At 38.2% G+C, this 72,089-nt stretch overlaps 2 protein-coding genes and 1 long non-coding RNA gene across 6 annotated transcripts in view; 2 read left to right on the top strand and 1 right to left on the bottom strand.

The window, feature by feature from the left end:
- Positions 1-15,815: 15,815 nt before the first annotated feature.
- LOC310719220 lies at positions 15,816-19,111 on the top strand. 3 transcript variants are annotated; one of them, XR_014531382.1, is made up of 4 exons: positions 15,816-15,957; positions 16,717-16,814; positions 16,953-17,165; positions 17,872-18,184. It is a non-coding gene; the product is annotated as an uncharacterized lncRNA (long non-coding RNA). The 3 variants fall into 3 exon arrangements; XR_014531383.1 differs by adding an exon at positions 18,729-19,111 and having other exon boundaries at positions 15,817-15,957; positions 16,717-17,165; positions 17,872-18,290; XR_014531384.1 differs by lacking the exon at positions 16,717-16,814 and having other exon boundaries at positions 15,937-15,957.
- A 10,770-nt stretch (positions 19,112-29,881) lies between these two features.
- LOC310719044 (protein bicaudal D homolog 1) lies at positions 29,882-55,808 on the top strand. 2 transcript variants are annotated; one of them, XM_083528320.1, is made up of 9 exons: positions 29,882-30,716; positions 41,482-41,694; positions 42,200-42,352; positions 42,460-42,933; positions 44,101-45,243; positions 48,337-48,488; positions 48,706-48,913; positions 54,298-54,373; positions 54,660-55,808. In XM_083528320.1, exons 1-8 carry the CDS (start codon positions 30,510-30,512, stop codon positions 54,343-54,345), a joined length of 2,598 nt encoding a protein of 865 aa, XP_083384446.1. In that variant the 5' UTR covers positions 29,882-30,509; the 3' UTR covers positions 54,346-54,373; positions 54,660-55,808. The 2 variants fall into 2 exon arrangements, with proteins under 2 accessions (XP_083384446.1, XP_083384445.1); XM_083528319.1 differs by lacking the exons at positions 54,298-54,373; positions 54,660-55,808 and having other exon boundaries at positions 29,882-30,056; positions 30,114-30,716; positions 48,706-53,395.
- Positions 55,809-58,600: 2,792 nt separating this feature from the next.
- The window catches only part of pik3cg (phosphatidylinositol-4,5-bisphosphate 3-kinase, catalytic subunit gamma), a 15,331-nt gene continuing 1,842 nt past the window's right edge, over positions 58,601-72,089 (bottom strand). Inside the window, exons 2-11 of the mRNA XM_083528314.1 lie at positions 70,581-72,089; positions 70,270-70,335; positions 69,966-70,191; positions 69,773-69,876; positions 69,436-69,582; positions 69,097-69,187; positions 68,883-69,013; positions 68,495-68,606; positions 63,111-63,268; positions 58,601-61,353 (exon numbers count right to left, since the gene is read on the bottom strand). The exon at positions 70,581-72,089 is cut by the window's right edge and continues 500 nt beyond it. Coding sequence (XP_083384440.1) covers positions 61,072-61,353; positions 63,111-63,268; positions 68,495-68,606; positions 68,883-69,013; positions 69,097-69,187; positions 69,436-69,582; positions 69,773-69,876; positions 69,966-70,191; positions 70,270-70,335; positions 70,581-72,089 — 2,826 coding nt within the window. The 3' untranslated portion in view covers positions 58,601-61,071. The remainder of the gene's footprint in view (positions 61,354-63,110; positions 63,269-68,494; positions 68,607-68,882; positions 69,014-69,096; positions 69,188-69,435; positions 69,583-69,772; positions 69,877-69,965; positions 70,192-70,269; positions 70,336-70,580) is intronic.

Raw genomic sequence — 72,089 nt, forward strand, 5'->3', positions numbered from 1 at the left:
CTCCTCTTATATGTTTATTCTCTTTACAGTAATAAATAAATAAATAAATAAATAATTAAATAATGTTTAATTAATAAAGATAAAATACTAAAACAGTGGTAGTTAAGGTTGGTGGAAATCTACACAGTTACTGCCTTTATATAAGCAACATGCAGCACAATATTATTATTTCTCTGTCCGTCCTTGACTTAAACACGGACTCTATTTTGCTGTTTTCTTTCTTGATTTTACAGTAATATTCTGGCAGCAGGATTACCAGTAAGCTACTGTTTTTGAGAGTTTGCTTCAATAAATTTAATTTACAGTATAATATTGTTCAAATACATTTCACAGTCTTGTTTTTTTTTTTCATTTCACACATTTAAACCCTTTAATCCCACAGCAAAATCCTCCGTTTTAAAAGAGCACTTATGTTTGTCCACACAGCAGAGTGTTGAAGTAACACTGAAGCACTGATGAAGTTATTGAGATAATGAAGTGACTAATTAAATAAGGATTGAACATCAGTCATAAACACAAGCAGAATCACTGATGAAAAGAGAAACTAGAGCAGAGAAACACAACTTACAGTCAAAGCCAAAGATGCTATTAACTGAAAAGAAAACACATTAATTCTCTCAGCAGATGATTTAAAAACCCCCCAAAAACAGCATTACCAGCATCACATGTCACGTGTACAAAAGCACTGAGCTTTTAGGTGTTGTAATAGTAAGAACATTTAGCCAGATAATTTATTAATGCTGCAATGCATGTTGAGAATTATGTACTATTCTGGCACCCAGCATGCATTGCGGTATGAAAGTCACCATTCTTGCGTTTCATGTCCTGATTCTTGAAGTCTGTGTCTAAATGGTGCTGGTGCTTTTATGGGTTTGTGCCTAAAATGTTTATAAAATTCTCAATAATTTGGATAACTGGGCTCATTAAATAACAAATCATTCATTAACAATGTGAAATTAATTAGAAATCAGCCATATGTTCATCATTGATACAGTATTTAACCAAAACCACTGAATTATATTTTCTCTTGACTCTTCTTATCACAACAAATGTGCTTTACAAACATAATTACAACAGCAAGCGTCAAGTGTCAAGAGCCCAACTAAAGCAACCACTGATCTCCAAAATGGGAGGTCAAATAACATTTTCAATAAAATATGAACCCCTGGCAAGTCTCAAAGATAATTTTGTAGAGTTTTGACAGAAATAAAGTCTAACTGTAACAAGTGAAGCTGGAAATGCTTTAATGCTTCAATGCTTCAGCTGGTAATGCAAAAACATTTGGAGGTGTTTAATCATCTGTTTTTTATTCAGTTGATATCACCTAAGGCTGTAAATATATGTTAGTTGTTTTGTTTCTTATTCGTTCTTTCAGTGATTCTGCTTGTAAACAGCAGGTGTTCATCAGTGTATGAATTCACTCATTTGATTTCATTCACTCTGTCAAGTGGACTATACTAGTAAACCAATGTGGGGAATAGTTTTTACAACGCTCTAATGCAAAAAGTATTACGTTTTTTTTGTTGTTAAATTAACAGTATTTAACTGTTAAATAAACAGAAATTTCAGATTTTATAATTTACCGTTTTTTTCCTTTAGTATTTTACATTTATTCACCTTTAAAACTATGTCAATTTTTTACAGTGTAAAGGGGTTATAGTTCTGAAAAAACTTCTTAAAGATCTGTGCTAATAAACCAGGTGCAAATGTCTGCAATGAGCAGTCCACAAAACTTGAATATGCCGTTCCCTTTTCCGGTTTGTTTGAATCGTTGCGCGAAACATATTAGCAAATCCGAAAACACAACAACAATTCAGACAAACCGGAAAAGGTAGGTATAGTTTGTGAATAGAAAACTCACCGATCATTGGACGAGACACCTGTCATTCAAGATATATAATAACAAGTTACATTACAATACACAGAACAGGTGCATGAAAATACAAATATATACACATATTTAGGGGAAAGAGGGAAAAAAATAGATAAATAAATTAAATTAAATAAATAAGGCCCTTTTTCCAATTCCCATAGCTGGAGAGACCAGAATAAAAAGGGCCGTTTTTAACTGTCGTTGCTGTTATCTCTATAAAAGACTGTCTATAACAGAAAATAAAAGTACTCTAAATACAATGTAGAATATAATATACAATATAAATTTCTCCTTTATTTCTATAGCAATTTTCACAACAGACATTGTCTCAAAGCAGCTTTACAGAATTTAACAGTTAAGATGAATGATGTGTGTTTATCCCTATTGTTTAAAGACTATAATCACACTCTTGATGTCACCCAAATAAGGATGGGTTACCCTTATAAATCTGGTTGCTCTCAAGGTTTCTTCCTCATAACATCTAAGGGAGAAAAAACTCCCTGGGTGACATCAAGAGTGTGATTATAGTCTTTAAACAATACAGAACACTGGAGAGCGAGAACTAACATGAGCACTGAAATGTGTGATTATGAGTGATTTCCTTTCTAAAGTCTTATACAGTCATTTCAGGTTATAGAACCAGGAGCTACTGAGCAACTCATAAAATAGCTCAACATTTGTGATCATCACAGATAAAACACCAGCATCTCCATGCCAAAGTCTTTAAACACTCAAAGAGGTCCAATGTCCAAACTCCACATGAAGTGGGATCCAAATGGAGCTGGTACGTCTCTAGATGGTTCAGGATGTTTGCGAGTTTGGCATCTACTTCTTTAAAGGTCCATAATATGTATGAGGTGGGACGTGACTGGAGCTGGTGCAAGCTCAGGATGCCTCAGGATGGGGAGAGAAAGAGAAGCAGTGGAGAGGAATTATAAGTTTTTTAGTATCATAAATCTGATCACAGATCGGTGCATTTATTTATATGTTCCTTTTTTTGTTGTTTGTAGTTACTTGTGTAAAATAAAAAACTTTTTAAAGTAAAAAGTAAGGGAAATTTATGGAGTTTTATGTTGAAATAATGAAATTTATGAATACAAATATAATTATTAATTACATATATTAAATATATAATGTTAATGCAGTATAGTACAGTGGCGTCTGTTAGTATAGTGGCGTCTGTTTATCACGTTTTTTCATTTATTGCGGGTGGTTTTGGAATGTAGCCACGGCGATAAACAGGGGATTACTGTATACTGCTTTAAAACACAACACCCGAAAAGCTCTCTGTTTAGAAAACTTGCAGAACAAGTTGAAGTAAAGTTTTAGTATAACTTGATAAAGAACTGTTCCATAGCTAGCTGCAGTGCTAGCCAGGCTTCTAAACCAACTAAAACAGAGAATGTAGAATTTCATAAATCTCTAACAAATTGGATCCACACAAGGAGCAAACGTGCAGACACTTGTGTTTTTGGGGATCATATTAGGATGAGCTCAGGGTGACCACAGGGATGGCAGAGGAGAAAGAACCTCTCCAGCAAAGGGATTAAATATAATGCTCCTTTCAGGATTCTTTCTTTAGTTGATGGGGTTCATCCAGTTTTATTTAATGGAGTGTACAGAAAAGTGAACAGTGGATGAAGATCTACACTTTAAATGTAAGGTCACCAAGGAACCTGACACAGAGCCATTAAAAAAATCTCCATGTTCTAGTGGATTTTCTATCAATTGGAAATGACTTGCATAATCCAAGCAAAGTGGGTGGAAGAAAAGAGCAAATGCAAGCGAAAGTAATTATGAAGAGATTTACAGAAATACATTTTAAAAAGTGTGGAGCTGATGAGGATGCTGTGGAGGTAGCGCTTGTGCATGATGTCAAGCATATATTGCAATTTTTATTTGTGCATATCTTAGTTCAAAAAAGTCTTTTGTGGTGGAGTCTGACTGCTCAATCATCATCTAGCTGATCCTTTGCAACTCACTACAATATGTTGCCTACCGTCCTGTAGTCAAAGCTTTGACACTCAATGTTCTTGCATAGGTTACTAGCTTAGAAGTCAGAAGCACAATTTTGGCAGTTATTTTAATACACTTTCTTACTCTATGCAAAATAAAAAAAAATTTAAACACTTTAACCATGAATTTGTGCATTTCATCTCTTGAGTGTAAAAAATATTGTATCTGTTCTTCCATGATTTGTGAATAAAAGTTTATTCTGACTAGAGAGATTATGGGTTGTAAACCATAAAAACCTTTTGCCACCAAGTGTCTATATCTTCTATAAATAATTATTTTGTATTTTATTGAAGATTGTCATTAATGATGATGAGCAACTTATTTTTGCAGGTTTTTGCTATTGTGCTAAAGTTTGTGTTTTATGGTTGAGCACTAGAGATGCGATGGCTTTTGCTGCTTCTGCTTTGGAACACAACACCAGAAATGCTTTTTTATATTTGCATATCTAGTTTCAGGAGGTCTCTAATGTAAGGGGTCTTTTGGGGTGGACTCTGGCTGCTCAGCCCTCTGTAACTCATCCTTTGCAACTCACTACATGACATGTGTTGCCTACCATCCTGTAGTCAAAGCTTTGCCATAAAATCCAAAGGCTGGCTGCAAAAGATGAGAAATATTGTTGTATGTGTCTTTATTTTTAAGCAATTGTTCTATAATCATGAGTGACCATGAGCTGGTTTTGAAGTTCAACTATAGCAGGATTTCTTTTGCTAGCAGATTTTAGAATGTAAATAAAGTATGACTGTGTAAAGGTACCACAAAAGTATTGTAAGAAAAAACTATGAGTACAACAATGATCATAATAAAGAGGTTTATAACAGCGACAAAGCACTTTGGGTTCATCGGAGTCAGAAAAAACTCAGAGCAAACTCTGCCCAGATATTTTATATTGTTCTTCCCTTTAAAGTGTAGACAGGATTTAGCTTTTAAATGTAAATAAAATGTAGAAAATGAGTAAAGGAACACATGGCTGAGTGATCGAGCTGGAGGTCACTGTTGTTTACACCTCTGCTGGTGGTGATTGAGTCCCATACCACGCCCAAGAAGGTGGATCTCTGCAACGGAGAAAGCACACTCTTCCCTGCATTCAGTCGTAACCCCAGCTCCTCCATGCAGGCAAGAACGACATCTCGATGCTGGACTGCCTGAAGCTCTGATCGAGGTAATACCAACCAGTCGTTGATACAGTTGAGAATGCGGATGCCCTGAAGCCACAGCGGTGCTAGAGCCGCATTTATGCACTTCGTGAAGGTGCTGGGCAAGAGTGCTAGGCCATAATTTAAAGTACCCGGTATTGGTAAGCTTCGCCCCCAAAAGCAAACCTCAGGAACCTCCTGTGAGCAGGAAGGATGGCCTTGTGGAAATCGCCGTTCCTTAGATCTATCATGATAAACTACTCCTCGGACTTGGTCTGTGACCAGTGCCTCATGAGTGAGCGGTAAAGGAGCATAGATCTATTATCGGCCTCAATCCGCCATCCTTCTTTGGAACAACGAAGCACTGGCTGTATTAGCCCTACTCTCTGACTGAGAAAGGAACCAATTTGATGGCCCCTAGCCTCAGGAGAGTGCATACTTCTTGCTCCAGGACCAGAGCCTGGGTGGGACCAGGGTGGGGCACAACCCGTTGAACCGGGGAGAAGAGGATCCGAATTGAATCGAGTAGCCCCCCTCTGTCATCTGTATATTATATTCATAGTACATATATATTCATCTGTATATTATATTCATAGTACCTATAGTCCTATGATACCATTCTATTTAATTTATGTAAATCATGTAAACACTGTATATTCTGCACTTGCTGATATTGCACTCTGGTTAGACCAAAACAATTTCGTTACCTTGTACTTGTACATGTGTAATGACAATAAAATCTAATCTAATCTAATCTAATCTAATCAAATCTAATCTAATCTAATCTAATCTTTCGTATGCAGGACCCACCAAGATATGTCTGGCAGCTCTTCCTAAGCTGCCAGGAAATCCCTCAAGGGAACCAGCCTTAAACAGCCTCAAACAACACAAGCTGTGAGGAGTCCGTGGGCTCGCTAGCATCCAAGAAATTTTCCCCCCTTGGAGGAAGAAATCCGGAGCACTGCGATACACATGCCGGAAGAAGGAACCGCCTTCCCCGGGGAACGGGAGCTTGGTTGTTTTGTAGCTTCCTGGTTTACGCGACGTCACCCGCCGATGATGTCACAACTTATACGTGATTGATTTAGCTCATCCTATGCAACTCACTACATACTGTAAGGCCCTCAAGCATTTTCAATTCAATTTATTTTATTTGTATGGCACTTTAAACAATGGACATTGCCTCAAAGCAGCTGTACAGAGATGAAGTGGTAATAAAGAATGTATAAGTTTTGTCCCTAATGAGCGAGTTGTGTCAAGGAAAAACTTCGGAGGCAGAAAACAAGTATACCAGTTCACTGAAACCCTCTATACTGTAACATTCAATCCATGATCCCTCCAGATCTGTTCCTTTACCTAAAAAAGACCTACTGAAAAAAGGCTTGTGTTTTAGCCTAGACTTGAACACTGAGTCCTGAATGCTAATAAGAACTCTGTTCCATAACTTTGTGGCTTTTGTAATGCTTTACCCTTCATTATTTGAGGTACCAACAAATAGCCTGCACCCTTGTTAAGCTGAAATGTGTTGCCTACCATCCTGTAAATGCTTTTTCATAGATTGTTTGGCCATAGGTCACCTGCTGGAGAACAATTCTATGTCAGGTATTCTATTATTATGAGTCTGAATTAATCAAATTACTGAAAGTTCTGATAAGACTTTTTACAAGACTTCACAAAAAAATATGTGAAATTTAGTAGGTAAGGAACCCCTGCTGTGGTAGTAGCATTGTGCACCCACACAATGTTCCCGTAATTTCTGTCTTAAATGTTAGATTGTAGACCTTCTCAGGAGGTGAATACCAATCATATACTCCAGAGATTTTTCTGTGTGTGTCTGTACATGTTTATGCACACATTATTTAAAGAGATTATTCATGCTTCTTTGATTAAATTGTTGTAAATAAGGATTAACCTCTTGTATTATTGTTTTCTCATTTTTATGCAAATTAATGCAAATAAATTTTTATTTTTCCACATAGTCAAGAATGACTGGGTAAAATATGAATAAACTATCAAATCATTTGACTCAAAATAACACCATTTCTTTCTTTCTTGACAATTTATGAAGTCACTTACCCCAGTTCCAACTCCTACCCATGTTAAAGTAAAACTAGTGCCGTCATTGCCATGAAAGACTGTCTATAACAGACAAAAATGGAAACTCTAAATAAAATATACAATATAACACACAATAAAAATGTCTTCTAATATTTTTATAAGTTTGTATAAATAGTGAACTGCCAATGGATTCTGTTGATTGTTTTATATCCTGAAGTGTGTTATAAATCTAAAAAATACTTTCCATTACTTTCCCATTACTGTTTATTTATATACATTTGTATATACATGTTCTTTTTATAGTTGTTTATAGTCATTTGCACCTGAGCAGAAGTGAATATTGATAAAAAATAAGCATAGCAAGTATCGGCATAAAATTTAATTATGAACATAAAATGATGCATTAAAGGTGCAGTAAAGGAACCCAGCTCATGGTTTTCTACCAGATGCAGTAAGTAATAATCAAGTAATAATGCAGTATAATTATCCTCACAACAAACTTCTATTTTATATATTTTAGTAAAAATGTAAGCATCAATTCTCAGACACACAAATACTGTATACATTAAGAAAAACATGAAATGCTCCAACTGGAAACAGAGCCCACAGGACATACAGTGAGGAAAATAAGTATTTGAACACCCTGCTGTTTTGCAAGTTCTTTGCAAGCTGCATAAAGACACCTGTCCACCCCATACAATCAGTAAGAATCCAACTACTAACATGGCCAAGACCAAAGAGCTGTCCAATGACACTAAAGACAAAATTGTACACCTCCACAAGGTTGGAAAGGGCTATGGGAAAATTGCCGAACAGCTTGGTGAAAAAAGGTCCACTGTTGGAGCAATCATTAGAAAATGAAGAAGCTAAACATGACTGTCAATCTCCCTCGGACTGGGGCTCCATGCAAGATCTCACCTCGTGGGGTCTCAATGATCCTAAGGAAGGTGAGAAATCAGCCCAGAACTACACGGGAGGAGCTGGTCAATGACCTGAAAAGAGCTGGGACCACCGTTTCCAAGGTTACAGTTGGTAATACACTAAGACATCATGGTTTGAAATCATGCATGGCACAGAAGGTTCCCCTGCTTAAACCAGCACATGTCCAGGCACGTCTTAAGTTTGCCAATGACCATTTGGATGATCCAGAGGAGTCATGGGAGAAAGTCATGTGGTCAGATGAGACCAAAATAGAACTTTTGGGTCATAATTCCACTAAACGTGTTTGGAGGAAGAAGAATGGTGAGTACCAGCCCAAGAACACCATCCCTACTGTGAAGAAGCATGGGGGTGGTAGCATCATGCTTTGGGGGTGTTTTTCTGCACATGGGACAGGGCGACTGCACTGTATTAGGGAGAGGATGACCAGGGCCATGTATTGCGAGATTTTGGGGAACAACCTCCTTCCCTCAGTTAGAGCATTGAAGATGCTGGGTCTTCCAACATGACAATGACCCGAAGCACACAGCCTGGAAAACAGCAAGGAGTGGCTCTGTAAGAAGCATATCAAGGTTCTGGCATGGCCTAGCCAGTCTCCAGACCTAAACCCAATAGAGAATCTTTGGAGGAGGCTCAAACTCTGTGTTTCTCAGCGACAGGCCAGAAACCTGACTGATCTAGAGAAGATCTGTGTGGAGGAGTGGGCCCCTCACAGTGGACATGCACCTACGATGACAATTTTTTTTTACGATGAAAATAGTATGAGGAAAACGTATGAAATTGATCAAAGCAGATTAAAGTGCGTGAAAAAAGAAGAGCAAATCTCCCACCAAAGGAATAAATGGTTTCTGGATTCTTTCATTAGTTGTCAGTGATAAGGTTCATCTTAACTTTGATTTGTTAAATTGTACTGAAAAGGACAAAGTTGGTGAAGATCTGCACTCTGTTTTAGTTGTTCTGGTGTTAGATGTCTTGTGGATCAAATAAAAAATTTAAAATAGAAAAGTTTCCTAGCCAGAATCAAGTCTGGTGGAATCTTGCAAAACTTTAGGTTCCCATGGAAACTATGTGGAAGATGTGTGTAATTAATTAGAGCAGAAGCAAGTAAAAATAAGTGAGGAGAAGATGATTAGATGCTGTGACCATAGCACATGTGCAGGGTCTCCAATCCATAGGAAAGAAAATGCAGACAATAATTTTTAGGATAGTATTAGGATGAGCTCAGAGGGACCACAGGGAGGGCAGGGGAGTGAGTCTCTCCACCAAAGGAATAAATGCAATGCTGGTTTCAGCTTTTTTTCTTTAGTTGTCAGTGAGAAAATTTATTGGAGTTTCCTAAAAAAGGGAAATTTATAAAGATTTGCAGTTTAACTGTTCGATGATGTGAAAACCCTGTGGAAACTCAGTGAACCTTGTGGAAACAACTCAGAGCTACATACCCTATGTAGTGCTTTTCACTTATTGGATGCTAGCAGAGTGGTGGGACCAAGTGTGGCCAGACCAAGGATCTCAGTCCTGACTGGATCTATTCAATTCACTTTTATTTGTATAGCTCGTTTTTACAATGGACATTGTCTCAAAGTAGCTTTACACAGATATGGTTATATGAAAGAATGTGTAAGTTTATTGCCTATAAGGTACTTTTTTTATAATTGTTTATCCCCGGTAACTAAGCCATTGGCGACCTTGGCAAGGAAAACTCCCAGAGATGGTATGAGGAAGAAACCTTGACTCAAAATCAGACTCAAAAGGGAACCCATCCTCATCTGGGTGGCACCTAATGTCCATTCGCTGAAGTTCCATTGTTGAGGTACAGTATATAGTAATAGATATAGTATATCTGTATATAAATACAGAACTATTTATGCAACCTGTGGTCCTAAGTCAATGCAGTAGATTATTGATATTAATTACAGTTTGAATTATTTATATTAAATACAGTTCAAATCCATCCTCTTCTTGAGTTGCTAAGCGGCTTCATGGATCTTTAGATGATGTGAAACAATCTGGAAAATAAATCTATTAAGAAGAATCATTAAGAAGATGGATCTAGGGGTGTAATTATAACCCGTGTGTTTACTGTACACCTTTTGCACACCCTAGACATCTCATAATAGCCTGTAAAAAAAACCAAAACCTGCGGCACAACAACCCTACAACTTAGGTCTGCTCTAAAAGCAGAGACCCTGGATTCAGGGGCTTCGTTTCCACCCCATGGCACCATCTTTCTGAGCAAATTCACACAGGTTATTAATGCGGGGGTTCCTGAAGCGAGAATTGCTAAGCTCTTTGAAACATGACATTGCAAAAAATCATTAAAATCCAACTCCAAATGGCATTGGGTGATGATTTGTCCACAGTTAGAGCTGACCTACAATCAGTAAAAACAAACTAGCAAATGATAAAGCCGCTTTGGATGCCGAACTCGCTGCACTCAGAGGTACAGTGCAGGAAATGGGGGAATCACTCTCAGTCTGTACTGAAGATATAGCTTAAGTCAAGTCATGTTTATTTCTATAGCGCTTTTTACAACAGACATTGTTCCAAAGCAGCTTTACAGAAATCAACAGTCAAGGTGAACGGTGTGCATTTATCCCTGATGAGCAGCTGTGGCGACTGTGGCAAGGAAAAACTCCCTTAGATGTTATGAGGAAAAAACCTTCAGAGGAACCAGACTCAAAGGGGGAACCCATCCTCATTTGGGTGACATCAAGAGTTTGATCATAAATCTTTCAACAATACAGAACACTGGAGAGTGAGAACTAACATGAGCACTGGAGTATAAGATTATAAGTAATGTTCTTTCTACAGTCTTCTACAGTCTTTATGGTTTGTAGCTCCTAGTTTTATGTGCTCAACATTTGTGATCATCACAGATCCAGCATCAGCTTCTCCATGCCAGAGCCTTTAAACACTCCAGGAGGTCCAATGTCAAAACCACACATGGTACACACACACACACACACACTGGTACGTCTCTAGATGGTTCGGGATCTTTGCGAGTTCGGCATCTACTTTTTCAAAGGTCCATAATGTTCATGAGGTGGGACGTGACTGGAGCTGGCCAATCTCAGGATGCCTCGGGATGGGGAGAGAAAGAGAAGCAGTGGAGAGGAATTAGCCTAGCTGCTGTTCATGATATTAACAGCACAAGTTGATTGTGCATGTGATCAGATGTTCTGGAGCACAAAGTTATGATATGTGATGTGTGTTATGTGTAGGCTTTGCTAAAAAGATATGTTTTTAATCTGCACTTAAACTGGGAGAGTGTGTCTGAGCCCCGAACACTGTCAGGAAGACTATTCCAGAGTTTAGGAGCTAAATGTGAAAATGCTCTACCGCCTTTAGTGGACTTTGCTATTCTAGGAACTTCTAGAAGCCCAGAGTTTTGAGATCTCAGGGAGCATGGCGGATTGTAACGTGTTAAAAGACTGGAGAGATACATAGGAGCCAAACCATTTAGTGCTTTATAAGTAAGAAGCAATAGTTTGTAGTCTATTTGAAACTTAACAGGAAGCCAATGTAGGGACGATAAGATTGTGGTTATGTGATCATATTTTCTTGACCTTGTAAGAACTCTTGCTGCCGCATTCTGAACTAACTGAAGCTTGTTTATTAATGATGCAGGACATCCACCTAGTAATGCATTACAGTAGTCTATTCTGGAGATTAACGCATGGACGAGCTTCTCTGCATCGGATATAGATAAAAATTTTCTTAACTTAGAAATATTTCTAAGGTGAAAGAAGGCTGTTTTTGTAACTTGGTTGATATGATATTTAAAAGACAAGTTGCTGTCTAAAATTACTCCCAGGTCTTTTACCATTAAACTAGTGGTTACAGAACATCCGTCTAAATGCAGGTTGAGATGCTGGAGCTTCTGTATACTAGTTTTTGGGCCGATGAGCAAAATCTCCATCTTATCAGAATTTAGTAGTAGAAAGTTATGGGTCATCCAATCTCTTATTTCTTTAACACACTCAGTTATGCGAGCTAATTGAGCTGTATCGTCTGGTTTTGTTGAGATATATAGCTGGGTATCATCAGCATAACAATGGAAGCTAATTCCATGCCTTCTAATAATATTTCCTAACTAAAGCATGTATATTGTGAAGAGCAGGGGTCCTAGAACTGAACCTTGTGGCACGCCATAATTTACTAGCCTTAGCCTGGATAACTCTCCATTTAAGTCTACAAAATGGTAACGATTGGACAGGTAGGATTTAAACCAGCCTAATGTCTGTCCCTGAATGTAATTCTGTAAGCGATCTAGGAGGAGATCATGGTCTATAGTGTCGAATGCAGCACTAAGATCTAGTAAAACCAACAACATTAAGAACGCAGATACCAACATTAAGAATGCTTAAAAACAAGCTTGCACACTTAACCCATGAGTTTGTCTCATTGGTAAACAAGTGTGAAGACCTTGAAGACCTCGGTCGCGACGGAATAACATAGTTGGGGTAGTTGGATAGTTGGGGTTGACACATTGCTAAAGGAAGCTTTTAAACTGGACGAAATGCCGATTTTAAATTGGATACATAGAACCTGCCAACCAAAACATGGTGGGTGACCACACACCATTATTACCAGGTTTCATTATTACAGTGACTGTGCAAGTGTTTCACGACGTGCGAGAGAGAGACGTCAGGTTGTTGTTGGAGAAATAAAGATCTACATTTTCCCTAACCATACTGCCAAGGTGGCCCAGGCTCAAGCCGCCTTCAAAGAGGTCAGGAGCCAATTTTGTGGCCTGGAAGGGGTTTATTATGGACTTGTCTTTCTGGCACGTCTCTGTGTCACTGATAAGAGTGTGGAAAAACACTTTGTTTCTGCAGATGAGGCCAAGAAATTTATTAAACGCTTTCACCCAGTATGTTACAATAGAAGTTGAATTATACTAATGTGATAAGCTTCTGTTTTGTCTAATACATAAAGGCGTATATCATTATTGGAAGTAACTACTGTTAAATATTAAGACTTTATTTATCATTTATTCATCATCTATCTCTCAAATCAATTTCAGGTTTAACTCATTTTATTCTCTGACATGATGTTCTCTTGTTTTATTACTGATGTCTCCCTGTTAGAGACTTTTTTTCTTTTTTTGGGGTGGGTGTTAGAGGTCTATACATTGGTCTGTGTGCGGGGGTGGGGGGGGGCATGGCCATTTGGAAGTATTTATTTATTTAAATTAATTTATACTTATGTGTGTTCTATTAAGTTGAAATCCGTTCCTTAGCTGGAATATAGTAGCCCATCTAAACGTGATAAAGTTTTTAGCCATGTAAAACGGCTAACTCAGACATAGTATTTTTGCAAGAAACTCATCTCAAATGTAAAGATTATTACAGGCTCCTTGGGCATGTCTTTTAGTCTAACTTTAACTCTAAATCAAGAGGGGTTGCAATTTCAACCAATAAAAATATTCAGTTTTTACCCACTGATGTTATCGCTGAAAAAATGGCAGATACCTTATAGTTGTAGGCACAGTAATGCAAACAAAGGTGCTGCTGGTAAACATCTACACACCTAACTCTGATGACTTTGAATTCTTCAACAAATTACTTAGTAACATACATCATTTAAATTCTTATTTGTTGATATCTGAAGGTGATTTGAATTGCGCACCCAGTGCTAGACAGATCTAGTTCACGACAAATATTTCAGTCAGCTATGTTCTTTTTGATCCAAAATGGGCTGCTGGACCCTTGGAGAGTTCTCAGGTCTCAGGTCCATCAATCATACAGCCTTTTTGACATTGATTACTAGTTATTTAATTAATTAAATAATAATTAATTCTCTAGCGTTTAGAAGTTTCACCTAGTGTTTGGAGTTTTGCTCTCAGGTCAATTAAATTTCACTTTTACTAGTAGATTCAATTTTCTCAGATGCCCTGAGGTATGTGGCCATATAATAAATTAAATATGGAAAAAACCCATGGAGGCTTGCAAAACCTTTCATTCTGTAAATAATAGGTTTCTTGAGCCACTCATCACAGTCCTGAGCATCATCATGAACTTTAAAATCATGGTCAAACCATTCCACTAGGCCAGGGGTCGGCAACCTTGAACACTTAAAGAGCCGTTTGGACCCGATTTCCACAGAAAAGAAAACACTGGGAGCCACAAAACCCTTTTAACGTCTAAAATGAAGAGAACACTGCATATATTGTTTTTTTACCTTTATTCTATGTATAAAAAAGAGGCTGCGGCTCCGGAGCTCCGGGTTGCCATAACCTGCACTAGGCCATCAGATGGTGTATGATTCAATTAATTAAGTAATTAGTGTAAATCAACATTTGTACTGTCTTTCATGATAATTGCAGATTATTACATTCCTTTCATAATGTTTGTTTACACAGACATTTTGTTTAGTTGTGAATATATAAGCATATATAATAAATTCAAATTTGGATAATGATTTTATATATATATATATATATATATAGGCAAAGTTCCAGCTTTACTTGTCAGTTTTAAAGCAAATAGAACAAGCAGGCACCTTGATTCTTTAAGCTCTGCTCTTAGATCACAAACCTGAGAGAGTATCAGCTTTAGTGTTTTTTTAATCCTGGTGTATACAAGATGCTGGATACAAACTTGAAGATGAATATGGCCCAGCAGGCTGAACCATAATTCTGTTTTCCGACTGACTTTATAAACTCGAGCTTCTTGTGGTTTGTGAATATTGTGAATAGGCCTTCAGCCAGTGGTGTCCTTTATCCAATGGTGACTGTTTATAAAGTGTTGTTGAATGGGGTTGAGATGAACACTTCTTTGAGGCATTTAAATGGTTGATTTCCTGAAGGATTTCACATCACTATTCAGGTCCCTTTGTCTGGAGGGTTAATGCTATGGTCCAGACGAATCGGCCTCAGATGAATCTCTGACAAAAAAAATGTTAAAATTTACAATACGTTTTTTTGGCCATCTTGAACAGACAAATTAATCAACAAAATAAATTATGGTTGAATTAAAATAAACTGTTCACATTCAGGTATAAAATTTAGCAATATTATTGATAAAACATGGATACAGCTTCAGACTTTTGTATGATAAATAGCAATATGTGTGGAAATCAATAAAAATAAAAACAAAAACTGACAAGTATTAAAAAATCAATGTGTATTAATTTACTCACACATAAATACATTATAAATATAAAATATACAAATGTACCAACTTTTAATATTAAATATATTAAGCAATCTACTTCTGATAAGTAGCTAACTTCTAATCCTAATAATATAACATTAATGAGTAAATTTGTCAAAAATACACTTGAATTGTGTAAGAAAGAAAGAAATTGGCAAACATTTCACATTCTTTGTATAGCAGTGCATTACATTATGGACTATAACCAGTCAGGAAGTAGTGATATAAAGAATTTACTGTAGATTCACAGGTGGCTACAGTCTTCAAACACTGTGGAAAATAACATTTTGCTTAATTTTTCCTTTAAAAAAGTAAAAGAAAAGTTAGTGTTACACTATTGTTTTTATTCAGCTTCTTCAAGCGTCGAAAAGATAAAATTCAAGATATAATTTGTATTTCTTAATTTTGTCACTTTAGTGCCCAATTTCAATCATGACATAATCATACTTCTTTTGTAGTCCAAACTAAATGTTGCGGTTCATTTAATTTCACCAATCAGAGCCAAGCTTTTTAAATCGACAGGTAATTGTCCAATCGCACGCTGGCATATAAAGTATATGACATAAATTACCTCTCATAGACAATTTTAGTGCCGACGGCATGATGACGTCACGGCGCCAGCAGGAGGCGGCCAATACAAACCAGCACAAAGTCGATTCACAAGGAACACAAACATCATCTTGTGATGGAGTACAGGATCTCATTTTCAATGTTCTCATACCTACTGCCACTGCCAGAAGAACAAAACAAATCATGACACAAAGAGCACAATTCATATCAGGTAAGAGTAAAGAAACTATTGTCTTTTGTTGATATAGTTTGCTTAACTGTCTAAAAATGTTCATACATGCGTACCTACACAGAAATTGGACAACAACTGAATTGCTATATCATGTAACGCTAATGTTTTAGTGTGTAATTTAGCTAACTGCTAGCTAACGAGCAGACACTAAACATAAAGAAAACTGTTTGTGTCGTCTTCTTTTCTGCAGCTGTCATAAGTGCAATTGTACAAACAGAAATGTAGCAGTGAACAGACCCATGTTATGTGTCAGGTCTGTGTACAAGTATGTGCATGTGCTAACGTTTGCCATGTTAGTAGGCAACCTGAAGAGCAGCTCGTAATGTATTGTAGTGAGGTACTTTTCTCCTGCACCTTAGCCCCGCCCACAAAACCACCACAAGCTTTAATAACTGAAAAAGGCAATTTTATTTATGTAAATGAAGTTGTATTATGTTCTCTATTTCCACAACAATTTGGATGCCTCCCTTCCCATGTCAAGTCATTATGTAACCTCTTAGCTTCCATTAAATATCATTTCCATTGGTTGGACATAAAAAACCTTTTTTTCTAAATATAATGTTTGTGTTCATAAGAACAAATAAATGCATGTTGAATTGGCATGAGGGCAAATGAAGGATGGCAGATTCTTATTTTTTGGGTGGAATATACTTTTAATTGGTGTTTTATGTTCATTCAGCTCAGTCTGACAACTATAATGCCTTTCTTTGATTGATATATATTTATAGACATTGCCAGATGTGTACAAAGACTTAATTGTAAAAATGGGATGCTTTCAAGAGAGGAGAAGACATCTGGCAGACCAATACACCGCAAGGAAAAATCCTATTAAGGCTGTAAATGTTTATGATTATCTTTCATTCATGATTGTTGTACTGTTTAACAGCAATATTTTGCTTGCCTTTTTCCCTCCTTCCTATTTGACTTACCTGAGGTGGGATAAAATGTAATTTTGTAAATGCACATGTTTTTAGGTCACAAGTACCTCAAAATCTCAACCACAACTGCAAGGATCTCAAAATGCAGCTAAAGTTGCAATGGGAGAACCAACTTAAAAGAGACCTCCAGATGTTGCACAGGAAGAAAAGAGCTCCTGTTACCTCCACTCCATTATCTGATGAATTGGATGATACTGAAATTGACTTGTTTCAGAACAGAGACAAATCAGAATATCAAGGAACAAAGCAGTAAGCAATATTTTAATTTTATATTAAATAATTAAAAAGTGAAAGGTATATTTCTCTCTGATTTATTTCTTTTTAAAAAGGCAAGTTAACCATTGTTCCATTCCAGGTGTCTAATTTCAGATTTTTTATTCAGACTGGAAACATGTTTACAGTGGTCATATGATGCTATTTACAAGGATCATTATTATGTGTATTAGGTATATATATATATATATATATGTTATGTTATGTTTAATTGTAAATAATGTTTTAAATTAAATTGCTGTTGTTCGTTAGTTAAAGCATAGGTTTAAATTTTTTTAGATTGTGCACTTGCCTATGCTTACATGGAGTAAGTCATTGGTCACTGTAAGCATTTCTTCCAAATGTAATTTTGACTTTCGTGATGGGAGACAAATATTTAACTGAAGCTGATATGAGGCCTCATGTTAATGCACAGAGAAACTGGTAACCTAAAAAGGTAAATTTAACAAATAATTATGTTAATAACTAAAGGTCGGCCAACAGTGGATTTTATGGATACCGATCGCTAGGTTGGATCATACTTCCTGATAGCCGATTTAGCAGCGATAGTTTTGGATACCGGATAAAAAAATTAACCCAAATTATCCATGTAAAATAAAAGCTACTGAACTTTATTTTTTTTTTTTAAAACCAGTGCTGAAGAAAAATATTTTTAAATTAAATTAACTCAATTTTCTTGTAGAGCTTCCTTGGATTGTAGCATCTCTTAAAAATGTCTTAAAGGCAATGAAATGAGGCTCATCTTGCAGCTCAAGTTAAAGCTCGAGTTCTGGAGAGCTATGTCTTCCTGCATCCCCAGAATTGGTCATTATTATCAAAATGTAATAGTTGCAATAATTTATTTTAGTGGTCTCATTCTGTATTTCATAACAGTCTTGATTGTTTCTTGTTCTACCCAGATTGCCCTCGCTGATTCTGATGTTGCCAGCCCAAAGAGGATGTTCAAAAGACTCAACGAATCATGAGTTTTTCTTTTTACCCAAGACCTGCTTACATTACTTTTTGAAAAAGAAGTTTTTGTCAGATGCACACTCACTGGGAAATGTGGTATTCAAACCTCAAAGGACCAGTTGGACCCTCACATGGTCAATGTGCTCATAGGTATGTTTAGTTCCTGTAAAACATCTCAGTTTTTTATTACTTTGATCTTCTTACATGTAAAGTAATTTAACATTTAAAATTCTTGTACATTATTATACAGTAATTGTGGGCTGGGTTCTTGTACTTAAGCCCAGTTTATCAGCTTCTCATACCTTAAAATGTTGTGTAGACCTCATACTGGTTCAGCAAGACTTAATGTTTTTGCTATTTTTCAAAATATATAAACTCCTATTCTATATTTACATTATTTCATGTCTAATCATGTTAGAATTAAGTATTAAAAATGTGTGCAACGTAGAACATTTCACTTTATCGTCTTGAAAAATTTGAAAATTCAGAGAAATATCATTACTTCATATTGTATTGCAATACAAAGTAAAAAAATAAGTGGTAAACTTTGCTTTTGTATTTAAAACGTTTCTTTTTATCTTTTTACAGACACTGTAATAAAAGAATTTCCAAGTACCACACTGTCTGAGGCGCGAGTCCTCATTCACAGAAATTGTAACAATGAGGCCTGTTCAAAGAAAAGTGGCCCTGCACCGCGAGGATATGGTTGATTTATGTTTGTTTTTTAATAGTGTCCGTTCTACCACTGTTTTTTTGTTATTTGCTTGTTTTTTGAAAATGCACTTTGCTTCTGCACTTAGTTTTTTAGTACATTTCAGCTGTTTGTGCAGAAGATTACTAAATTAGTAGTATTAGTAAATTAAAGTTTGAGTTTTCTAAGACTGTGTGCATTTGATAAAATTTTGAATGTTTTGTACTAAAAGGTGTATATTGCACTGTATTTTATACAATAAAAATATATATTAATATAATTCTGAATGATTTATCAAATCTGTTCTGCTAATACAATCATAGTTATGATGTAAATATACTGGGAACACATTAATTTGAAGCTTAAAATATATTTCAACTGTACTTTAAGTATAGAATTAAAGTATATTATAAATATAATTTAAAGAAGTACACTTGAATTACACTAAATATACATAAAGTTGTTCCATTTTAACACAAGTATATTAAATTAAATTGCAATTACCTTTAAATTTATCTTAATCATAGCTTAATCATTTAATATACTTGAAGTTGTTCCAAAATAACATTTAATAATCACTTAGTATAGTATAATAAAAATATAATAAGTGCATCCAAAAAATTACAACTTAAGTACATTTCTTTTTCACCTGGGTTACTAAGTGCTTTGAAGTCTAAAGCAGGAGCAGATGTGTTCAACTTTAATGTGTTTTTAAATGTATTTTTGGCAAATTCACATAACACACAAAACACAAGTTTCAAGCTCAACACTAACAAATTAATGAATAGAAACCACTTTTCGTAGTTAAGCCATCAATGTCCTGATCCGACGAACACTGCTTTTGGTTTAGACAAACCCAAGTCCCTTTTCACAGTTTTTCTTATTTGCTTTGGAGCGTTTCTCAGATCAGAAATTAAAGTCTCAAAACTACTTGTTCAACCTCTACATCATTGAGTCATTTTTGCTCATCATAAGTACTTTTCTTGATGCTTTGTTCAAATTGTAAATGCATTTGTACATAACTTAATCAATTGTGTACAAGTGTTTGCTGTTTCCTACTTTATTAGTTGTTTGTTGAATGTTAATCAAAATATACTTGTTTCACCTGAATAGTTTTAACCCCCAAAAAATCTCAGCATCAGTTCATTGCATAAGTCATTGAATGTCATCTAAAGTTTCTATTAAACTTTTACTTGTAAATGTGTTGAATTGATGAATTGTGCAGCTGAATCTTGAATGTCACTAATGAAAGCGAGTGAACGGCATCAGATCAACTAGTTCTCTAAAACAGGTCAAAGGTGAATTGTGTAAACCTTCGATTGGAGAGTGAATAGACAGAGCAAAACAAAATTATAAATTCTAAAAATGGATGAACTAAAGAAACAAATGGACACTAGTACAGTACAGAAAGTGTAAATCCTGTTGGGTCTCTTGCAATCAATATTAGTTTTTCTCAGTCACTTTGGCGCGTTTCTCAGATCAGAAATAAAATAAGTCATTTGTGCTCATCATAAGAACATTTCTCGTTGTTTTGATCAAATTGCGAATGCTTTGGTACATCATTTAATGGATTGTGTACAAGTGTCTGCTGTTTACTACATCATCAGTTGTTTGTCACGTTGATGAAAATTTATTATACTGGTTTCACCTAAATGGTCTTAACCCCCCAAACATTTAGGCATCAGTTCATTGCATAAGTCATTGAGTGCAAAATGGTTAAACCAGTTGTCAAAATTTGTCAAGCTCTTCTTCATAGAGTTCTGAAACCTTTTTGGTAATTGTGTCTTGAATTGATGAATTGTGCAGATGAACCTTGAATGTCACTAATGAAGGGGCGTGATCACTTAGATCAACCAATATTCAACTAGTTCTCTAAAATAGGTCAAGGCTGAATTTCGTGAACCTTTACTATAATTGGCGAGTGTATATAAAAAGAGCAAAACATTTACAATTGTTAAAAATGGATAAACAACTAGGAAACAAACATGGTCGAGAACCAAGCATAAGGATGCATGCTGGAAGGGTAAGGAGGCAAAATAGAGGAAGAGGAAGAAGAGGTCAGAGTCAAACACATTCGAGTTGAAATTAGAGCCACTATTGTGGACCATGTTGTCAATCATGGCCTTACAATAGCTGAGGCTGGTTGGAGGGTACAGCTGAATATTAGACCAACTGTGTCTTCAATATGTAGCAACTACTCCACCCCTTCGAAACGAATTTAAAGGAGAAAGAAACCTGTTCAGAGCACGGGCCCAAAAACGAAACCATTCAGATGGCTAAAAGGTACAAAAATTTATTGCAAAATAGGACAGAAAATATACATAATTAAACACCTAAAATAATTGATACCAATAGCTCATCCAGAATTAGTCCCAGCTCTCAAAGGAGGTTAACAGCCAGCTCAACTCTCTCGTTATGATGACTGCTTTCATTGTGTGCGGCAAACCTTTAGGCATAGGGACACATCCCTCTTACATTAAACACTCAAAAGGCAATAACCACAAAAGAAAAACACAGCAAATTTAAATCCCATACAAAAAGGCATGCACACACGCACACAAAAGACAAGCACCATGAGTTAAGCTAGCGACACAAGGCTGGGAAGGTATCATCAATACAAATAAAAAGAAAATACAAAAAACAAGGCCCAGGCCAACTGGACTCGTACACAAACAATTCACACAATACACGTGCTGCCACCATGCAGCACACTCCTGAGACCGGCCAACCAAGGGACCAAACAAAAACACAGAAACAGCAATTGAGAAATCTAAAACAGAAAAACAAAAAATTAACCACCACATCATATGGTTTAAAACACTAAACATTTAAAACCATGGTTACCAACTGCACACACTTAATTAAAATATTAAATAAATTTACCTTCATTGGCAGGGAGCAGATATAACAATCAGATGATGTTCAAGCATTTATCCAGATCTGAATCGAAACACATCCCCAAAGAGAGATACAAATAAAACCTTTCATGCCATCTTATTTAAACAAATAAGACAAAGCCCATATAGTTACCTACACCAGCAGCCGTCAACATACACAGTCAGCATTGCTCAATTTATCTGCATCTAAATAAATAAAAAAAAATTTCCCATACAATCAAAATAAATCCCTCAAAATAAACAAACTAAAGCAACAAACTTGGCCTACCTCCTCTAGGGTGACTTCAACCACAACCACAACCACAACCAAACAAAACAGCACTATAGCCCATGTGCTTTCAAAACAGGGCCCACATTTCAAGGCCTCTTGCCCAGTGCCTGCTTAAAAAGTCTTGGGATAACTAGCCAACCACACCCCCACTGGTGGGTGCTTGCCTGGCTACGAATAGTTCAAACATTTCGTAGAGAGAACAGGTATGTAATCCACCAGTGTGGACTGTGCTGTCATAGTGTGTATACATTCTCTAACACATCTAAGTATAAATGTATTGCATTAGTGAATTTCTTCCACACAGGACTGCAGGATTACCTCATAGGGGTGGCAGAGGACCCCTTTTCACACCCCAACAAGAGGAGGCTATTTGCACCATGGTCCGAGCAAATAATGCCATTAGGTGAAGGGAAATACAAAAGGCTGTTACAGAAGATTATAATGTATTTGAAAACATCCAGTCTTCTAGCATCTCAACTATCGATAGAGTGTTGAAGAGACACCACATGAGCATGAAACAGCTGTACCGTGTACCATTTCAAAGGAATGGTGACAGAGTGAAGGAGCAATGGTACCAGTATGTACATGTAAACCATCTATGGGCATACTTTATCTCATTTACATAAACTTCTTATAGTGACATATATAATACAGCATGTGTGACCTATGTACATTTGCTATAGCTGTATGGAAAAAATATCCAATTGGAGTCAAGTGAACCACCTTACAACTTTATATATGTGGATGAAACTGGCTTCAATCTGAACAAAAGCAGAAGACGTGGTCCAAATGTCATCGGCCACAGAGCTGCTGTTGATTTGCCAGGCCAGCGGGGAGGAAAATCACTATGTGTGCTGCTATGTCAGAGCAGGGTGTGCTATCTCATATTCCCCTTATAGGCCCATACAACACACAGCATCTCCTCACCTTCTTAGAGACCCTCTATAGGGCTCTCATCCCTGACGATGAGAGGGGTCCATTTTTAGATGATTTGCCAAAGTATGTGATACTTTGGGATAATGTGAGTTTCCATCACTCAAACACCATCAGGCAATGGTTTTTGACCCATAACAGGATGCTGATGTAATTTCTCCCACCCTATTCCCCATTCCTCAACTAATTTAGAAGTTCTATTCAGCATGGAGGTGGAAGGTGTATGATTGCCAGCCACATACACAGATAACCCTGCTGGCTGCCATTGATGCAGCATGTGAGGACATCACAGCGGAAGCCTGCAGAGGCTGAATAAGACATTTCAGAATATATTTTTCATGCTGTATTGCAAGGGATGATATCTTTTGTGATGTAATAAAAATCTGTGGCCCGACAGACTGGGACATCAGGGGTTAGAGACAGATTGCACTGTATAGTGCGGCATATGCAGTTCTGCCTAAGAAGTGTTTCCTATGTTTACCTTTTGGAATTTTTATTTGTCTTTTTATTTTCTATCACAATGACATTATATTGTAATTTTTTTGTCAGTCCACTGGTAAAGAACAATAAAAAAGTGTAAATTCTGTCCAGTCTCTTACAATCAATATCCCACATACAGTAATGTGTAAATTTGTGCTGTTCAAATTCATAGTTGCCACTTAGAAGAAATTCAGCCTCGTGCATTTTCAGTACTTGTAATCCCAAACATAGTTTACATCAGGAAATACTAAAATAAAGCATTGTAATATTGAAAAAAATGACTAAACATTTTGACTATCTTGCTCGTAAACAATGATGAAAGGACTTGTTATTTTGATGGCAAGGATATGTTCATTGACACAACTACTTACTTTTGAGAGAAGAACTAAGAATTTTGAGAAAAAAACTGGCTTTTGCAAGAAATCCAATGTATTGTGCTGTTTGTACACTTTGTTTTGAGAATGCACTTACTGATTTGCAAATCTTAAGAATGATTTGAGAAATGTTCCAAAGCAACTGAGAAAAACTGTAATCAAAAAATGCAATCAAATTAAAAAAATTGTACTGCTGAAATTCATAGATGACAAACAGAAGGAAGTCAAATTTTGTGCATTTTCAGTCACTGTGATCCAAACCATAGTTTATATTCAGAAATACTGAAACTGCGCACCGTCATACTGACAACACGACTAAATATTTTTATGATTTTGTTTGTGAACAATGAAAAAGGGACTTTTCATTCTGATGGGAATGAGATGTTCATTGACACAAATACTTACTTTTGAGAAAAGTACAGGCTTTTGCAAGAAATCCAATGCTTTGTGCTGTTTGTACACATTGTTTTGAGAAATGAACTTAATGATTTGCAAATATTATGGATGATTTGAGAAAATGCTCCAAAGCAGCTGAGAAAAACTGTAAGTCAGACTTTTTTTTAACCCAGACTGTGTTACAAAATAAGACTCACTGCATGCAAGTGCCTGAAAATCTGAATCAGTGTCTCTTTTAAATTAAGCTTAAGGTATCTTGGCTTGTTCTTTGGCTCACTCAATGTTCCATGTTTCTGGTAGCCTTAGTACAGGCAGATTTCCGCAGTGTCTTTCCTCATGGCTAAATGCTGATTGGTTTATTGACTCAATCTTTTTTTAGCAGATAGTGAAATTGCACAAGCAATAAAAAGCAGACTTAGTGATTCAGTTTTAATCATTAAGCTTTACCTCCCAGGTTGACATAAAAAGATTAATATGATGATAAACAATAATTGAGAAGTCACTGAAGACTGGAAAGCAGTGTACCTACACTTTATACTACAGAATCATCCTGTGTCAATGCTGATTTATAGGGTTTGTTAAAGAGTAAACTCTTAGTGCCGGTCCCAAGCCCGGATAAATTGGGGAGGGTTGCGTTAGGAAGGGCATCCAGCGTAAAACATGTGCCAAATCAAACGTGCGGAGGATCCGCTGTGGCGACCCCTAACGGGAGAAGCCGAAAAGAAAGTTAAAGAGTAAACCCCCTGCCCCTCCTACTTGGAGTCCTAATGATCTTCTGACACACTCAGTCTTTGATCGGCATAAGAGCAAGTGTTACTTTTCTTCCTTGGTCACTCGGTGAATTAAAAAAATGGGGGAAATGCTAACTGTGGAAGCTACGACTGGACAACATAATGAGAGGTTATTTTCACAACAAAAGGGCTCATCAGGCACACGTGCCCCATTCCTGTCACACTCTATTGAAGATATATTAAAAAGACCATCCTTTTTGGCAGAAAGGGGAATGCTGAAGATTGATGGTAACATGTCAGAAGATATTTGGACAACCAATGGAAAGCATGATCTCAAATCTAGCCATTATACAGGTGATCTTTTCCTGAAACTGTATACTATATTTCATTATACCTTTTTTCCTTTATACCAGTAAACTGTTTAATTTATCTGTTTATATATTATATTATTATTATTATTATTATTATTATTATTATATTATTATTATTATTATGCATAATATATTACTTATATATTTCTTCCTAACTCATACATCAATTTCTCATTATTATTGTCTGCAGTTTGGGAATTCCAATTACAGAGATGTTTGGGCAACAGGAACACTAGAACTACTATAACACATACTCTAACTACTAATATTTTGCATTATACCTGCAGACTACATTAATTATATCATGTTTAGTGCTGGGGATTAATTGTTAGAGTCTTAAATGACAGATTGAAAAGTCAGAAGATTAAAATTGGCCAAAAATCCAACTAGCTGGTAGATTTCCTAATATTCTTTAAAGTTTTTTTTTTTTTAACATCTTTGTTTTCTTGCACAGTGTGTCAGCTGGGTCACAGAAGAGTACGGGCCACGTTCACAGCTGATCAGCTTGAGGAACTGGAAAGAGTTTTTCAATACACTCATTACCCAGATGTTCATACCAGAGACTGGCTCGCCGCACATACCCATTTGTCCGAGGGGAGAGTTCAAGTAAGTCTAGACTGCAGCAAGGCATAACTTCTTCTGTCACACTAGAATTGAGAGTTTAGTTATGTTGAATAGATGTAGATCAGCCTTTATTTTGCTCATAGTTGATTTTCTTTGTTTTTACGTGTCTTAGTGTTACTATTACACTACTAATGAGCTATTGAGTAGTAAGTCCTAGTGAACTATTACATTACATTGTTTTGTGAGTTATCAAAATTACAATTCTGTGTGATATTTGATTTAACCATTCACATATATGGTGCAATTATGTACTGGATATCCAGATCTGGTTCCAGAACAGAAGAGCCAAGTGGAGACGGACTAAAATGCTGGAAAGAAACAGAATCCAGTTGGACCCTCCCAAAACGTCCTGTTTCTTTACACAAGTAAGCATTCTACTTAACCTGTTTAGATCAGTGCTGCTTGTATTTTATTACCAAAAGACAATTATTCCAATTTAGTGAAGGTTTTTCTAAAGTTTCATTGTGTGTAATATTTTGATGGTGCTTTTTGTGCATTTCAGGGTTCAAAAAATGTTACTACTCAAAGTATATTTATGACCATTTATGTTGTATATTAACTTTTATATGATTTGCCTGCTTTTATTGTGGTTACTCTCTGACTCCTCACCAGAAGCATCACCTGCCTTTATCATTTTACCCTCCTGTTCATGTGTCTGAGATCTGCACCCGAGAGGTGTACCCCGTTATTGGGTCTCATCAGTTCCATGGGCTACCATACCAGCCATGGTTCTCAAACTATAGACTTCATCATGCCCACACACACAGCAAGTGAATGTAACTTCATTTAATTTCCTGCTTTATTAAAATGTTATGCAAAGACAATATTGAGATCCAATATAGGAATTTTATTATATGCACAGCATTGCTTTGAAATGCAATAAACATCTGAACATCTGAACATCTGTGTGTGTGTGTGTGTGTGTGTGTGTGTGTGTGTGTGTGTGTGTGTGTGTGTGTGTGTGTGTGTGTTTTCAGCTGAAAAATGACTTGATAAATCATATTAAACTTTTTTGCAAAGTTAATCTAAATAATATGGCAGATTTTCTGGATATTGGGTTGTATTGGAGTGTGTGTGCATGTGTGTACTAGTGTGTGTTAATTTGTGTTGAAATGTTTGTTTGGGTCTCTGCTTGTGTGTGTGTGTGTGTGTGTGTGTGTGTGTGTGTGTGTGTGTGTGTGTGTGTGTGTGTGTGTGTGTGTGTGTGTGTGCATGTGCGTGTGCGTGTGCGTGTGTGTGTGTGTGTGTGTGTGCGTGTGTGTGCGTGTGTGTTAATTTGTGTTGAAATGTTTGTTTGTGTCTCTGCTAGTGTGTGTGTGTGCGTGTGTGCGTGTGTGTGTGTGTGTGTGTGTGCGTCTGCGTGTGTGTGTACTGGCAATTCACTGGCAAAAGTGGCAAATCTCCAAGGACTATAAGAAGGCAATTATGGCTGATGTATCAGATGAACCAAGTATACTTATATCTTCAGCCAAAAATGTCCAGTAAATGGCTACTTCTTCTTCATTTTCTTCTCCTCTTCTTGTTCTTCTATTTAGTATTCTTCAATAGAAGTAGTTTTCCACATTGCTTTTGTTGTTGACATTTCCAATTATCCCTGAATTGGTTTATTGCCCCTCTAATAAAGTGGCTTATCTTAATATGCGTAGGTCATGATAAGGTGATGATTAAAGCACATGGCACATTCACTTTACAACTAAACCATAACTTATTTTAGAAACGACAGCACGAGTTGAAAAGGAATGGTTCAAAAACTATAAAAGAGTGAACAAAAACAAAAGCATCATGAATATCAGAAAAGAAGCATAATCTGTTTCTGCATGACAAGGTTTAGTTGTTCCAAAGAGAACCAGGCTACATACCAGTCAGTTCCTTGTACACTTTAAAAAACTCTGGAGTGAAGACCAAGGAGTAATTTTGTCAAGATTTAGGAAATGATGAAAGTAGCTTCAGAGATTCTTTCAGTAGAATATTTGAGCTACATGACATGATTTTTTTGTAAATGAACATAAAGATTGTAAATACATTTAGATTTAGATCTTTCATGTTCAGTCTACTATGTGGTTGAGGAAGTCAACACCCGAGGTAAATTTTATTGATACCAAACATTTACTTATACTATTATTAATTACTTTACACATTACACTGAAATTTATACTGAAACTGTAAGCCAGTGTGTCAAACTGGAACAGGCCAAAGGGTGTATGTGTTTTTATAACTGTGGTCTTACCTTGACATTACTACTCTTGTGTTCAACTTTTCACCTCAGCCTTATCAACATTTATAACTAACTGACACTGGAATGAACTCTGTATTACCTCGTGTTTATCAGTCCTTATGCAATTAAAATGCATGGAACAAGACTTGACTGCGGTTCAGCTAGAAGTTATAGTTATTTTCACATAAGCACTTCTAGTCTATTTTTATAATTATTGTTAAATATGTGAACACACTGTTTATTAAAAAGTTACATAACATAAAACATCAATATTCATGACCATTGTCACACCATCGCCTACAGCCTTTCTTAGCGGAAAAGTGTCACAAATCAATGTATTGTTTTATGTGTATGTCTAAAAAAGGGTGGTTGTAACCTGTTGGTTACTGTTGTAACCAAGACTTTGGTCTACATAATCCATGACTCAAAAGGTTGTAAAAAATAAACTTAAATATGTGTTTTATGGACCTCTCTCGACGTCCCTAAAATTGTGTTTTCACTAATCATGTTTAAACTTTATCTCAAAAACACAAAAATGTACATGTACACATATTATTGTAGCAGAATTTGTGAATAAGCATTTTGTAATTAAGATGTTATAGGTAACTGAAAATAAGAACAATTTTCAACGGATGTCAAGCGTCTCCATGATCTAAAAAAAATCTGATCCATCAGATCTGGTTGAGACAAAGTACTCAGAAAGTCAGTGACTAATACTTGTCTGTAATTTAATAAAAGTCACCCACACATCATTACACAGTTACATCAGCATTTACACTGCATAAACACACATTCTTTCTGTATTACATTTGGAAAGTTTTTTGCAAAAACACTAGTACTGAACAGCCTGGGAGGGTTATTATTTCATATGAACTCCTTGATTAATATATTAATTATTACAGGGTAATTCACCTGATTAGGGTGCTGTAACAATGATCTGACATTTCCGAACAAATATGTAAAACCAAGATAAGAAGACATTTTAAACTCTGGTATGTTGTGTGCATGCTTCAGGATATCAAAATATCCTTTAAAACATGTCGAAAATATACTAGAAAACATTTGCTTGTCTTAGCAATTATCACTGCACTTTAGCTTGAAATATAATGCTTAAAACCTCCAGTCATAAATGATAAGTAATGTAAAATTTAAATTTTTGTCATTTCAACATGCACTTAACTCTGTTACCTGAACATGTCTGTCCCAAAACATTTTAAATATGCTACAAGCCACAAGTGTAACAGGCAAGTCTAATAAAATGCATCTGAATTTCCTAAACATCATGGGCAGGAGAAAAATGACCTTACCATGTCTATATTCCTTAGTTTTGATGGACAAGGCCACTTTGAATGCAACACCCTTTTACCCCACCTTTAATTAATGTGTTAATTTGATCTTTAAACTGCACTTTTGATATTTTTATATATATTCAATAAAAATATTATTATTTTATTAACTAATCATTAAAGTGGATCTACAAGTATAGGTCTATTTATTATTATTTGTTGATGTTGATGTTTTTAACCGATTATATAACAAAGTATTAAACTAACTATACTTTTTTCCTCTTATTTGACTTAAATTACCCAACTCAGTTAAACATACTGAGGTCTGCACGCAAGAACCCAAAGTAGATTTTGGACTCATCAATTAATTAATTAATTCAGTCATTCAGTCTGCTCATAAATTCATTTATTCATTGAACTAATGTATGCATATATTTGTAAACCATTCAAGTTTTCCTCCACTCTTTGAGTGGATGAGAGGATGAGGAGGTGAGAAGATTAGTGGATTGGAGGATGAGGGGGTGAGAGGATGAGTGGATGGGAGGATGAGTGAATGAGAGAATGAGTGGATTAGAGGATAAGGAGGTGAGAAGATTAGTGGATTGGAGGATGAGGGGGTGAGAAGATTGGTGGATTGGAGGATGAGGGTGTGAGAAAATGAGTGAATGGGAAGATGAGGGTATGAGAGGGTGAGTGGATGTGAGGATGTGAGGATGAGAGGAAGGGAGGATGAGATCAGCATCCCTCAGCTGATGTGCAGGATGTAGACTCCAAGGATGATGTGACGTCACTGAAACGCGGATGGAAGGCAAGTTCGGATGCTACTTTGTAGTGATGGCGTCCGAGTCTCCATGAATAAGCAGAAAAAGAAGAAGAAGAAATAATGGCACGCCGCATAGAGCCCGCAGCGAGGGAGATGTAATGGTCGCTTCTTCTTAAAGCAATGCCCGAACGTCCTTGTCGGTGTTTAAACCTGTGATTGGGGGAGAGCCGGCCCGGGCTGGATGTCTGATCCCGCGCGTCCGCCTCCCTGCTCCTGACGGTAACACGGCAGCGCAGGAGGCGGCAGGAAGGTGCGAGAAGGTCGGCGGGGAACCGCGATGGCTGCGGGCGGAGGGCGCGATGGAACGGTGGACTCCGAAGTCGAGCGCCTCACCCACGAGCTCGCCGAAGCAAACCGGGAGAAGGTCCGCGCTGCTGAATGCGGACTTGCGGTGCTGGAGGAGAACCAAGCCCTAAAGCTGCAGTACGCCGAACTCGAAGCCGAGCAGGAGACCCTGAGACGGGAGCTGGAACATCTACAAGAGGTACAAAACAAACAAATAAACAGCACCAACCTGCACAAGTGAGGATTTCATTCCCTGCTTTGTCTTTGTTACAGTACAGCTTTAATTACTGCTGAGCCATGTTTTTCTCCACCCCTGCAGCTGCACAGACCCAGCTATAGAGTAACCACCTAAATCATGACTCAATGATCTTACCCTTCATTAACTACAAAACAGTTCTAGTTATGAGATGCAGATTTGTTTGCTACACTGCCCTGCTGCATTATAGGACGCTGTGTGGTCTCTGGACACTGCTGTTTTTACTGCAGTAAGCTCCAGACACATGAGTAGGACAATTCTGAGAGTGTGTTAGGTTTTTGTCCTTATATCATATCAAGGACGTAAAGTACTTATGCTGGTTACATGGACTGTCTAATAGCTGCTGTTTCTAGACATAAAATTGTCTGCATTATTAAAAACCTGTATCGATTCTTTGTCCCTGGAAGGATATTTCGAAGGAGTGTTATAGTGGGAATACAAAGCTGGAATGAAATATAAATGGTTTTGATGGGGTACAGGACGGCTGTGCAAGAGAATCTACTAATCTACTTAAATTATCAGTAGTAACAGTATTATAACAAGTAGGAAAGGAATGTAACGATCTAAGATATATAAATGTAAGATATACAATATAAATCATGTAAGCTATATAATCTAAAGGAATGAAAGATATATACATTTCCAAGGCTTATAAGAAAATCCTCACCTACTACTCCTTTTGGTAGTTGCCACGGTGTAGTAGGTAAGGGTGTGGTTGTAAGCTTTGGAAATTTATTCGATTATACATTTTCCAATATATGTCATTAAAGCACCCATTTCCAGTATATAAATTGTAAATGTATATTGTGAATAGTGGAGCAGGTTGGTGTGTAGGAACATGATGTATTTGACTAAGATCAAGGTTACGTCTACAAACATGGTTACAAGTTTCTTTGAAATCCTCTGTCTTTAGTACCTCAGAAAACACTGGATTCATCTTAAACACTACATTCCTTGAAGACTTTTGTTATTGAGGTGAACTCAATCTTTTGATATGTCCTAACACATCTGAGTCCTTGCGTACTGTATACAAATATACATTATACTGCACCAATAAATACTGTGTGCTGTGGGCTGTATATTGCGGTAGGTGTTGTCTTTTTTGTAAGACCAAAGCCTTTTATTTTGAAGAAAAAAATAACTGTGTTGCATTGTGGGATTTACAAAGATATGAGGCTCATGTGGTACAGTAGGTGATGTCATATCAATACCTTTTAACCTAATAGTGATGTTTTTTCACTGAATAATATATTCTAATTAAAGGCATTTGCATCATTTCAGCCATCACAAAGTCAGTAACTAATTCCTGTATCTTATGTGATGCTGATATGATGCAAATGAAACGACAGATTCAGATGAATTTATCTTATTTTGTAGTGTTAACACTTTATTTATATATTTATCATTAAAGAAAGAAATAGTGTAAATATTATAGCGGAAGAAATGCTTAAATCTCTCCAAATGTATTCACATGAAATATTTCTTACACTGGTTTTCCATTTTTTTCCCTTCAATATCTATATAAATTAAATACGTCCAGAAAGGTGGACACAGCTAAACATTTGCTATTGTTAAAAATGAATCTCTTTGATACAGAATCTGTGTCTGAGTTTACTCTTGTTCTTTTAATGTGGGATTATATGTGGATAATTTCTATGTGATTCCTCATGTAGTTCCATGTAAGAAAGACAGACAAATGTTTGGGTAGCTGATGTTTTAGCACTTATAAGTGTAGATGTTCATGGTGTGATATTGGCCTGATCCACTGATTGTCTGAACTTTATCATGTTTTTGTTTAGGTTTGTGCAAAGATCTTTTTTTTTTGCTTGGGGAATTGTTGCAGGAGAACTGGTCACTCAGTAACATTTCTTCCAGGTTTCAAGAAAAAATATATGAAAACAATAGCATAAGATTCAGATTCAGAACACTGTTTTGCCATAGTTCACTAGTGAGTGATTTGTAAATGTTATATGAGTTATAATGAGTATATCACTTGCCTCTATCAGGTAATATATGTAAGCCTAAGAATGTTTGAAGTGTAAGAGGTTTGTAAGAAGTTTCCCCTGATGTCATAACTTCTAGGTTTGCATGTTTCTTTGTGTGCTACATCATACAGCATTTATAAAATAAAGTAAGAGAAACTTGATCAGGTAGATCATCTCAACTGCCAGGTATACTAACCCCGAATGTAACTACTTTATCCATTATCACACTGTGACTTCCATATCTTCATTAACATCATGATATTGTATTATACAAACTTGCAAAATGCACAATGAATTTGAGTTTCAGTGTGCCCAAGTATAAATAATTATAAACATATGATATAAAACAGAAATATGACTAATTAGACAATAAAACAACCTGCCTAACTTTTACAATCCTGGGTAAAAATCATGATTATCTTAGTCATAGTGCAGACAATCTCTCAGATAATTCTCATCATCACCACTAAAACAATTACAACTTAAACACGAAAACTGTGGACTTTTGAATAGTTTGTACATGCTACATACAAATGTGGCACTGTTAACGTTTATGTCTAAGGGATAAAAGCACAATTTCTGTAACTTTAACTGTGGCTTGGATGTTGGTGCCAGATGAGTTTTAAACAAACTTCTGATCTCTGGGATTTTCACACACAGATTTTACGCAGAATACGAAGCATAAAAATCATCCTCTTGTTCTTAACTTGGAGGAGTGAATATTCAGCCTCTCAACAGCCTAAAGATCAATGAAGTTACTGAACAACTAAATAATTATAAGGATGGATTTGGACTGTAATTAATATCAACAGTCTACTAAAATGGCTCAGGACCTCACTGCACACCTCAACAAAGATTGACCTGTACTAAATGGACATTTGGTTCCACCCAGCTGTCCATGAGGGGTTGAGATGAGATGAGGGGTTCCATTTTGAGTCTGGTTTCTTTCAAGGTTTCTTCCTCATGTCATCTCAGGGAGTTTTTTTCTTGCCACAGTCGCCACTGGCTGTAAGAGATACACTTACAATTATAAGGAACAAACTTATAGACACAAAAATTATACACTCTTTTATATAACTTTATAATCGTTTTATCTTTGTAAAGCTGCTTTGAGACACTATCGAATGTTAAAAGTGCTCTACAAATAAAATAAATTAAATTGATATTAATGTTGTCATTGGCTGTTGTAGCTCATCCACCTCAATGTTTCGTTTATGCTGATTTGTTATTTCTCCACACCATGGGTGTATGATGTATATGAGTCACGATATCCCTCCTGGAAGTTTCCACTAATCTGGATTATTTTCATCTGATCGCTCTCATTAAGCAGGTGTTTCTGCACAAGAAACAATCGCTCACCACACTCATAATTTGGACAAAGGAACGTTTTAAATTACATTTCTTAAATATCCAGTGAACGAAACTAAATGAACAAAGAGCTAAATGTGAGTGCTGTAGATTTAAATTAAATCATGGGGTTAAGGTCTGGAGATTGGAGACTGTAAGATGTTGGCAGGGGACAGTGTAGCTAGACAGCATCGGATGGTGGTCTGTAGGATGGTTTTGGAGGCGAAGAAGAAGAGGAGGAAAGTAAGGTTTGAAAGAAGAATAAGATGGTGGAAACTGAAGGAGGAAGAGTGTAGTGTGAGGTTCAGGGAAGAGGTCAGACAGGGGCTTGGTGGTGGTGAAGAGGTGCCGGATGATTGGGCAACTACTGCAGGAGTGATGAGGGAGGCAGCTAGAAAAGTACTTGGTGTGACATCTGGAAATAGAAAGCAAGACAAGGAGACGTGGTGGTGGAATGAGGAAGTGCAGGAGAGCATTAGGGGAAAGAGATTGGCAAAACAGAAGTGGGATCGACAGAGTGATGAGAAGAGTAGGCAGGAGTACAAGGAGATGCGGCAGCAGGTTAAAAGGGATGTGGCGAAAGCCAAGGAAAAGGCATATGAGGAGCTGTATAAGAGGTTGGACACTAAGGAAGGAGAAAAGGATTTATACCGATTGGCCAGGCAGAGAGACCGAGCTGGGAAGGATGTGCTGCAAGTTAGAGCAATAAAGGATGGAGAGGGAAATGTGTTGACTAGTGAGGAGAGTGTGTTGAGAAGATGGAGGGAGTATTTTGAGCAGCTGATGAATGAGGAAAATCAGAGAGAGAGAAGGTTGGAGGATGTGGAGTTGGTGAAGCAGGATGTAGATAGGATTAGTAAGGAGGAAGTGAGAGCAGCGATTAAGAGGATGAAGAATGGAAAGTCGGTTGGACCAGATGACATACCGGTAGAAGCGTTTAGATGTTTAGGAGAGATGGCAGTGGAGTTTTTAACCAGATTGTTTAACAGGATTCTGGAAGGGGAGAGGATGCCTGAGGAATGGAGAAGGAGTGTGCTGGTACCGATCTTTAAGCATAAGGGAGATGTGCAGACCTGCAGTAACTACAGGGGAATTAAGTTGATCAGTCACACCATGAAGTTATGGGAAAGAGTAGTGGAAGCCAGGCTGAGAGAAGAGGTGACCATCTGTGAGCAACAGTATGGTTTCATGCCGAGGAAGAGCACCACAGATGCCTTATTTGCTTTGAGGATGTTGATGGAGAAGTATAGAGAAGGACAGAAGGAGCTGCATTGTGTATTTGTGGATTTAGAGAAAGCGTACGACAGGGTGCCGAGAGAGGAGTTGTGGTATTGTATGAGGAAGTCAGGTGTGTCAGAGAAGTATGTGAGGGTGGTGCAGGACATGTATGAGGACAGTGTGACGGCAGTAAAGTGTGCAGTAGGTACGACAGACTGGTTCAGGGTGAAGGTTGGACTGCATCAAGGATCGGCCCTGAGCCCTTCCCTGTTTGCAGTGGTGATGGACAGGTTGACGGACGAGGTCAGACAGGAGTCTCCCTGGACTATGATGTTTGCAGATGATATTGTGATTTGTGGTGAGAGTAGAGAGCAGGTTGAGAAGAGCCTGGAGAGGTGGAGATATGCGCTGGAGAGAAGGGGAATGAAAGTCAGTAGGAGTAAGACAGAGTACATGTGTGTGAATGAGAGGGAGGGCAGTGGAGTGATGCGGTTGCAGGGAGAAGAGGTGGAGAAGGTGGAGGAGTTCAGGTACCTGGGGTCAACAGTGCAAAGTAATGGAGAGTGTGTTAGGGAAGTAAAGAAAAGAGTGCAGGCAGGGTGGAGTGGGTGGAGAAGAGTGACAGGAGTGATTTGTGATAGAAGAGTATCTGCAAGAATGAAAGGGAAAGTTTATAGGACTGTGGTGAGACCTGCGATGTTGTATGGATTAGAGACAGTGGCATTGAGTAAAAAACAGGAGGTGGAGCTGGAGGTAGCAGAGCTGAAGATGTTGAGGTTTTCGTTGGGAGTGACGAGGATGGACAAGATTAGAAATGAGTTTATTAGAGGGACAGTAGGATGTTTTGGTGACAAGGTGAGGGAGGCGAGATTGAGATGGTTTGGACATGTGCAGAGGAGGGACATGAATTATATTGGTAGAAAAATTGCTGAAGATGGAGCCACCAGGTAGGAGGAAAAGAGGAAGGCCAAGGAGGAGGTTCATGGATGTGGTGAGGGAAGACATGCAGGTAGTTGGTGTAAAAGAGGCAGATATAGAGGACAGGGTGGTATGGAGACGGATGATCCGCTGTGGCGACCCCTAATGGGAGCAGCCGAAAGAAGAAGAAGAAGAAGATGGGGTTAAGGTCTATAACATTATTATATTCATTATTTTGCATTTCTGTTCATCTCTGTATTGAAACCATGTAATCCCAAGTAGGTTTTATGGCTAAATATGAAGAATCTTCAATTCTTCGGTGCATGTGTGGTGATAAAGTATGCACTATGCACATTATTAGTGAGATAAAAGTTAAATAAAAATTAGTGAGATAAAAGTATTCAATATGCACATTATTAGTGAGATAAAATAGCAATGCATATTTTGGCACACATACAGTAAGAAAAGAAGCGAGTGGTCGTATATATTAGGCTTGTGAGAATAAAGCTGTTATATTAATTCTCTTTTTTTTTTTTTTTTTTTTTTTTTTGCTTATGGGATGCTGCATTGTATCACATTACTTTCTTCGTTCCTTGGAATTTTAGTGTTTTCTTTGGCTTGGATCTTCTTCCCTAAGAGCCAGCTCAATTCAATTCCATTTTATTCGTATAGCACTTTTAACAATGGACATTGTCCATTGTCCATCAGCAGGAGAATGCTGAGGATAGAGCCACCAGGAAGGAGAAAAAGAGGAAGGCCAAGAAGAAAGTTCATGGATATGGTCAAGGAAGACATGAAGGTAGTTGGTTTAAAAAAAGGCAGATGTTGAGGACAGAATGGTATGGAGACAGATGATCCGCTGTGGCAACCCCTAATGGGAGCAGCCGAAAGAAGAAGGACAACAACAACAACAATGGACATTGTCTCAAAACAGCTTTACAAAAATAAATAGATTATGAATATACATTTTAATGTTGTAAACTTGTCCCCAGAAGTTCTTCCCTAATAAATGAGCCGGTTTCCACAGTGGCAAGGAAAAAGTCATTGAGATGGTATGAGGGAGAAACCTTAAGAGGAACCAGACTCAAAAGGGAACCCGTCTTCATCTGGTTGACACAGAATGTCCATTCATTACAGTTTAATTATTGTTGAGGTTATTAGCTTTTTTCTGATGGGCACTTGAATGCAAACCAATTGCAGGTTTAAGCTATTGTAGCAGGCTGTTTATATTCATTCCAGTTCAAATCCATCTTTATAGTCCTTGAGTTTAACCCTGCATAATTTTGATCTCATAACCATGTACAGCTAACCACAGTACATTTTCTGTTAACATTCGTTTAGTGTCTGTTGGAACAGTATATAGCACCACTGCTACCATATGCTCTATGTATATTTGCACTTTATGTGAAAAACAACATTTTGTGTCCTTGGGAGCAACAAATGCACCAACATACTATGAGCAGACTGACTGTAAGAAGAATTAGAGATAAATATGTAGCAGGCAGCATTAACCCATAGAAATCTATTGATTTGAGTATATATGTAAGAACTGGAGCTCAGCTTACAGCAAGACAGGCTAGAGCTGCTGTAATGAACCACCACTTGGTTTTCAGTGCAATCAATGATAAAACTCCCAAGTGTCCTAGTCAGGATTTTGGAAAATCACTGTGCCAGTAAAGGCTAGTGTATTCTAGCTCAGTGCATCCTTGCTTCACTCTGTATCAACAGCAAGAATCTTTTCATTGGATAGCTTTATTTTATGGGATGTGAAAAGTGAAACATTATCCTTTATTTTTCTTTCTTTTACGGTTACTGTTATGTAGTTCTGTTGTAGGGTGGAGTCTAACTGATAAGGTGCAGGAAGAAGTGAGCCGCATTTGCCATTCGCAAATCCACCGAGTATTTAACAGCACCGCCTTTAAGACATCCAAATACATTTTAAAAAGAATTTGTTTTATGAGTATGAAATCATCTGGGTCTTTCTTGTTGTACAGCAGTGTGTTTACAGTAAATCACGACCAGGAGTGTAAAACTGTTTTAAGAGCATTGTGTCATTTATTAACCAAACCTCAGTCCATTCTTTGCATTATCATCATGCTGAGTCACTGTCATACAATACATGATGCAATTTATAAGAAGCCTTTTAGTTTTCTCTTGTATTGTGACTCTCACCTTCCTGTTACAGAGCAGTATGCTTGTACAGTTTGTCATGTAAGAAGAGTCTAATACACAATTAATGGTCCCCTTTATAAGAATGTGCCACAGCAAGAAACAATATAATAAACACTGCTTAGGGCTCCATTTAAAAATTGTTCAATTAATTATTTTATATGATCCATTTCTAAAAAAAGTGTGTATATACAGGCATATACCATGCACTAGGCTTGTGGTGTATATTTAAAGTATATGTCAAATTGTACAATTTAAGGGGTAAAGGGGCTTTTTACTTGTCACATGAACATTACAGCAAAATCCTTTCTTCACACATCTCAGCAACGTTAGGAAGCTGCATCCAGCCATAATACACTGCCATTGGAGCACAAAGGGTTTAAATATGGCAGCGGCATGGCTTGAACCCCAAACCTCCTGAGCAGTAACCCTAAGCCTTAACCACTGAGCTACCACTTTCCATGAACTGACTTTTTTAACTTCAGAGCAACAAAAAACAGTCAACCAGTGGGGACAACCTTCTGGATGTTGTTTACACATAGCGGGTGAAGCCCCAACCCACCTTGGCTACTCATACCACATCTCTGTTATGCTGATTCCATTATACAGACCACTCAACAGGCGTTCAAACCAGTTCGAAAGCAGGTGAGAACCTGGGCAGAAGGAGCCATCTCTGCTTTTCAAGACAGCCTTGAATGCACTGACTGGGACATGTTTAGTAAGGCTGCAACCAACTGTGACTTTACAGATTTGGAGGAGTGCACATCATCGGTGATCAGCTACATCGGCAAGTGCCGAAACCATGGCAGCATGTGGCAGGGAATCCAGTTGATCATGAACTACAAACACAACACGAACTACAATACCCACCTGTGACCGTGATGCCTCCCTCTTAGCTCCTCCCAATGACCAGGTGCTCTGTCTAACCATGGCTGAAGTGAGGAAAACCCACTGAAGTCACATACGTACGAATGCTGTTCATAGACTTCAAATCAGCATTCAACACAATCATGCCTCAGCACCTGCTTGAAAAGTTGAGCCTACCGGGCCTGAACACCTCTGTCTGCAAATGGATCCTGGACTTCCTGAGTGGGAGACCTCAGTCAGTCCCGATCGGGAACAGCATCTTCAGCACCACCACACTGAGCACTGGGGCACCTCAGGCAGTGTGCTCAGCCCACTGCTGTTCACTCTGCTGACTCACGACTTTGTAGCAATGCACAGCTTGAACCACATAAACAAGTTCACCAAAGACAAGACCATGCGCCATGGGGCTCATCTAAAGGAGTGGTTGTTGACTGTAGAAGAGCAGAAAGCAGCCATTCTCCACTGATCAATGAGGAATCCTCTTTAGAGATGGTCAAGAGCACCAAATTCCTTGGTGTTCATCTAGCGGAGAACTGCACCTGGTCACTCAACATCAGCTCCATCACCAAAAAGTCTAGCAGCGTCTCTACTTTCTGAGATGGCCGAAGAAAGCCCACCTACCTTCCCCCATACTGACCATTTTCTAGAGAGTGACGATTGAGAGCATCCTGAGCAGCTGCATCACTGCCTGGTTTGGGAACTGCACCATCTCGTATCGCAAGACCCTACAGAGGTTAGTGAGGACAACTGAGAAGATCATCGGTGTCTCTCTCCCCTCCATCACGGACATTTATACCTCACACTGCGACGACCCCACATACCTGTCACACACACTTTTCACTCTTCTACCATCAAAAAAGAGTTTGCAAAGCATTCTGGCCTCACATCCAGACTGTGCAACAGCTTTTCTCTCAAGCCATCAGCCAACACACAGAACTGAACTGGAACTAAAACTCAGACACACACACACACACACACACACACACACACACACACTCACTCACTCACTCACTCACTCACTTACTCACTCACTCACTCACTCACTCACTCACTCACTCACTCACTCACTCACTCACTCACTCAGTAAAACACTCTTAGTGTTTTACTGAGCCGCCCTCATACTAATTTCAATTCACACACATCCATGTGTTCAGCACCACCCTTTTTATTTAACTATTCATTATCTATATACAGGTAGTTGTCGACTTACGACCACGATTGGGACCGAGAGATCGGTCGTAACACGATTTGGTCGTAAGTAGGGTAGGCTATATGTACAGTACTGTGAAATGATGCCGGAAGCTGGTACGCACTGTCGTTCGCCGCGGCTAGCTTTGAATTTTTTGGTGTATGAACGAGATGTTGGCCTCTGCTTCATTTGTCTTTTTCCGTCTCCTACAGAGCTGATTGTTAGACAGAATTCTCTCCAGGGATTGAAGGCTTAGTTTCATACCATGCGATTGTATTGATTGTAGCCTACTTTCTAATGTGTAAAACTTTCTGGCACTACAGAGGGGGTGATGCTGCCCGATTGGCAAAAAAAATAAAATAAAATTTGGCCAAATTTTTTATGTGGCAGAAACGGACATCCATATGATATCCTTTCCTCCATTTTTTTATTCTGCAGCATGTGTTTACCTGTTTAGGCCGCTCTAGAGTTTAGCAGGTGGTGGGTCATATTTAATGGTCCGTGGGAAACACAATGCTCCGTGTGGAGTTAAATGGACTAAACAAAACTTTTTATATTCGAATTACTCGAGTAATCGTTTCAGCCCTACTGCTCTACAGATCAAACGCAAATAGCACCTTGAATCTTACAGCAACAGCATTTGGCAGACAATCTTATCTAGAAAAACTTAAGACTGAGTAGTGGGAGGTTGGTTGTACTGGGATTTTAACTCATGACCTTCTAACCAAAGATCTAATACCTTAACCACTGAGCTACCACGTCCACCTTATAGTGCCTTTTTCCAAAACTCATAATTACCTAAATATAATTATTTGTAGTAGCTGGTTAAGTATCTAGAGTTCTACAGTTCTGGATTTCCTGTTACAGAATTACTTATTATATAACCTGATTTTTTTCACATAGGAGAAAAATAACCCCCCTTGTCCTGTAATGTCTTAACAGTTTAGTTTCTGATATCTCTATTTCTATCGCATTTCTTCTCAATGATCTCTTACTTTTTCCCTGTTACACGTAGGCCGTTAGCCAGGCATACTCTACCCAGAGGAAAGTCGCAGAGGATGGTGAGACCAACGAGGAAGCACTCCTTCAGGAGTCGGCCACCAAGGAGGCGTATTACGTAAGCCGTCTGCTGAATCAGCAGACTGAACTGAAGCACACTCGCTCTCAGGCCTCCAACACACAGGCGGAGAATGAACGACTAGGCACCATCTTGCAGGAAATTAGAGAGGTACTGCTCTAAGAATATTCTTTCTTCAGTCCCATATTGTCTAATTTGTGTTCCGATGGTTTATCTGTTTCATGTCCATCACATAAATGGCTGCAGAGTTCCTGAATACCTTTACCTGAGTACACACACACACACACACACACACACACACACACACACACACACACACACACACACACACACACACACACACACACATATATATATATATATATATATATATATATATATATATATATATATATATATATATATATATATACATATATATATATATATATATATATATATATATATATATATATATATATATATATATATATATATATATATATATATATATATATTATGTATAAAGCCCCAGGGAGTTTATTTATGTGTAATTTAAGAAACTGAATTCCAGTTTGTAGTACAATGCTAAATGTCCATCATTGTCAGTTTTAGAGAGCAGAGCTCCAGCTGATTCAGTCGGTCTCTCTCCAGAGCGTTCTTCTTTTCTTTTTAGAACAATGACATGCTGGATATACAGAGGAGCAGGTTGAGAGAAGAAGTGAGAGAGTATAAGTTCCGAGAGGCTCGGCTGCTCCAGGACTACACCGAGCTGGAGGAGGAGAACATCACACTTCAAAAATTAGTGTCAACACTCAAACAGAACCAGGTATGTAAACATAGACATTCACATGTGCAGAGTAATGTTGTGAAATATGTATTAATTACATATGTATATGATATCAAACCGATCATTATAAATTATCTACATTAAAGGTGGAGTATGAAGGCCTAAAACATGAGATTAAGGTCTTGGAGGAGGAGACAGTCTTGCTGAATAGCCAGTTAGAGGATGCATTGCGCCTTAAGGATATCTCTGAGAGTCAACTGGAGGAGGCACTTAATGCTCTGAAGAGTGAACGTGAGCAAAAGAACAGCCTGCGTAAGGAGATAGCACATCACCTCACCCTGTGTGACGGCCCGTTCTCTTCAGCCAGTGCCCATCTGATGGCCCTCAGTTCAGCACCTCCAAGTGGCAGTGCCACCCCTACTGCTGCCACTTCTCCAGGCAGCGAGGATGGTGGAAAATGCAATGGACTTCTGCTACAGGGTTCAGCTGTTAAAGCACTGGGTCGACTAAATGGGGAGTTCAGGGGAGCAGGTCAGAGAAAACAGAGTGACTCCACCCCTGACCTCTTCAGTGAGCTTCACCTCAATGAGATTCAGAAACTCAAACAACAACTGCAGCAGGTGTGTTTGTATGGAATATCTTGTTTAAAGAAATTAGGTGAATAATCATAAATATGAATAATCATAAATAAGAATGCATAAAGTTACTAATAAATGCAAGTGATTTGGGAATTCAGGTATAGTGGTGTACTTCATAGTTTTATTTCAGCACAGTATTTGCTTTAGTTTTTAGATTTTTTGCTATTTCTTAATTGTAATTGTTACAGTTTTGTTAATTAATGCTTGATCAGTATATGATAGAACACCCACTGTGATATTTTTACCAAAAGCTTTTGGGTTATTCATTAAAAACTCCACATGCTGGATGACCCCACACACTCAAACTTATGATGCCAGAATTGTGCACAAGAGCACCACAAGGGCTGCAAAACAATCCCAAAGTGTCAATGACCACTGCCATGTTTTACATCAGTGTTTCAGGTGCTTTTTTATTAGGTCATCTTGCTACAATTTTGAATTTTGTCAAGTCTGTAAGATTGAAGATATTTTAATTAGAAAACTGCAGACACTGTATATTTCTACTTATACAATAACTACTTATGTCAGTATCTATTTGTATTTATGTACCTTAAGGCTGGCATAACATGTTTAGCACAAACTCTTTTAAGTGAAAACCCTATTAGTTGAATGCTGCTTGATTTAGATATTTAAATGATATAAACATGTATAATTTATTGGAATATTGGATTAATAAAAATGTGCAAGTGGTGCAAATACATAAAAAAAAAAAAAAACAAAGTCGCAAAATATCAGGAACAACAAGTTTGTGGTCAAGTGTAATGAGTGGTTTTATATATGAAGCACAGCAATTGGATCTTCCAGCTAACATGAGATGCAGCTTAGAACTAAATAGGTAGTATTTAAATAGCACGGATGCTGCTAGGTGCTGTTAGATCAACATATCTTTCCTACCATTACAAAAATATAACAATATATAGAATCCTACTGTAGATTGTTATTTAGAAGTTAAGAGTAAAATTAACAAAAAATAGTTGCACCACAGGAACATGATTGTAATGATTTCTTGAAAATGTTCAGTGGCAAGATTGAAAATATAAGGCAAAAAGAATCCAGACTATTAATTTATAGTGTTTAAGTTCTAAGAGATCTAAATTATTAATTTTTTTTTTATGTATTTGTAAGTAAAGAATGTGTTTTGCTTATCAGGTGGAGCAGGAGAAAACATCTGCACTGAATTGCCTTCAGGAGTGTGAGACACAGCTACGACACACTCATTGTGCTCTAAATGAACAGTTTGAGAGGGCACAGCACCTCCAACAGGAAGTTAGTGCACGACACCAGCACGGAAGTGCCACGGAAACTGGCGATGAGGACAAGGTAAAGGCAGAGCTAAAAGGCTCATCATGGGCTTGTGATGACCTAGAGCACCTGGGCCTGGAACTATTGCAGTGTAAGTACAAATTAGCAGTGGCAGAGGTAGTGAGCCTTAATGGTGAGCTGAAGGATCTTCAGAAGAGGCATAAAGAATGTGTGGAGCAGGCAGCACGGGCAGAGGAACATGCCCAGGTTCGACTAAAGACTCTTGAAGCACAGGTGGCTTGCCTGGATTGCAGCTGTCGTGAGAAAAGAGAGAAGGAAGCAGCACTTCAGCGAGAACTAAAGAAAGTTAGTGATTCTGCATTGGAATACCACAACATCCTGGCTACAGCCCAAGAGGAGCTGACCACCTTCAGCGAGGAACTGGCACAGCTTTACCATCATGTCTGCTTGTGCAACAATGAAACACCAAATCGCGTAATGCTGGATTATTACCGCCAGGGCCGAACTCCGCCACGTGCTATGTCCACAAGTCTTAAAGCACAAGACGACCATCGGGTCCTCTTGACGCCAAGGTTGGCACGTCGCTTGGCAGCTATCAATGCTGCCACATCTTCCACCTCAACTCCAAGTGACTCACAGAGCCCGACAGACTCGCCCTCCAAAGATGCCCTCAACTCAGATGACAGCCCAGTGCGCACAGTGCTGAGCTCCTCTGTTGTCAGTGCCTCATCATCATCATCATCATCATCCCCAGCCCCTGATTCGCCTGCAGGCTCAGACACACGGCGGGAGCCGATTAACCTCCACCCCCTGAATGCTATTATACGAGATCAAATCAAGCATTTGCAAAAGGCTGTGGACTGCTCGCTGCAGCTGTCTCGCCAAAGAGCCGCTGTCCGTGAGCTTGCACCACTCTTTGATAAGGAAAAAGAGGCTTGTATGGAAGAAATTCTGAAGCTTAAGTCCCTGCTGAGCACCAAGAGGGAGCAGATTGCCACCCTGCGCTTGGTGCTCAAAGCCAACAAACAGGTAGGTTCATTCGAGCACTTTAGGTCCATTGATGAGGTGGTAGAGTTGCCAGTTCCAAGCCCGGATAAATGGGGAGGGTTGTGTTAGGAAGGGCATCCAGCATAAAACATGTGCCAAATCAAATATGTGGATCACAAATCAGAAGACGTCTACAGAGACAGCAGGAATAGGAGAAGTTCAGGAGAGTGGAGGTTCGGGTTGGTACTTTAAAAGTCATACAATGACTGGTAAAGGGAGAGAGTTAGCTGATATAATGGAGAAAAGAAAGATAGATATGTTGTGTGTTCAGGAGATCAAGTGGAAGGAAGAGTTTAGTAAGAGTGTAGTGGAGGTGAAGAGAGTTTTTGATATGGTGATGAACATGAAGCTGGAAGTTGAAAGGGTGATGATAAATGTCATCAGTGCTTATGCTTCACAAATGGGCTGTGAGATGGAGGAGAAGGAAAAATTCTGGAGTGAGTTAGATGAAGGGGTAGATGGTGTACCTAGGTATGAAAGATTGGTGATTGGGGCAGATTTTAATGGGCATGTAGGTGAAGGGAACAGAGGTGATAAGGAGGTGATGGGTGGGTATGGTTTTAAGGAGAGGAATGTGGAAGGGCAGATGGTGGTAGATTTTGCTAAAAGGATGGAAATGGCAGTGGTGAATACGTATTTTAAGAAGAAGGAGGAGCATAGGGTGATGTATAAGAGTGGAGGAAGGCGCACTGGATTATGTTCTGTGCAGGAGATGCCACCTGAAAGAGATTGGAGACTGTAGGGCACAGAGTAGATAGACAGCATTGGATGGTCATCTGTAGGATGGCTTTGGGGGTGAAGAATAAGATGGTGGAAACTGAAGAAGGAAGACTGTAGTGTGAGATTCAGGGAAGAGGTCAGACAGGGGCTCGGTGGTGGTGAAGAGGTGATGAGGGAGACAGCTAGAAAGCTACTTGGTGTGACATCTGTAAATAAAAAGGAAGACAAAGAGACGTGGTGGTGAAATGAGGAATTGCAGAAAAGTATAAGGAGAAAGGGGTTGGCAAAACAGAATTGGGATCAACAGAGTGATGAGAAAAGTAGTCAGGAGTACAAGAAGATGCGGCAGCAGGTGAAGAGGGATGTGGCGATAGCAAAGGAAAAGAAGAAAAGGATTTATACCGATTGGCCAGGCAGAGAGACCGAGCTGGGAGGGATGTGCTGCAAGTTAGAGCAATAAAGGATGGAGATGGAAATGTGTTGACTAGTGAGGAGAGTGTGTTGAGATGATGGAGGGAGTATTTTGAGCAGCTGATAAATTAGGGAAATGAGAGAGAGAGAAGGTTGAATAGTGTGGAGATGGTGAAGCAGGAAGTGGATAGGATTAGTAAGGAGGAAGTGAGAGAAGCAATTAAGATGAAGTAGGGAGCAGGTTGAGAAGAGCCTGGAGAGGTGGAGGTATGCGCTGGAGAGAAGGGAAATGAAAGTCAGAAAAAAGTAAGACAGAGTACATGTGTGTTAATGAGAGGGAGGGCAGTGGAGTGGTGCGGTTGCAAGGAGAAGAGGTGGAGAAGGTAGAGGAAGAAAAATAGAATAGAATAGCCTTTATTTGTCACATATACATTACAGCACAGTGAAATTTGTTCTTCGCATATCCCAGTTTTGCTTGGACGCTGGAGCACAGAGGGTTAAGGGCCTTGCTCAAGGGCCCAAGAGTGGCAGCTTGGCGATACCAGGGCTTGAACCCCCGAGCTTCCGATCAGTAATCCAGTGCCTTAACCACTGGAGCTACCACTCCCCCTACAGTTTTTTGCATATCCCAAATCATCTGGAAGCTGGGGTCAGAGCGCAGGGTCAGCACCCCTGGAGCTGATAGGGTTAAGTGCCTTGCTCAAGGGCTCAACAGTGGCAGCTTGGCAGTGCTGGGGCTTGAACCCCTTACCTTATGATCAGTAACCCAAAGCCTTAACCACTGGACCACCACTGCCCGAGTTCAGGTACCTGGGGTCAACAGTGCAAAGTAATGGAGAGTGTGTTAGATAAGTGAAGAAAAGAGTGATAGCAGGAGTGATTTGTGATAGAAGAGTATCTGTGAGAGTGAAGTTTAGAGGACTGTGGTGAGACATGCGATGTAGTATAGTTTAGAATGTGACATTGAGTAAAAGACAGGAGGTGGAGCTGGAGGTAGCAGAGCTGAAAATGTTGAGATTTATATTGGGAGTGACAACGATGGACAGGATTAGAAACAAGTTTATTAGAGGAACAGCGCATGTAGGACGTTTTGTAGACAAGGAGAGGGATGCGAGATTGAGATGGTTTAGACATGAGGAGGGACATGGGGTATATCGGTAGGAGAATGCTGAGGATGGAGCGACCAGGAAGGAGGAAAAGAGGAAGACCAAGGAGGACATATCCTTTATTCTTAAAAACCGTTACCAGCAAACTCCTCCTTTCTTCAGGCATTCTCTCACCTTCCAGATTCTTGTTAAACAATGTTGTTAAAAACTTTACTGCCATCTCACCTAAACATCTCCATGCTTCTACAGGCATGTCATTTGGTCCAACCGACTTTCCATTTAATTGCTGCTCTCACTTTCCTCCTTACTAATCCTATCCACTTCCTGCTTCACCATCTCCACACCATCCAACCTTCTTAAAACCTGAAATGTTTCTCATTTTATTGACTATGGTTTCTTTCTTCGGAAACCACAGTACATCTTTTCTTTCTGTAGACAAAACTGTTTGATCAGTTTATCAACCCTTAAGTTCTGTACACAATGAATAAGGCACTCTGATGTCAATATTCTTCCATGTGAAGGGTTTTTTCTCTATTCTTGACAACATGATCTACATTTTAAAGCATGCTCAGTGCTCTTCACTGTGTAATTACTAATGTATTCATTGATATAGACATTTCTGTATAAATTAAAATATTTACCTCGTTCTAAAAATGTCATTTCACATGGGTTTATCATGATGGTTTCATAAATAGCATGATATTTTAGCTACAACTTTGAATTATTAATTATTTAATTCAACACAAGACCTTTAAATACAGTATAAAAATAAACAGCATCATTTTGAAATTTATTTCTGATTGAAATGTTGCAAGATGTGGTTTCTATTATGTCACAGACAGCAGAAATGGCTCTGGCGAACCTGAAAAGCAAATATGAGACTGAGAAAAACATGGTGACTGAGACCATGATGAAGCTGCGTAATGAACTGAAGGCACTAAAAGAAGATGCTGCCACGTTTTCCTCACTAAGAGCCATGTTTGCCACACGGTGAGAACCTGAGGAGCATGAATGTTTAACAGTATACATTAAAAGTTGTTGTTTAAGTCACTGCACAAATGTCAGTGGCAGTTTATATATAAATGAAATAATGTTAAAATAATTGGCTGACATATGATGATGATGATGATGATGATGAGACAATAAATATAGTAACATTTGAATCATTTGCCCCCCCCTGCTCTCATCTTTGCATCTCTTTCTCCAGTTGTGATGAGTATTTAACTCAACTGGATGAGATGCAGAGGCAGCTTGCAGCAGCTGAGGATGAGAAGAAGACCCTGAACTCTCTTCTTCGTATGGCCATTCAGCAAAAACTGGCATTAACGCAACGTCTGGAGGACTTGGAGTTCGACCATGAGCAATCGTACCGCCCCCGCATGGGCAAGCTGTCCAAATTGAGGACCACACCAAAAGTAAGTGGAACAGTCACCTTGCCCCTTCCTGACACCTCATCCACAGTAGCTGAGGCAATTGCAGAAACCTCAGCTCTCTCTTCCCCTATCGTAGCCACTCCCTTGCTCTGCTCTGACCCAGGCAGCCCCCCTTCACTGGAAGCCCCTTCCTCTCCTGCTTCATCTTTTTCTTCCTCCTGGACTCCCCCAGTAACTCCCTTCAGCCGGGGCCACACCCACTGGACTGTGGGTATGCGGGCATACGTGGTGGAGCCACACTCCCATGTTGTGGACATTCATGCCACCAATGTGTCCCGAACCACCAGCTTGTCCCGTCGCTATGCAGTTGAGTCGCGCTACTCATCGGGTTCACTTCCCCCCTCCCCCTATCGTTCGCCCATCCTGGGCAGTTATCGCTCCACCTGGAGTTCACCCAGATCTCGTCCACTCTCCACAGTCCTAACGCACCCCACTCACACAACCAGATACACTTCCCCATCTTCCTCCTCCTATGGCCAATCATACGCAAGAAATTACACTTCTCAGCACCCTCGCTACTGAAGGCTCAGCAAAGGTGGCACAGAGAGGAGGACAGACTGGTTTCTTATTTTTTTATAGTTTCCACTGCACTCGGCATCTTTGGTGACTGTTTTCTGCTCAGGGATTTTGTGGAGCACAAACGGCTTTACCTTCCTCCAAGAGACATGTAATCACTCCTCAGAACACTGTTCGCTGTTCCTGACCTCTCTTGCAGTTCATTCTGAAGTGAACTTGGTGGGCCTTTTTTAGTGCAAGCCTCTAAAAATACAGAGATTACTTTTACTTTCAAATTTTAAATTGGACTTTATGTCAGCTATGTTGCTTTAAGGCATTGATGTCTTGTTTAATCACTTGTTAAATCATACTATTTACATAGAGGGGTTTGAAAGTGTCTTATTAATTACTGAACCAAGAAATATGCACTGTAAAATCCATCACTGTGTAACAGCTGTATTTATTTAGCTTTTTTTTTATACATATATATGAGAACAGACGAGGGTTTTTTATGCAAGTTAGTCATTTCAGTAAAATTCTGTTGAACAAAAGCAAGTTTATTTTTAGCTTTGGTTTGTGTTTTACACTGTCATTCTAGCGAGCTGTCCTTTTCTACAAAAATAGATTTTTCTTTCTGTATTTTTTATTATTCCTGGTTTTTGATCTGAGTCAGTCACACATGGCACATGCTTCACCCCGTTTTTATTTAAAGAAGTACAAAACAGTACCTAATAGAAGCATAGAGGTGGAAAATTTAAATTAAAAATGTAATATGCAGAATGGCAATTCAATATTTGAAATAGAAATGTATTTCTATAATTACATTTAACATTTTCCATTATCATATGTGCAAATTTTGGTGCCAAAAAAAGACAAAAAAAAGAAAATGAAGTTCTATAATTTACATTTGCCATTTCCAACAGTAGTTTTAATATGCAAATTACATACTAATTTTAACACTTTATAAAATGTGAAATTAAAATGAAAATGTATTACCAATTTTGACATGTAACATGGGTAACATGTCCAAGCCTAAATCGTAGCAAAATTATAATTTGAATGTTTTAATCCTAAATGCATTTAGACTCACGGTTAGGACACTTATTAGCATTGCATTTTCATAATAATGCAGTTTGATATTTGTAGCAAAATTCAGTGTGTATTTTAAAATAAAATGATGAAAATGCAATCCTAAGTGTCTTAAACTTGAGTCTAAATGCATTTAGGACAATACCATTTAATTGATAATTTCTGAATTTTTTATTTTAATTGTAAATAAAATTTTAAGTGTTAAAATTAGCATGTCATTTACATATTAAATCCGCTGTTGGAAATAGCAAATGTACATTATATACCAAACTTTGCACATACGGCAATTGAAAATGTAAATTTTAATATAGAAATACATTTCCATTTTGAATACTGCATTTCCGTTTTGCATATTAGATTTTTAATTGAATTGTGCCACCTCTATGATCTATAAATACCAGTTGCCATAAGTGTTTGGCACATTGCTTGGCTTTCATTTGCTCCGAGCATTTCATGATGAAAAAGCAATGAAACAGGGTGAGCACAGTGGCTGCACTAAGTAAACATGGAAATAATGTCTGGAACATTTCACTGAAGGAAGTAGAGACTTTACATTGAATGTAATCTTTATTAAGTGATACCTAATATGTCGAATATACAAGCAAATCTCAGGGATTAACGTTCTTGGTCTGGTATTGTTGACAGAAGGCAGCATAAGTGGCTTAAGTTATTTGAACCATAAACAGTGTCCTATTTCTTTTTTTTTTTTTTTCTTCATAATTTGAGATTATTGACAGGATTCCATGAACCTGTTTTTTTTTTGTTTTTTTTTTTATCAAATTGGTTTGACATTCATTTAATATTTGTGTTAATGTAGTAGTGTCACACAGCATTGTCCTCAAATTTCAGTTTTGTTAAGTTTACCATTGCATTATCTTTATAATTATTGATTAGCAAGTGCTTTATTAGCATCATATATCAAACAATATTCTATCCCACCAAAGACACTGGCCTTCATATCCTATACACTTTTGCTCATGCAATTTAGACCAGCTTTGTCCTGCTGTCTGAACTCACAGGGAGACTGAAGCATTTGACTGAAACAAGCTCCCAGTTTCCACCTTGTCCAGCTCGACATACTCCACTAATCAACACATTTTGTGGATTTGTTCAATGTTCTTATGTTGTGCCTATGTGTATGTACTGTACAATGTTGTGATAATGCTACTGTGTGTAGTTTGTTTGGCTGGAGGTCAGATTGGGAGGAACGGCAGCCTCGATTTCAAATAATCTCTTAGTGCTTTTGTTTGGCTCCACATGCTCAGTGTTTTTTTTTTTTTTTCCATCCAATTAAGACAGAATCCATTCAGAGAAACCTTTCAGACCTCCTTCCTGTGGCACCTCTTTCACACACACACACACACACACACACACACACACACACACACACACACACACACACACACACACACACACACACAGTACTAATACCTTGTCTATCCCTGCCCAATTACCCCTGAATGCAATTCCATTCTTCAACCACGTCAAATGCTTCAGTACTGTAGTTCTCTAATGTTGCAGACGTTTTTTTTTTTTTTCATGTTTTTGTGTTCAACATCAAATAACATCATACACTGAAACTTTAGTATTAAGTCAAAACTATTACTGTATTTTTGTCTTTTTTTACTATATGTAGTGTGGCCTACAGCATTACTACTACTACTACTACAGTCAGAGTGTCTTTCTGTAGACAGACTGTTATTACTGGACATAGGCATGTGTCAATGCAGAATATAGAACATCTCTATCTCTCCATTGCATTGTACAGTAAACATGGCGTGTATACTCTTCATATTTATTGTAAATACCACATAAAAGACCTAAAGTAATTAACGTCTTTGTGTGTGTCATATCATATTGTACATACAGCAGAGCCTATAACGCTGTCAGCAATCATGAAATTCACGGCAACTTGCCCAGAAATTAGCATTTCATTTCCATGTCAGACCATATTTGGGATTTGCACATCATTTGGAATGGATGTATCTGTCTTTCTTTGTTTCAGACCAGTTAGAACCATTTTGAAGCATGTACATGCATGTGGAGAGATGGTCATATCGCAAAGGTTTTTAACTGAATTATTTTCATCTGTGGTCAACTCTAAACTAAATAATATATCAGTATATTATTTGTTTCCAGATTGGATAGTGAATGTAGTTTAACCATAGTTGCAAGACTTAATCTGGTAACCTTGCCCCGAACATGTCAAAACAGTCAAATAAAAAAAAACAACAACAGATGTATATTCAAAAAGGTCCTGGTTTAGAGAAAAAAAGAAAAATACAGTGAAAGATGTCCTCACTAAAAGTAAATATTCGAGGTGTAAAGATGCAGTGTTGTAGGATGCAGAGTGAATCCGCATTTAGTAATGAATCTAATGCAGTTGCATTGTTTGAACGCCAGAGGTCCCATTCTGCAAAACCCATAGGCTTCAATACATTCATTCTTGAAGAACCTGCACCACCACCAGGAATCATCTGAATCACCATTAACAACCAAAACACTTTCTAGTTTATATGGTTACACAACCATGTTAACAAAAATATTTAAAAGTCAATTTCAGTAGCATTTAAAGCTATAAGCTACAGTGCCTGAAAAGGAGGCTGTGGAAAGCCGACGTTGGAGCTCTATTTCTGGTAGAATGATACCTCAGACTTTTCTATGGTGCTCATTATATTTTCATCAATCATTTTCTCTAGATCAGAGATTTCTACATTTTTAGTTCTTTAAGATTTGGTAAATCTGAATTGCATTAAAAAAAATAAAAATAAAACCATTGTTCATAGCAATTCTTAATTTATTCAGTTTTATATAAATACAAATGCACATTGTTTTGCATTGTTTATTATTCAGAAATAAAAAAAAGGAGTCTTTCCAGTCCTTTTTCTTCATGAAACATTTGTTAAAAATATTCAGAGAATATAATTTAATTAAAACCGATCGTGCCCAAAGTGTAATGTTACACCCCTACTAAATATTTTAGTTGATTAAAAAGGCTAATACAATGCAGAGTTAGCCAGCTATTTATTACTGGTTTATACTATTACCGTATACTGTTAGTTAAAATTGGCAGTAAAAACACATTTGATTTTAGAAAGTGCAGAACTCACTCGAAACCCACAAAAGTGTATGTAATACTAGGGACCCTCTTAAAGGTGTCTCTATATCATGTTTATTTTACATTTAAATAAAGCAAACTAACTTTTCTTAAAAATTATTATTATTTTACTTTCTTTAAAAGTAAAATAATTAGGAAACAACTGTAGCCTACACCATAATGCAAAGCTAAAAATATTACAAAGCATGAAATGTTCGCTAACAAATTACATTCTGAAATTACAATGAAATTACATTAATTTTATTTGTTGTTGATTTCTAATTCTGTATAAAGCCGTCTGGGTAAAATTATGGCAATTAAACCAAAATGTCTTGTTACATTTTCCTGCATGCAGTCTGCACAATCCACATAATCAACTTTTGCTAAAACATTCAATGTTTCAAACTCCAGAAGCAGCACTTTTAGATTATTATTGCTATAGCAACCCTGTACCACCTCAGTATCCCCCTCGGCCACAATACTCAAAATGTCCTTGTATGTAGGTCAAAGAATTATAGAGCACATGCTTTTGCTTTCGTGGCTGTCTTTGCCCTGGGCCTGGTAAGTGCATATTATAATAAGACTGTGTGTGTGTGTGTGTGTGTGTGTGTGTGTGTGTGTGTGTGTGTGTGTGTGTGTGTGTGTGTGTGTGTGGTGAAATATCTAATCTGTCAGTCTTTTCCAGGTCGTCAGCAGCCTCCTGCCTCAATGCCGCCAACCTCCTCACATCTAAGACTCAGCTGAGCAGTACCACACAGCAAGTAATAACATGAACCCCCCCCCGCCATTGCTTTCTCCTGCAGCATAAAAATTAATCTTAAAATTGCTTAAGTAATGATAGTGTCTAAATATTTTAATCTCTTAACTCTCATTGTATCTCATAAAACACATGCTGTTTTGTTCTAATATTACAGAGAAAACTCTTGTAGGGATTTTTATTTTCAATCTAGCTTCCAGCAATGATAAAATATTTTATGTATCACACAGTATGTTGGCTTGTGTGTTCTAGCTTTCTGATTCATAAGATAGGATGTTCTTACTTTGCAGGCGTAGTGTGGAAGCAAACTTCCTGGAGGTCATCGTATCTTGTTCTTCCATTGAGGAACTTCAGCCTTCGAATCTGCCTTTACTCTCAGCCAATAGGAGCCTTATGCAGTGAACCAAATACTGTATATACTCATATTTGTGTTGCAATCATAAATGCCTTCGAATATGGGACAGCTGAGGAAATGATTATATCGAAACTAAATCTCTTCTACACATTTTGACCTCTCCGTGTCAAAACAGGTTTTCTAATGTGACACATCACTTCAGTGCAGTGAACTACCTCTCTTTTAATGATGTTTCATTGTTCGAATATATTACCCTGGGAATGTTGCATGTTCATGACAAATCATTTCTAGTTCACCATCTATATGCATTCGCACTGTATTTTTAATGTTGCGGTTTATTTCGTAGAACTCACTTACAGATTTTTTTCCATTTCACCCCAACCTCTTAGATCTTATAAGCACAAGTGATCAACAAGGCATTCCAGTGCTGGCAATGATTTCATTTGATTTAATTATAAGGCGTGTTATAGTGCTGCAAATGGACCACGCTACCGTACTGACCTTTATTCTGAAATAATATCATGTGTAACAGTCGGATTTCATATTTAATAAGAATTACTTCCCAATGTCTTAATCATATAGTTACGAATATAAGGGCAATACTCTGCATGTGAAAATGTATTCAATGTTTCTGAATCTTATCTGATCAACTGCTGACACTCATATAAACTGCCAAATATGCTCAGTCCACCAAAACATTGACTTTTTGGAAATCCCTTTGAATATTACATCAGCTGGTTGTATAAGCCGCTCATTTCTCCGTTATAACTCCTTTATCTTATACACTGCTTCTACTTAATTACTCACTGTCATCTAATCCATCCAAATAAGTTGTGAAACTTTCCAAATAAGTGGGCTACTTTGGGAAAGAACGTGACTCCTACTGGTTATTTGCACAATGTGAACCTGTCTCTGACTGAAGGGTGCTTCCAACACAGACAACAACACAGATTTTTTCAGTAAAAAGAAGAACAAGCAAGCAGCAATTCACTATTTAGTCACGTTTCTTCTATTTACTCATTTTGAATATGAAGAATTGTAGCTCATACATCTTTTAAAAAGTAAATAAAAGCTAAAGAATAAACCACTGTCTATTAGTTTTCTTATATTTATTGCAAAATTCTAAGAAACTATTAAAGTATGGGAATATCACACTGTTATCCCAAATATCAATGAAAGACAAAAGAAAAGAAAGAGGCTTTTACTGGTCACATTACAGCACAGTGAAATAATTTTTTCCCATATCCCAGTTTATTAGGAATGAAACAGCGCCCCCTGAAGTCTGCTTTGTACAAATAGCAGGCCTTGCTCAGGGCACAACAATGGCAGCTTTGCGGTGCAGTAGGCCTGGCCTACAGATCAGTACATATATTTAGAATGAAGTCAAATGTAGCTAGTCTCCTACAACACATTAAACCAAATGTATGATTATTAAACCTATTTTAAACATTTTTACTCATTTAAAGCTTTGAATCTTTTTAACCTATTGGCAGATAAATTTGCTTCTTTTCTGAATTTCCCACAGCCTGGAAACATCACAACACTATCAGGAGAACAAGTACAGAGACAATGAAATGCAGTATGTTTTTTTAGTACTGACTATGAAGTAAATAATTACTTTTATTCAAACACCTGGAAGATTTTCTTATTTTCTTATTTTATTTAATTCCCATTATTTCACCAGAAACCCATTAGAATTAGTATGACAAACATTTCAAGGACGATGGAACTTCTCCTTATTAAGTCCTGAAATATTGTTGAATTTGATTATTTTGTCCACTACTGAGATGTTTTACTGAGAAAAAAAGAAAAAACAGCTTATGGGAAAGCATATGGAGCACAAAACTGGACCATAAAACCTTATATATTTGATATTTATCTTAACATTCACCTTTTGGTAATAACTTCTTATTGTGGTAATAATTTATTATATGCTTTTATTTTTTTTTTTATATTGTCTGTGTAGACATGGCTTTTCTTCAGTTTCTCTGGTCTTCTTCCACCTTCACAAAACATGCCAGCAGGTGGATTGACTATGTTAAACTGCCCCTAGGCTTGAATGTAATAGTCATGTCCTGTGCACTGTGAAAGGCATCTGTCCTTATTCAGGGTGTGGGTTCCTGGTGTAGGCAAAGGGGTTAAACGTAAACTTGCCTAAGGAAACGTTCACTGAAGATACATTATACATTCTCATCCTAGAACATGAGAACATTAGGAAAGCAGATGCCCAGTATGGCCCACCTGGTCCTGGAGAAGTTGCCTTATATTTGCCTTGTATCAGTTATACAACTTTACATAGAAATCATGGAGTTAAATTTGTTTCTAGTGTCATTCTGGATTTCTAGCCATTCATTTGGAAGCAGACTTGATAGGTTTAAAGAAAGATTTCGATAAAAAAAAAGAAATCTGTTCAAATGGGGGAAATATGGTGCAAGTCGCCTCACTAGTATATATATATATATATATTTCCCCCCTATTGCTCAGGTGTTTCTCATGGTCCGCTCTTCATCCAGATTTCAGGGTGTAACTATGAGGACTTTCATCTGTAAGATCACTAGTAAGATCAGACCAGATCAGATATGAGTAGGGTCTGGGGTTTCATCAGTTCTGGTTCATCTCAAAGGTGTTTAGTGTTTGTTGAGATCAGGACTCTGATAGTTCTTCCACTCCAACCTTAACACAATAAATGTCTTCAAGCTTGGATTGTGTACAGGAGCATCACCATGCTTTAAAGCATCTTAATTTCTTTAAAACGAAACTAAAGCTGCAGTGTACATTTTGTGTCTAGGCTGGGGAAGTGGTAGCTCAGTGGTTAAGGCTCTGGGTTACTAAGCAGAAGGTTGGGCAAGGTTCTTTACCCCTGTGCTCCAGGGGTACAACATCATGGCTTAGCCTACACTCTGACCCCAGCTTCCTAACACTGCTTGGGATATCTCAGGAAAATAATTTCACTGTGCTGCAAAAGGACATGTACAGTAACAATAAAGCAGCTTTCTTTCTTTTATTATTTCTATACATGTGTGTGATTATAACTTTGTGTTAATGGTTTGGGGAGGAATAATGCAAGGGTGTGATGGTCAGGGTTACACAAACTAAAGTCATGTAATGTATAATTTATGCTGTGATTTAGTCACATCGAACTCCATGTTTTTGCCATGTTGCAGTGCGGTATTTTTAAAAGTCAACCCTTTAATATGTGGAAAAGAAACCTGTTGAGTTGAATGGCCAGTGGTGATGATGAGGGACTTTTGGGATTTTTCTTTGTACACATATGAAGATCGCTCTCATGTGCTCAGTGAAAGAGAATTGTCTCAACCGTTTTGATGGAATTCGCCAAAACTACCGCAGATATGAATAAGAATGTCATTTGTAAAAATATGTCCCACTGGAACAAGTAGATCTACTTACATTGATTATTTGAATATGTTTACAGACATAAATACACTGTTCCTGAAGCCAAAAGATTTGCATAGACAAAAAACTGGTTATTCTTGCCTGCCAAAGTTTCTGTGTTCCAGGTTACCACTTTTATTATACTACTATCAACTATCTCTCCTATCTCGCTCTTATCAGGTTACATTTTCTACCAGGTTTTTAAATCAGTTTTTCGTATGAGTTTATGTGGTGCTTCGGCATTGCAAATTGAGCAAGTCAGTAGCCTTCATCAATCCATCCACCTGCTCATCCAATGCAGAGTGATAGAGAACTAGAGGCACAAGGAAAGGAGTTGTCCTTAATGGAATGCAAACCAATTACACACGCACACACACACACACACACACGCACACACACACACACACACACGCACGCACGCACGCACACACACGCACACACACACACGCACACAGTGTGAGCGGCAGTAAAGACAAAGCAGTATTTTCTTAGTATAATCTTTGGCCATGTTGTAATGTAAATAAAATGAATGTACATCACCAATAATACTTCATAAACATAGTTACAAAAATATAATTTACCTTGGTCTTATTGATTTGTCTAACAATGTGCTGAATAGAGATATTATTGCCAAAATTCCAAATACATATAGTTTATGAACACAGACTGAATTCAGTACAGATATCAGACTTCATTTGAGTTACAAGGACATGAAATGTTTACTTCACCATATGCATGTGTATCAGAAATACAGTGAACTCTACAAAGTCTAATATTTCACCAGTAAGCTCAAGAGAGAAATCAGGTCCATTTCACCCAAGTAAATGAAGCACTTCAAATGTCTAGGTAGTTGTTTTACTTCTGCTGTTTTCAGTGTGGTTTCTACCTAAAATAAACTATGCGAGTTTTATTTTTCATGGGCTCATTTCCTTCCTAAGTTTAAAAAAAAAAATCCGACCTCATGTATGCATAGCCTATAACAGACCCCTACCATGTCACGTTTTTTTCTTTTTTTACATTCTTGTGTTCCTGAGGAGGTGAAGATGGAGGAACAACATAAATCTTGTTACAAACTGCACAAGATTGCTAGGCCAAATCTGCACCAGCAACATTATGGAATTTTTGCCAAATTCCTGATTTGAGACATAAATGTCTGCAAAGTGACCCAACAATTCAGAATATTTCCTTCTCGTTATCAGCCTCAGCACACAGAGTATTTACAAATGTGTACGATGCCAAGGTCTGGGTGCACTTCTCTTTATAGATCACAAGACACCCTCTGTGCCTTTAACACTGTACTTCCTCCTGAGATCATGGAAGTGGGAATGACCGTTGGTTTGACTGAAGCTCCAAGTTGGTGAAAGTCTGTTGCAAGTGCTGCAACATTTCCGGGAACTCCTATTAAGCTTCATAGTCAAACAATGCTACTGTGATATACATACATCAAATAATGATCTCAAACAATATTGAGGTTTAAGAAACAGGCAGATTCTGTGCTTCTGTGGGTGATTGCAAACCCTAATGTACCTAATGCACAGTATGAGATCGGTTTAAAAACAGACTCTTATCTGTTTAGTCTAACACAGGTTCCAGGTACAGACAAATCGACACTACGCTGCTTCACCACTGCCACAGATGTGACCGCAGCATTTTCTGAGAAGAGTCAGTATTATTGAAGGCCCCCTTTAGCCATACAGTCTATGGTTCTGTCAGGTTTTGAGGTTACACAAACCCCAAACCCCTCTGACCCATCAGACCAGACGTGCTACTTACGGGTTACTGCTGAATAGGAGATTCACCAGCATGAAAATATAAATCTAGTTCCAAAAAGAAAACTCTATAAAGGTATAATGTCATGTTCACAGGGACTTAATCACCCTTAACCACCTCAGTGTGAATAAACACTTTTTTCATGAGCATGTCTGCTCTGTTTATGCACTTCATATATTTGAGAGTTGAGAGATATTTTCTCAGGGGTACAAAACACTGGGAATTAACACCTTATCATACACTATGAACAATAATGTGGAATCTTTACCTGCTCTAGAGATGAATGCAGCAGAGTTGTTTACATACAAGGGACGGCTTAACAGATTGTCATTGGGACTAATATAGACATTTATTCTTCTATAGACATTATGTGAAACATTTAGCGTCCCTGTGCAAAGAGATGTATAGGGGTGTTTGACGGTGGACATGTGTGTCTGCCAAATCCCAATGTAACATTGGTAATATGGCATTGGTTAGTAAGATGACATTACATTAATATTTAGGGCATTTGTTAGAAGCAGTTTACAATGATCTCATTTATACAACTGAGAAGTTGAGGGTTAGAAGCCTTGCTTATGGCCCAGAAAATAAAACTTTAGATTGATAATAAACATTTTTTGGTCTTTCGTAAGCTACATACACTACATAAGATTAAGGTCAGGGTTCTCAACTAAAAAAATTAGAGAGACGCAAATCATACAAACTCTTCTCCATTACATTCTACTAATAATGTTATACATAAACATACCTTTTATATTACACATGCAACTTGAAAGCCATGTGCCCTCTAAAACTGCACATATCTGTTGAAATGTCAGTAACATTAAACTTTAACTAAGCGAACATTTTGGAAAGGACTGAGTTCTGACCTGACAACGTGTAATTGTGTAATTTGTAGGATGAAAAAAAACGGGATGAACCTCAGAGTTAAAAGTCTGAGACACCATTTAAAGTTACAAATATTAAGCAAGAAGTAGCAATGACATGCATGTTTACTAAACCAATCATTTTCATTACGGCTTTGTAACTGATAAGTGAAAAATAATCTCGTTTAGGCAACGCAGCAAAGCAAGTGACAAGAGAAAATGCAAAAATAAAAAATTAAACCTTGATATAAAAATGAAATCTGATCAAATACACTTCAAAAACACTGTTTCATGGTGTCTTTTTCTGTAATACTTGGCTCAAGCTGATCGTTTTTCCACACCTTGTTTAATGCCAAGCACCAAGTGTAGGAACCAGTTGAACTGAACCGTCCAGCCCTTGTCCCGGCAGATTTCAATCTGATCCAGAAAGTGTTTCTGAGCCACTTCTTCTGTGCAGCCCACAGTCAGAGCCTCTCGGATGTACTCTATGTCCTCCTTGCTGGTCAGCTGGGGCATGCCAGTCATCAGCATCATCGAGAACAAAATAATAAGCAAGTTGGTGTGATGGCGCAGAGCCAGATAGGCCTTCACGCATATGTCCTAGATTTAAAAGGAAATAAGTCGATTAGTATATTTACTAATACAATACATACATTTAGCTTATATTCATATACCACAGAGGGGGACATTTCCCAAAGCTTGTGCAAGTAGAGTACAGGCTCAAACATGAACCATGGAATAATATCAATGCAGAGTATTAACTCTTTTGTGAGAGTTACAGGGCTTTGAACAATTTCACAGAAGGGAAAGGCTTGAGAGAGAGAGAGAGAGAGAGAGAGAGAGAGAGAGAAAGAGAGAGAGAGAGAGAGAGAGAGAGAGAGAGAGAGAGAGAGTGTTTATATGCTGAGAGGGCAGACATCCAAGAGAGAACTTTGTTCATGTCATAACTTACACCGATTAGGCTTAACTTTATGGCCACCTGCCTAATATTATGTTGGTCCCCCTGTTGGCACCAACAGCATGAACTTCTTCAGCAGTTTGAGCTACAGGAGCTCATCTGTTGGATTGGACCACACGGACCAGCCTTCGCTCCCCACGTGCATCAATGATCCTCGACCGCCCACGTCCTTGTCGCCAGTTCACCACTGTTCCTTCCTTGGACCGCTTTTAATAGCTTCTGACCACTGCAGACCAGGAACATCCCACAAGAGCTGCAGTTTTGGAGATGCTCTGACCCAGACGTCTAGACATCACAATTACGCTCACACTTGCCCATTTTTCCTGCTTCTACAACTTTGAGGACAAAATGTTTACTTGGTGCCTTATATTATCCACCAATGTGCCATAACAGCTGCCATGCTGAAGTCCTATCAGTGTTCTTCACTTCACTGGTCATAATGTTCTTATGTCATAATGTTATGCTCATCAGCGTGTGTTATAGCTGTGAAAAGTTAGTCCATTCTCAACTTTTACTTCCCAAATCAAGTCGGCTTTGTCATTTTAATGGTATACGGTACAGTAGACAGTGAAATAAAACTACTATCCCCTTAAGAGCAAAGTGCTACTTTAGACGACATAAAAATAAACAGAAAGTAACACAAAACTATCTGGGACACAACATAAAGCACATTTAGTGCAAAGACCAATATAAGACAGTGGTCAGTCTTCCTGTCCCTTTCTTCACTTTGGATCTACCTGATTCATCCAGACACCCTACCTGTGGATGGATTTGACTGTAATTAATATAAACAGTCTGCTACAGTGGCTCAGGACCTCAGATTGCATGAACAGTTTTGTATTTAAGCATCATCACTAAACAGCACACTGAACAATGATGGAAGTGTAATAAATGGTCATTCAGTGTTGAGGATGAGGACGGGTTCCCTTTTGAGTCTGGTTCCTCTAAAGGTTTCATCCTAATGCCATCTAAGGGAGCTTTTCTTTGCCACAGTTGTCATTGGCTCACTCATTCAGATAAACTTATAAATGACAAACTTACAGGCATTAAACGTATGCATTTAACTTCATAACCCTTTTATCTCTGTAAAGCTGCTTTGGGACAATGTGCACTGTCAAAGGCGCAAGAGAAATAAACTTGAACTTGAACTTAAATAAGAGAAATGAGAACTGTGAGACAGTAGATTCAAGGACACTACGACAGAAGATCTGTGTTAGAGCAAATGCATTGTCCATATATTACCTCTCTCTCGCTCGCTCTCTCTCTCTCTCTCTTTTTAAACAAAACACCATGACTTGTTCAGAGAGCTAACATTTGAGACTCCTTCCATAAAAAAATTTCAACAAATTCCAATAAAATTCCTTATTCGATCATAAAAAATAAAAAGAGGTTTCTTCACCTGGAACATGAGGAAATTGGGGCTTGTCTTCTTTCCTGTGGTGCACATGACATAGAGAAAGTCAGGTGTTAAAACAAAAGGGACCCTCTCCTTCGTTATTCCCAGAAAGCTCTTGTAGTTTCCCAGAATGTGTCCAAAGTCAATGTGGAAAAGGTTACCTGAACATAAAAGAATCATTACCTCAGATATTAATAACATTTAATACAGAAATTATACATATAATGAATTGATAAAAAGTAAAAAAAAAAAAAACAAAAACAATAAGCATCGGGAAAATTTTCTTTATTTTCATGCTTTTTGAATTTCACGTGGTGAATATTTATGGTTCATCCCACTAAATTATCTAATTATATAACTATAACAAACCTAAATATCATGCACAGACTAATTAAAAGGTACCCAACAAACTATCCCACAACTATTCATATCAGTCTCCTAGAACCAATTTATCTAAGAGCATACAATGAGCTGTTCATCATATCAAAGTACTCGGGATGTGCATCTCCATATTTGAGGTCGAAGCGATTCACAGCACGATGCACAGTCAACGATATTATAAAATAAAAATACAGTATAAATGAAGCAGCTACAGTGCAATGTGATACGCTTCAACCCCTTTTATGATGCAGTGTGATCCGATTTCGGTTAAAAACAATGCAATTCAACGCAATGGAAAAAATATGATGCTGTGAAATTCAATATGGTAGTTTGCTTTTATTTCTTTGGTTCAGACCGACAGCTAATCCTTCACAAACAGGCTTTTAGTGAAAAAAAAAAAAAAAAAGACAAAAGATAAACTAGAACCAGACATTTTTTTCCTGTTCTGTCTCCAGGAACATGCAGCTCTACCTCTGCCATGTTAATCTTTATTCAACATGACTCTCCGTAGAGAAACAGTTTAGCGAGAAAAAAAAACTATCTACATATAACATTATGTATATTGCATCTACTATTAATTCTATATAAATAAATTATTTTTACTGATGCAAATCTGTTAAAAACGATGCATCACGATGCAAATGGCAACTTTTATCCAATGCACTTTTTTAAATCAAAGCATCACATTGTTAACTTTTAGCACCGATGCAAAGCGAGGAATCTTTCCATCCTTACAAAGTACTTTTGAATCTGATTTCTGGTTTAGAAAACATGAATTACATTTTCCATCGCAGCAAATATGACAATAGTGCTGTTGTGTTTTTACTGCTGGTTTAAGTTTCACAACCTTCAATGTGTCCTTTTTTTAAATAATGCTGGTTTGATGCTTTAAACCAGAGGTCCTGAAACATCGGGTCCCAGCACAGAGTTGCTACCAAGTCGCAAGAATGTTGGTGGAAAATGTTGAGATACACTGTAATATATAATATTATTGTAATATTATAATAATATATATTAATATGTGTTGTGCATTTTAAGTGTTAATTATAGGCTGTACATTTTAGTTTTATAGTTTTTCAGATTCCTTTGTAAAATAAGTGTTTTGTTCTATGTTTGTTTGTTGTATGCAGTTGCTATGGATATGAAATTTGGTAATTATATTTAAAATATATAATATAATGTAAATAAGGCCCCTGATTCAGACAAAATAATAAATTAATACTTCCCACTATGGATATTTTTGTTGTCTCATGAGTGCTTGGATGTTCCTCCTTTGTGATTTACTTGCTTTTATTAGGAACCACTGTACACCTGCACAACTATGCAGTTATCTATTGAAGAAAAGGTGAGTTCTCTGAGGCTTTAATCATGGCAGAGTTGTTGGTCCCAGATGTGCTGGTTTAAATTTTTCATAAACAACTGATCTTCTAGGGTTTTTCACACACAACAATCTCCAGAGTTCACACAGAATGGTGTGAAACACAAACTCATAAGAGACTCAAGTTAGACATTCAAATACTGGAAATAGAACCGGTGGTTTTTCTTCCCCAATCTTCATCTGTCCAGTTTGTGTAAATCTGTGCCTATGATCACATCAGTTCTGTTTTTAGCTAACGAGAATAGAACGTAATGTTTGTGCATCCTGAGATTCTTTTTTGCTCACCAAAGTTGTACAGAGTGATGAGGAGAGTTACGGCAGCTCAGATAATATGGCCTTTTTCCTCGAATCTCTTTCATCAACAAGGTCTTTCCACCCAGTTCTGTCTCTAACCCAATGTTTTTTTAGCACCATTCCAATTCAGCAGTTACTGAAAAACTCGAACCACCACACCCCACCATATACAGTATCTCACAAAAGTAAGTTTCAGTAACCATTGAAGTATATTTTCTCAAGAGACAATACCACAGAAATGAAACCTGTATATATTTTGGAGTTAATGTGCAGTTTGTACAGCAGTACAGATTTACTGTCATCTAAAAATAACTCAACATACAGTCGTTATTGTCAAAATAGCTGCAACAAAAGTGAGTGCACCCTAAGTGAAAACACAATATTTTGTGTGAACATCATTGTTATCCAGCACTGCCTTAATCCTCCTGGGCATGGAATTCACCAGAGCTGCACAGGTTGTTGCTGGGATCCTCTTCCACATAATGACATCACGGAGCTGGTGGATGTTGGACACATGGTGCTTCTTGAGGATCCCCACAGGTGCTCAATAGGGTTTAGGTCTGGAGACATACTTGGCCACTTCACCACCTTCACCTTCCTCAGCAAGGCAGTTGTCATCTTGGCAGGTGTTTCGGGTCGTTATTATGTGAAATAATTGCCATTCGGCCCAGTTTCTAAAGGAAACGCATTATGTTCTGCTTTAGAATGTCACAGTACATGTTGAAATCCATGTTTTCCTCAATGAACCGCAGCTCCTCAGTACCAGCAGCACACATGCAGCCCCAGACCATGATACTACCACCACCATGCTTCTTCATTAACTTCTTTAATGGACCCTTGCGAGGTCTGTTTCAAGTGAAACCCGTCTTGGAAAACATCTGTATGACCCTGGCCACTGTACTGTATCTCAGTTTCAGGGTGTTACTGATCTTCTTATAGCGTCTGCATCTTTGTGGAGACCAACAATTCTAATTCTCAAATCCTCAAAGAGTCTTTACCATGAGGTCCATGTTAAACATCCAGTGGTCAGTATGAGAGAATTGAACTTAAAGCACCAAATATTAACTCCTAATAAAAGATACACAAATTTGTATGGTTCTGTCAAACAGACAAAAACATGAACATGATGAATAGGATGTTTGGCTTTGCACGGTTACACTACATACAGCTGTTATCACTGAGGGTGTACTTACTTTTTGTTGCCAGTTATTTTGCAATAATTACTGCATGTTTTTAGTGGACAGTAAATCTGTACTGCTATAAAAGCTGCACGTTGACTACTCTAAAATATATCTGTTTAATTTTTATAGTATTGCTGAAATGTTAGGGGTTTCCATTTCGTAGATTTAAATGGAGAGCTATCCAGGATAATGCTAGTAAATTATGGTGTGCCACAAGGGTCAGTTCTAGGACCCCTGCTTTTCACAATATACATGCTTCCATTAGGAAATATTATTAGAAGGCATGGAATTAGCTTCCATTGTTATGCTGATGATACCCAGCTATATATTTCATCCAAACCAGGCGATACAGCTCAATTAGCTCGCATAACTGAGTGTGTTGAAGAAATAAGAGATTGGATGACCCATAACTTTCTGCTATTAAATCCTGATAAAACGGAGATTTTGCTCATCGGCCCAAAAAATAGTACACAGAAGCTCCAGCATCTCAGCCTGCATTTAGACGGTTGTTCTGTAACTACTAGTTCAACGGTAAAAGACCTGGGAGTTATTTTAGACAGCAACTTATCTTTTAAAAATCACATCAATCAAGTTACAAAAACAGCCTTCTTTCACCTTAGAAATATTTCTAAGCTAAGAAATATGTTATCTATATCTGATGCAGAGAAGCTCGTCCATGCGTTTATGACCTCTAGAATAGACTACTGTAATGCATTACTAGGTGGATGTCCTGCATCATTAATAAACAAGCTTCAGTTAGTTCAGAATGCCGCAGCAAGAGTTCTTACTAGGTCAAGAAAATACGATCATATAACCCCAATCTTATCGTCCCTACATTGGCTTCCTATTAAGTTTCGAATAGACTACAAACTACTGCTACTCACTTATAAAGCACTAAATGGTTTGGCTCCCATGTATCTATCCAGTCTCTTAACACGCTACAATCCGTCACGCTCCCTGAGATCTCAAAACTCTGGGCTTCTAGTAGTTCCTAGAATAGCAAAGTCCACTAAAGGCGGTAGAGCATTTTCACATTTAGCTCCTAAACTCTGGAATAGTCTTCCTGACAGTGTTCGGGGTTCAGATACACTCTCCCAGTTTAAGTGCAGATTAAAAACATATCTTTTTAGCAAAGCCTACACATAACACACATCACACACATCACATCACAACCTTGTGCTCCAGAACATCTGATCACATGCACATTATCAACTTGTGCTGTTAATATCATGAACAGCAGCTACGCTAATTCCTCTCCACTGCTTCTCTTTCTCTCCCCATCCCGAGGCTTCCTGAGGTTTGGCCAGCTCCAGTCACGTCCCACCTCGTGAAGATTATGGACCTATGGATGATCATGGAGAAGTAGATGCCGAGTGTTTAAAGGCCCTGGCATGGAGAAGCTGATGCTGGATCTATGATGATCACAAATTGTTCTGTATTGTTGAAAGATTTATGACCAAACTTTTGATGTCACCCATATGAGGATGGGTTCCCCTTTGAGTCTGGTTCCTCTCAAGGTTTCTTCCTCATATCATCTAAGGGAGTTTTTCCTTGCCACTGTCGCCACGGCTGCTCATCAGGGACAAACGCACACCATTCACCTTCACTGTTGTTTTCTGTAAAGCTGCTTTGAGACAATGTCTGTTGTGAAAAGCGCTATACAAATAAACTTGACTTGACTTGACTTGACTTACTCACATTTGTGAAATACGGTATTATTATTTATTGTTGTGTGCTGTAGCCACATGATCGGATCAAAAGATAACTGCGTGAAATGTGTACAGTGTAAAGTGTACAGTTGCTCCTAATACATTGGACAGAAAGTATTTTAAAGATGAAAACATTTTTAGCCATAAGAAATGTATGGCTGAAGTGGGAAAATAAACAACAACCGTTTTCCGAGTTGCTCCAGCCCATTTTAAACGCGCTTTGGCCCAAAGCAGATCGCAGCGTTTCTGGATCATGCTCACATATAGCTGCTTCTTTGCATTATAGCATTTTAACATGATCTCCATCACTGGAAGATGGAGAAAACCAGCAACCTAAAATTTGATAATGTGCCAGGTGTAATCCATATTAAATGTTTGAAAATCTCTGACTGACTGAAATTTCTTCTGGGTGGATTCTTAAAAACATGAAACATGCTTATTTACCAGATTCAGTGATCATGATGTTATCATTATGACGATCACCAATCCCCAGGACGTAGGTTGCTACACAGTAGCCTCCACAGGAATACACAAAGCGCTCCACTGCCTGTTGATACTGGAGGGAGAGCAAAAAGCAATGACTTTTTTTATTACACACATTTGAATTATGCAAACATTAGCATGCAAACAAGAAAAAAAACGATACGGATTCGGTACAACTACTGGGTAATACTTGTTATTTCCTGTCAGCAGCGGAGTTTGATTTAACGCCTATTCTAAAATTAAAAGCTGCACTTCAGACAAAGTCCCTGTCGAACCAGGAAGTTCACCCATAGACATTTCCTTCCCCCTCAAATACAAACAATCATGACTTCCAGCAAAAATAACCTACCTTCTCCTCATTCAAACATTTGTCTCGAAGCCACTGGTTCAAGACTTCATCCTTAAAAGCGCCAGTATTCCCCACAGTGCTTTGCTGGATGTTTGCAATGGTGGCAGCATCCTTCACTATCTCAATCATTCCTAAGGCCAAGAATTCATGTGTCTAATCAATCATATCTTACTGAGGTAAACATTTTATTAAATATTCATCTGCAAAAACTTACCAATTTTATTTCCAGTGGAAATACAACCATAAGGCAATAAAGACAAATCCAGTGATTCCGTCTCCCATATAGACTCCATGATCAACAAAATCTGCATTTGGATCAAACAGAGATTTATATATATATATATAAATTATTTATTTTTTTGAGGTTTGACAGCAAGTGTGGGATCCCAGAATACTTTTTGTTGTCTATTTCTGAGTGGTAGCTTAGTGGTTAAGATTCCCAACATTACCAAGCTCCCACTCCTGGACCCATCGGCTGTTAATTAACATTTAAAAGCTCAGTAGCATAAATGTAACTGTAACTGTAAGTAACTCTGGAAACGGAAATTGTCACCTGTAGAATTAACATGTCCTGACGAAGGTCATCTCCATCCTTGAAAATAATCCCAATAGTATCGCTGGACAGAGTGGTGGGGTCAGCTCGCTTAAACTGCAGCCACAAGGGTTTCTTTTTGGATGCCATTACTTTGCATTGCTCAATCTATAAACAGTAAGAGTTTCATTACCAGCTGTCTGACTGAAGTCTGAAGTCTAAAACAAAACACTACAGTCTTATACTGTCTCTTTTTACTTTTATTAAATGTAGCAAAACGTGTCAAACAAGCATACAGAGTTACACTAGTAACAGAGAAAAGACAAAAACAAACATTTTGTAGTGCTTCGCTACATACCACCAGTGCTCCAGCTCGCAGGCTGGGATCATATGGTACTTTAAAGCTGTCAGGTAAACCCTGCATTTGCAGACATTCCAGTTTCTGGCGTAGCTGAAAAACAACTACAGGGAACCAATATTTTTAGATGCCAAGTCCTTCAGGGATTAGAGGTAATGAAATCAGTTTAAGAACACTCAGCATAGACACTCACCTTGCGCTGACACATCATATTTCTCAGCAGATATGGCTTTAACCTCACGGGTGACCTTCTGTAGTGCCTCGGTAATTTCCACCTGCTTCCTGAAGTCCTGCAGCATGGCATCTCCACAGCCTCGTAAGTAAGCCTCTAAAATAACGGCATACCTCTGTTGGTAGTGCATGGACTGAGCTATCTCACTCCGCAAAAACCAGAACAGGAAATGTCCAATTCGTTTGCTCTGTGAAGGAAACTGGGAGTAAGGAAAAATACTTCTATACAGTATTTACAAGATGAACAAAGATACAATTGAACCTACCCTGAGAGCACGCTTGAGGAGGAACCTGGCAAGTGCACTGTCATGATAGGGTTCAAACTTCACAGCCTGGGGGAGATTTGTGATAAAGAACTCAAATGAACAAAGTAACATATTATTTGTTATTTGAATAAGAAATACACAACTGTTAGAATAATGAATAGGACAACTGGAGCAAACAGTCACTCACTACTTTTATAGATGGACCTATTTGAATAGTCAACTAGGGGATTTTTTTTTTCCTACTGTCAGTTTAAAAAAAACGTAAAAATGCAAAACCTACTGGGCAATATTAAACTATCATAAAGACTTACCTGAACCAGCTGCAAAAGGTACCGAAGGACATCATCGTCACCGAGGGTCTCCAATTTCCTGACAGCCATAGTGCGGACATTTGCATCAGAAAAGTGGCAGTCCAATAGCTGCATAGCTAAACCCACATCCAGAGGGCTCCGGTCCCATGCGGTGCTTCTCTCTAGGAGTTGGTGTGTGATCGTGACGGCTTCCTGTTTTCCCCACTTTACTGAACCAAGAAACTTCGGGTAGGCTGCAGGATAGCGCACACACTCCAGCCTGAAATGCCAGAGCAGTTCCTTGTCCTCTGCACTGAGTGGATGCAGAGGGTCCGTAGTGACAATTTGATCGAACTGCTTGCGTAAATGGTTTGGCATCTCCCTTTTCCCTCGTTCCCCTTCTATTTCTGAGGCATCTCTCGACTCCCGGCTCTTAGGCAAAGCAACTGGGTAGCAATACTTGTCCAGTAGCACTGCAATCGCCATGGAACTGGTTTTGTCCGGATTGGTGGCAGATGTGAGTTTATCGGCATTTACGTTACTGTTATCCTCGCTCTTCTCAGGCATCTTCCACATGTGCAGGATGAACTCGCCCTGCCTAAGTAAAGACCGATGGTCCACCACCAGCAGGTTTACGTAGTAGAGAAGTTTCTCTCTCTTGTTTTTGCTGTCGTACGAAGCACAGTCTTTGGAAGTCTGCGTTTGTGCTTTGCCACACGAAACCTGCAGATTCAGCCGAGCACCTTTGGGCAAATCTTTAATCTTGATGTTGAAATCAAGCCAGGTATTCCACAGCACCTCTTCCGTGAAAGGCTTCGAGGACGTTCTCTCCTGAGCGAGCAGCTGCTGCCCATGGAAAATACTGGCCTCCACAAAGACAATGAGTTCTGAATTACGAGGCAGCACTGGTATGTCAATCCCCAGGATTTTGACTCTGAACTTGCGATTGCAGTCCCAGAGCGAGACAGTGAACACCTTCTCATGGTCTTTCTCATTAATCGTCAATTGCTCATGAGTACCAGCCACACCAGTGCAGTCATCCACCTGTGACCAATCCTCCTTCGGGACCACATCTAGCTCAGGATCTGGAGGAGATTCAAGCACCAAATGGATCTCTTCTCCACTTTTGAGGCACTGTCTGATCCAGTGAAAATCTTTGATAGGATAGTTCCCAAAGAGATATTCTTCTCTTCCACAAACCCTCAGAACAAAATCGGACTCACTGACATCCTCAGGTATGCCGAGCAACGCCCTCTTGTTTGTAGCCTTAATAAAAAAACTCTGAAGAACCTGAAATGGTGTGTCGTCAATTGATACCTTTATTGTCTGACTTGAGGTGTCTTTGTGTATCACAACAAGGATGTGGTTGTTAGTGATCTTACTCAGCAGGTAATCAGGTAACTGTTTGGTGGTGATCCAGGGATCCATTGAGTAAAGTTTGGGATCGCGGTCAATCAGTTCGATTTTTCTGGTTGTAAGTAACTTCCTCCTCGTGAACTCCAGCTCATCGTCATGAACGTTGCTGACGTC

Source organism: Silurus aristotelis (assembly GCF_946808225.1).
Source record: "Silurus aristotelis genome assembly, chromosome: 24".
NCBI lineage: Eukaryota > Metazoa > Chordata > Actinopteri > Siluriformes > Siluridae > Silurus > Silurus aristotelis.

Bases quoted from the DNA above. Each gene is read 5' to 3' on its own strand.
- LOC310719044 (XM_083528319.1), top strand. From the start codon at position 30,510: ATGGCTGCGGGCGGAGGGCGCGATGGAACGGTGGACTCCGAAGTCGAG. The intron at 41,695-42,199 runs GTACTGCTCTAA...TTTTCTTTTTAG, and splicing joins TCTTGCAGGAAATTAGAGAG to AACAATGACATGCTGGATAT. The intron at 45,244-48,336 runs GTAGGTTCATTC...ATTATGTCACAG, and splicing joins TGCTCAAAGCCAACAAACAG to ACAGCAGAAATGGCTCTGGC.